The sequence below is a fragment of the Erigeron canadensis genome, chromosome 7 (genome assembly GCF_010389155.1).
Source record: "Erigeron canadensis isolate Cc75 chromosome 7, C_canadensis_v1, whole genome shotgun sequence".
Taxonomy (NCBI): Eukaryota; Viridiplantae; Streptophyta; class Magnoliopsida; order Asterales; family Asteraceae; genus Erigeron; species Erigeron canadensis.
The window spans coordinates 5830206-5902294 of NC_057767.1; the positions used below are offsets into that span (position 1 = coordinate 5830206).

The 72089-nt window shown below is 34.2% G+C and overlaps 5 protein-coding genes and 1 long non-coding RNA gene across 13 annotated transcripts; 2 read left to right on the forward strand and 4 right to left on the reverse strand.

The window, feature by feature from the left end:
• The first annotated feature begins 5856 nt into the window (after positions 1-5856).
• On the forward strand, positions 5857-6745 carry LOC122606457. Its single transcript, XR_006324903.1, has 3 exons — positions 5857-5921; positions 6413-6508; positions 6614-6745. It is a non-coding gene; the product is annotated as an uncharacterized LOC122606457 (long non-coding RNA).
• A 3743-nt stretch (positions 6746-10488) lies between these two features.
• On the reverse strand, positions 10489-12282 carry LOC122608827 (protein FAR1-RELATED SEQUENCE 5-like). The gene is made up of 3 exons (XM_043781907.1): positions 12133-12282; positions 11212-11706; positions 10489-11112 (listed from the first exon to the last, which is right to left on the reverse strand). Exons 1-3 carry the CDS (start codon positions 12280-12282, stop codon positions 10489-10491), a joined length of 1269 nt encoding a protein of 422 aa, XP_043637842.1.
• Positions 12283-13874: 1592 nt separating this feature from the next.
• LOC122608135 lies at positions 13875-15251 on the forward strand. The gene is made up of 3 exons (XM_043781226.1): positions 13875-14211; positions 14738-14877; positions 14986-15251. The coding sequence occupies exons 1-3, from the start codon at positions 13908-13910 to the stop codon at positions 15100-15102; spliced, it is 561 nt and encodes a 186-aa protein (XP_043637161.1). The 5' UTR covers positions 13875-13907; the 3' UTR covers positions 15103-15251.
• A 3496-nt stretch (positions 15252-18747) lies between these two features.
• Positions 18748-25262, reverse strand: LOC122607795. 3 transcript variants are annotated; one of them, XM_043780845.1, is made up of 10 exons: positions 25118-25262; positions 24564-24633; positions 23527-23586; positions 23342-23424; positions 23142-23205; positions 22812-22888; positions 22155-22642; positions 20597-20757; positions 20309-20512; positions 18748-19656 (listed from the first exon to the last, which is right to left on the reverse strand). In XM_043780845.1, exons 2-10 carry the CDS (start codon positions 24612-24614, stop codon positions 19000-19002), a joined length of 1845 nt encoding a protein of 614 aa, XP_043636780.1. In that variant the 5' UTR covers positions 24615-24633; positions 25118-25262; the 3' UTR covers positions 18748-18999. The 3 variants fall into 3 exon arrangements, with proteins under 3 accessions (XP_043636780.1, XP_043636778.1, XP_043636779.1); XM_043780843.1 differs by lacking the exon at positions 25118-25262 and adding an exon at positions 24826-24975; XM_043780844.1 differs by lacking the exons at positions 23527-23586; positions 25118-25262 and adding an exon at positions 24826-24975.
• Positions 25263-28424: 3162 nt separating this feature from the next.
• LOC122608706 lies at positions 28425-35250 on the reverse strand. 4 transcript variants are annotated; one of them, XM_043781801.1, is made up of 10 exons: positions 35182-35250; positions 34052-34104; positions 33873-33927; positions 33056-33135; positions 32860-32908; positions 32530-32606; positions 31868-32352; positions 30757-30917; positions 30148-30351; positions 28425-29562 (listed from the first exon to the last, which is right to left on the reverse strand). In XM_043781801.1, the coding sequence occupies exons 1-10, from the start codon at positions 35221-35223 to the stop codon at positions 28891-28893; spliced, it is 1878 nt and encodes a 625-aa protein (XP_043637736.1). In that variant the 5' UTR covers positions 35224-35250; the 3' UTR covers positions 28425-28890. The 4 variants fall into 4 exon arrangements, with proteins under 4 accessions (XP_043637736.1, XP_043637735.1, XP_043637738.1 ...); XM_043781800.1 differs by having other exon boundaries at positions 33056-33138; XM_043781803.1 differs by lacking the exon at positions 35182-35250 and adding an exon at positions 34272-34361 and having other exon boundaries at positions 33056-33138.
• Positions 35251-42180: 6930 nt separating this feature from the next.
• Positions 42181-46138, reverse strand: LOC122607880 (calmodulin-binding protein 60 A-like). 3 transcript variants are annotated; one of them, XM_043780950.1, is made up of 7 exons: positions 45763-46138; positions 44467-44522; positions 43907-44376; positions 43704-43774; positions 43541-43617; positions 43283-43352; positions 42181-43072 (listed from the first exon to the last, which is right to left on the reverse strand). In XM_043780950.1, the coding sequence occupies exons 1-7, from the start codon at positions 45802-45804 to the stop codon at positions 42641-42643; spliced, it is 1218 nt and encodes a 405-aa protein (XP_043636885.1). In that variant the 5' UTR covers positions 45805-46138; the 3' UTR covers positions 42181-42640. The 3 variants fall into 3 exon arrangements, with proteins under 3 accessions (XP_043636885.1, XP_043636883.1, XP_043636886.1); XM_043780948.1 differs by lacking the exon at positions 43283-43352 and having other exon boundaries at positions 43420-43617; positions 43907-44367; XM_043780951.1 differs by lacking the exons at positions 43283-43352; positions 45763-46138 and adding an exon at positions 44651-44988 and having other exon boundaries at positions 43420-43617; positions 43907-44367.
• Between the last annotated feature and the right edge of the window lie 25951 nt (positions 46139-72089).

A 72089-nucleotide genomic window follows, 5' to 3' on the forward strand; every position in this document is an offset into this window, starting at 1 on the left:
TACATCTTTATCTACCGTTCTACACTAATAAAATAATCACCCTCTTAACTCATTAAACATAATCGCTTTGAATGAAATACTTGATTTAAAAACGATTAATTTCAAATTTTCCACACTAAGATATAAAAAATACGAAACATACAACCTAAGATTGAGCGGAGTGGGGGTGACTCTCGCCCCTTGTCACCCAAAGTCGCTCCCCACACCATCCCCCTTGACTGACTTTTCTCTCGCCCGACCTCCACAGCTTGCTCAAAGAGGCTTTGACCCGCACGAAGACCGAGGAACTTGTGGATTTTTTTTTCTTTTCTCCTTTTCTTTTATCTATTTTTATTGTGTGTGTGTGTTGGGGGGGGGGGGGGGGTTTAGAAGTGAAACATGTCACAAGTCGTCCACCCCTTAAAAACTCACCCATTTTCACCTTTTTTGAAGGGCAACTATTTTTACCCCACATGTCACATGCACAAGTCACCCCTCCTCCCCTTCTTCCCACTCCATTACCATATAATATAATTAACGTAGTTGGCTATACAATTAAAATATTAGTCAAAGATGGATGAACGTCAAAGACGACTAGATGAGTAAGAGAGAGGTCAAAGCAACATAGTATACAACGTTTGTTACTGAGTTCTGTGAAGTAAAATTGAATTTAAAAATCTCGGATACACGACCTGCCAGAACCCGCATGGCCGCATCTTGGGTGGATCTCTTCATATTGATTCTCTTTCGATGGCTTTTAATAGAAACTAAAAGTTGGATACAGTATAATTTTACTAGTATGAGATAGAATTTACACACATAATTTATAGAATAGATAATCTTAAGTGACTATAAAAGACTGTTTGGTTCTCATAATCTATAGAAATCCGATTGAATAAAATTTATAATTTTTAATGTTAGCCTAACATTACAAGGAAATTCAAATTCATTTTTATCAAATTTCGATAAATTTTGAGAATAAATGGCCCCTGAATATCATTTCATAATGTAGGTTTTTCTTATTATAATTCACCCAATTAGTGTAAAGCTGAGTGTTATTAGCCAGACTATACCAGCAAACATCAAAGGTATCTAGGTATATTATGTTCGAAAAAGTAGATCTCTCAAAGTGGATATGTTCATTGATTCCTTAATAATTGTTTTCAAACTAATAAAATGGCAAAAATATAGGCACTTTTAAGAAATAAAGTTTAATTTAAACTATTAAAATAATGTAAAACTTATGCTTGATAACTAACACATACATATATGGTGTATGTTTTATTAGTAAGTCAAATCTTAATCTTAATATATATTATAAAACAGTTGAACTGATGACTTATTAACCAATCAAATCGCTCAATTTCATCAAATTGACTCTTGCTTATGTAATCATTTAGATTAACTATAAATTAAAAATCATAATAATCATTATCCAAATATATTATTATATTAGTATTTATATTTATTTGTATAAAAAATCTCATTAATTTATATTTTTTTTATTTTTCATCAACAATTTATACTTTTTAGCTCTGAATACTTAATTTATATTTATTTTTAGTCATCAACTTGAGAAGATTTTTTAAATTTTTTAAAAAAAAGTTACAAAAAGTATTTATATTTAATTTTTAAAGTTACAATTGTCACTCAAACTAATAGTCCTAATTGTATCAAACAATATGAAAACAATTCTAATGGTTATCTAATTATCATAGGACAGTGATTAAAACAAAACATATTCATGTTATCGGTCGCATCATGATTAAACACATATACATATACTTGAATGTCAAGTACAAGATCACAAGTATGCTTATATTTTAATTCTTAATTATCTTTCATAATAATATCACATCAAGAGTACAATGAGTTTCAAACAATTATATAATAATGAAATTATTGTTGCATGTACCTTTTGTAATAACTACAACAAACACTTCCATCAATATGTCTCAGCTAAATAATGACAGTGACGAATCTGTGGTTATTGTACTACTAAAAACCATATATTTTCAAAATTATAAGCTTTTATGAATTAAATGTATCAAGATCTAATATCGATAATATCATAAACCCTGTGTCCAGTGTCGGACACGGATCTAAAATCTAGTAGTGCTCTAAACGAATATTTTATTTTCGTATATCTTTATTAATTAAATTAAATAAAAAGAAAGATCCAGACTCACTTGTATTCGAAATTTAATCGGTTTAAAAGAGACTCGTGGCGATAATCATGCAATGACATGGATCTCAACTCAAGTTTTACATTACAAGTGTTGAGACTCTGCGCAGGGTTGGGTAGTGTACTTGTGTTGTATACTTGTATGGACAACATTGTTATATATATATATATATATATATATTTTCAAACATTCATTCAGAATACGATATTGGGGAAATCTTACCGTATAATGGTGAAACCTTTCACGTACCTTAAACAACGATATGTTGACCATGAGCCGTTACAAATATTCAGATGAAAAAACCATCAAGTTTTGTCATCCCTAAAGATCAAACTCAAAATCTTGAATAAATCTAAAAGTATGTCTGATCCGTTGAGCTCACCTTCATTGGCTATATAACATATATTGTGTTCCAACAATGGGTATGACTTATTAGTTTGCTATTATCGAGCTTAATTATCATTATTAATTTATTATTGATTTTTATTGGTATTGTTATTTACCTATCTCGTGTAGTAGTGATTAAAATAAATATGTTACCGGTTGTATGAGTGGAGGATATGGATGAGCCATTTTTTGTTTTCTATCATTATTGAGAAATAATATATGTGTACGTTTAAAGTATAGGTTCAAAAAATATACTATTTAATACATATAAAATATGGGGAAATGTTTGGTAAAACATGTCGTACCTATATTAAGTAAAGTAAGGGGAACTATGTAAAATTCAGGGAGGTTATGTATGTTTATCAAATTCAAAGGTTTAATCTATAACATTTTTTAATATGACAATACCTAAACTTAGATAAAATCTGCAATACAGATAATTTTCCCATAAAGTATATGATACATGATTTTTTATCTTTAAGTTGTTGCGTAATTCTTTATCTGCTAGGTAAAGACAATTTTACCATATATCTTAGGTACATCGATCATTTTTCATTATGATAGTTTTTTAATAATTTCTTTATCATTTTTCCAGTCAGACTTAGTAATTTACACAGAAATAAAAAACAAACGGGCAATAATTAGTTCCATCGTCACTCTTTTATTTAATAGCGAAACTAAGTTTTTTTATTTTTTTACTTTCTAAGAAGATTCCATTGTATTTCGGTTTCATTGATTCGAATGACTTACAAGATACCTTGTTTAAATGTCTAACCGGTAAACCGGACATTATCTTAACGATTAATTGTTGCATCATTTCTCTTCTATATATCCAAATATTTCTAGATTTACTAATGTTAGAGATTGAACCGAACTTCTAGTAGAAAATGATCATAGATGGAACGTATCAATCAGAGATTTTGAACACTATTCGGTTATTATTTTGATGGAAAAAATGAATCATATCAATATATATCATATACAAAACAAAGGAGTCAAGGTCTATGGAAACGGGACGAATTTATTAAGATGGTTTACAGAAATCGTCCACATGAAGGTGTTGATTTTGACCACATAAGTTCACAATAGTCAAACTTTAAGCCCATATTTTCAATATGCATTTAAGAAGACGGTGGAAAAAAATATATAAGCTTGCATTTAATACGAACGAGGCCGTCGTCAGTCAACTCAAGATTATTACATGTATACGTTGTTATTTGTTAACATGATAAATTCGATTTCGATATATCTAGAGATAAGTTTTCTATAAAGAATGAAGCCAAATGATAAAATTGAAAATAGAGATGATGAAAATGTTGTAGCCATGTTATTGAAATAACATTTAAGAAAAGGTAGATAAATAAGGAAGAAACTATCACCATAAAAAGATTTGTTTTTCCAGGTCTTAAATTTGAGTCATATTATATGTACCTGGGGGTGGTATGTACTAATTTTTATGTTAGTTCTTTGTGGGTTTTTCCTTCCACATTTCTAGGTAATTGAGGTTTATCAAAAGGTTCAAATGGGAGAATCTCACTATAGGTGAGATAAAATCATGTAGTACAACATGAAAACCTAATATTTTTGTTACATGTGAAATTTATTGAACACATTAACCTCTTTAGTATTAAAACAATTGAATACTTTGCCTAAACCACTTAGACTAGGACGTGTCTTATTAGTGAGTTTTAATCATAGTATGGGAAGAATTAGAATTTTCATGATGTGTTTGGTTGGGCAAGTATATGTATACTTTTATACAGTATATTTATACAGTATAAAAGAGGAACCACCACTCCAAATATCAAATTATAACTCTGAACTATCATAAATAACCATTTTCCCTTATATATTAATTTAAACATTCCAATTTAATATACATATAATACCCTTAATGAAATAATTTACAACATAATCCCCTAATCCTTAAAATAACTACATACACTAACATCAATTGCTTTTACATTTATCACTATTGCCGCCCCACCACTCGTTACCGCCACCACCTGTCGCCACCGCCGGCAACACCCGTGCCTCCCCCCCTATCACTATTACCGTCACATTACGCGACATATGACTCGTTTATATAAACTTGGAAAGGATTCTATGAAAGTTGACATATTATCATCCTTTATTATTTCATAATCAAGCATAAAGCAAACACAATCCTCAAGTTCAAACTTGAACGAAAAGAACACTAAAACTCAACTCAATTGAGTCCAAACCAATTACTCGTTTAATATTGAAGGGGATTAAGATCCCCTAAAGTTGATCCGATTTTATAGATAAAGTTGGATAAACTATAACCATTAGATTAAATCAATGGTTAAAATTAAAATTTGATGTTTAAATATATAATCATTGGATTTAATCCAATTTAATCCAATGGTTAAATCTTAGATACAACATAACTAGTCTCGGGTGAATCACACGCATATGTTTAATTTATTCTAAAATTTTATTTCGATCCTCAATAAAAGTTCACACGTACGTCTTAATAAAAATATAACAAGCCTGATGAATCAATGTCTAGTAGGAAAACGTAGAAACAACGGGAAAGATGTAGTGAAAAAAAAAAAAATGTAAAAGAGAATAGAATGTGGCACATGATGATGTGGCAGTCACAGTAAAGGTAGCGTATAAGTACAGAATACATACAGAAAATTGAGTAGTACTCGTAGTAGTATATTTATGGAACAAGTGGGCAGGCTGCTTTTTATTCATGACCTCAGAAAATGCACCGATTGCTGTTGCATCACGCAATCAGTCATTCTCATTCATGCCTCTTTACTACCTTAATTATTTTTTTTTTAGACGTAAATTTTTGAATTTCAACCCGATATTTTATAGAAGTAAAATCTCAGCAAACCTCCCTGTCAAACCACTAGCCCGAATATTTATCCGCTTGTATAGATATCTATGATCATGATAAGTTTAATCAAATTTCCGAAATTTATATAATTGAGACACAAATAGCGTTACTCTAATTTTTTACAGGCCACATACCCCGACCACGAAATGTTCGGTAACCCGACCACCCTTCTTTAGGAGCGACAGTCGCTCCTAAAGGGTCGACCCATTTATTGCTCGCGGATACCTATGCATATACCCGTTGGAACCGTTGACCCGTCAAACCACTCTTTAGGAGCGACTGTCGCTCCTAAAGGGGTGCCTCGAAAATATTAAAACCGATCCATCCCCTTATTCATTCCCTTCTCCCTTTCTCTTCTCCATTCCAACCGATCCAACCCCCCTCTCCCCCATATTTTCCGGCCAAGATATTCCGGTGAGGCTTTAGGAGCGACCCGGTTTTTCAGTGAGGCTTTAGGAGCGACCCGTCGTTACCCCTTTCGTAAACCCAACGTTGAAGTAAGTTTTTATTTTTTATTTTTATTTCGTATCTATTAATTTGCTATATAGTATATGTATTAGTTTGATGTTATTCTTGTTATGCATAGATGTATTAGGATCGATCTTATATGCCCATAGATTTAACGTATTGTATACGTCCATAGATTTAATGTATTGTTGTTCTTGTGTTCTTGTTGTTGTTCTTGTTTTTGTTATGTAAAAATGTTTGTAAAAAAGTGTAAAAAATATAAAATGTAAAAAAAGTGTATTACATAGTATATAAAAAATATATTTAAAAAAAAGTTTATAAAAGTTTGTACTAGAAAATGTTTGTATTAGAAAATATAAAAATGTATAAATAAAAAAGGTATTAAAAAATAAGTATAAAAAGATATTAAAACATATATTGAAAAAGTAGTAGTACAAAAGTCATATAAAAATTAAGTTAAAAAAAAGTAGTTAAAAAAGTTGATATAAAAAGTATTATAATACGTGTATTATTTATGTAGATATAAGAAAAATGCTAGGAGCTCACGGCGGCGACGGCGATGGAAACGATCCGCACCGATCGTGGTGGAAGAAAATAACAGGCTGCAAAAACAGCGGTAAGAAAATTGACTTTACATTAAATTTAGTTATGCATTGAAATAATTGTATTCTTATCGTTTAAAGTAACTTATTTATGTTATTGTTACTTATTGGTTTTATAGGGTCGAAGAAAACACCACCACCACCAAGAGGGGCAGCCAAACATCTAAACCTTGAGGCTGCCTTCAAGAAAAATGGAGGCCCGTTACCCATGTACTTCGATTACAAATCAAAGACCTTTCAGTCGATCGGGGACTACGAGGCTATGTACAAATCTTTGTTAGGCTCATTGATCGGAGATGTCCCCCAGTACTACGAGTCATGGGACGATGTGCCTGAGTCTCTGAGGGACAATATCTTGGAGGAAATACAGGTTAGAATATGTTTCTTTTTATATTTTTTTACTTAATATGTTTTACAATGATAACCCCGAAAATGCTAACTTGTATTTGTAAACAATGTAGCGCTGGTTTGCGATGGACCAGTATTTAGAGCTTGATGAGGACGACCCCACCCGGAAGGCAGCAAAACAGGCTTTCCGTGCTGATGCAGCTAGCATATATAGGTAGAGAAAGTCAAAATTCAAATCTCAGCATTTTACAGCACGGGGGGGGGGGGGGGGTGTAGGCGCAGCAGATACCCTGCAGACAGCACCGCCAGCTGGTATGGACCCGGAAGAGTGGGGAAAACTATTGCGTTTCTATACGAGGGATGACCGGGTCAAGCGGGCCGAGACAAACAAGACAAACCGGTCCAAACAGGCGGTGGGGACTCAGGGTCGGCGATCTATTTCTCTTGCCCACGATCGGGCGTTGGTACGTTTGGTTTTAACAAAAGTATACAATTCTTGTGTTTTTTTTATGCTAATTATTTGACTTGTTTGCAGGCCAAGCACCATAACGAAAAGAAGGAGGGGCCACCGCCCACGTGGGAGTCGACTTGGGCGGCAACCCACAGACTACAACCTCCGGAAGTTGCGGTATATACATAACTTTAAGTTAAATTACTTATAATTACTGCTCCATTTATTAAACTTACCTTACTATTTATATGCAGTCCCGTCTGGAAGCTGCGCAGGTGAGACATTCACAGGATCCTGCACCGACACCTCAAACCCAGTTGTTCCCGGAAGCGTTTGGATCGCGATCGGGACATCAGCGCGGACTAGGGAGGATTCTCAGGGGTTTCGGATCCCATGATTTCCCTGTTGAGTTGCCGCAACCACATTATGGACCTCCGGAAGGCCAATCTGGATCGTATTCTGTCCCGTCTGGATCCTCCTCCGGCCCGTCTGGATCCTATGCTGGCCCCTCTGGATCCCAACCTTCCGGCTACTATGTTGACTTGAACCAGCCTGGTGATGAGTATTTCGACCCCCGCCAGTTATGGGATGGGACATCGGCGCATTATGGACCTCCATCAGGGGAATTTGGTAGCTTGTCGGATATGAGTGGATTTTTTAGTGGAACAGGCTCTGTATCCGGATCAGGTGTGGGTGATGATAATGCCGGTGAGGACGACGACGGTTCCGGTGATTAGACTTTTTTTATTTGTACGAAGTATGGACATTTTTATAAATACAGTTTGTTATGTACATTTTTATTATTTGTATTTGATATGGACATTTTTATTATTTGTGTACTGTTTGTTTATAATGATGGTGGACTATCCGGTTTGCAAAAATGTAACACCCCAAATTTCGTAGTATTATTATATTATTAAAATGAATATAGCAAGTAAAAAGATGATAAAGTTACGAAGTAACACCCCAAGTTTACTTTAATAAAAAAAAAAGGAAAAAAAAAAACGGGCATAACCAAAAATAAAAAACTTTATTACAATCCTAATCAGATGAGTCCACTGTTCCCATATAGATGGGAGGAGGTTTTGTTGCATCTATATATATATTGTAGGCTAACTGGCGGTGTCGGTACAAATCTTTCCATTTGCTCACGGGAGGCCTTACACGATCCTGTACCCAATATGCGATCTCCGGGGCCATCGGGTAGTCACCTTCCAACTGCACCATGATATAGTGACCGTGACCATGTACTAATGCTATTGATATGGGCTCTGTCCTAGGCATCTCATCAGGACCATAGGTAAATGGGAACGAAGTCCAACTGGCGGCAGTAGATAAACAGTTAATTACTATACCCATCCTGTTGGACAACAACATGGCCCCCATAGTCATGTGCATCCAGTAGCCAGTTGGTCTAAACACCCCTACATAAGACCTTGATAACCCCTCAAAAAAGCTCGCTTCAACCTGTCCCCATCTTGTTAGTTCATCGTAGAATTGTTTGTTGTTTTCATACTCGGCAAACATATGTAGTCGGATCCACTCGTAACCTTCGTTTTCATCGTACCCCAATGCAACAGCAAGTGCCCGGAATCCACAGTTGCCATCACCACTAACATTAATAATCCCCTTGACGTATGGTCTAAATACATTCGGTATGTCATCAAGGTAACCCTTTATACCCGTCGTCTGCAGTGGGCGAGTGTTAGGTGGTGGTACTGGTAGAGCAGCCAATTGCTGCTCAGCTGATATGGGAGATATTGGTGATGGTGCTGGTGCTGGTGGCATCGGAGGTGATGGTGCTGGTGGCATCGAAGGTTGTGTGGGCGTAGTGAAAAAATCAAAGTACGATGATGGTGCAGCTGGCATCGGAGTGCTAGGACCTGCAGGAAAATAAGTATCGGCACTGAAAAACTGATCCACTACGCCTGTTGGTGCTGTTGGTGGCACAGGATAGTACGCGGGTTCGGCTGCGCCGAACAACTAATCTAAGAATGAGGGTTCGGTTGTAGGCTCATTACTCGGCCCTGCTGCTGAAAATTGTGACGATCGGATCAACTCATCAATATATCCACGGGTGTCCTCCCGTAATTCGGTGTCAGGCTCCGCGAAACGTGACTGCGTGGGCACATGGTCACTGTGTCTCGCCGCCTGAAAGTCTTTGTAGCATGAGCCTGAGTCTGGTGCGGTATCTGGATACTTAGGTGTTGTCACGTGCACGGACCTCGACTTTTTCATCTTTGGTGGTGGTGGCATCGGAGGTGATACGTTCAAGTCTGGCATCTGCAATGAATGAATGAATAATTAAGTTAGATGTATACCCGTATAGTATTTAACAATTAATAATTTGCTAGACTATAATAATATACCTTTTTCTTTGACCCAACAGGTCTACCACGTGTTTTCTTTTGGACCTCCGGATCCTTGATTTTGGACCGACCCGGATAGATGAGGTCCTTTATTTTTGACATCAAGCTTTTCCTTTGTTTTATGGGTTGTCGTTCCAAGGCAGTAGTAACCTCGCCACAAAAGTCCTCAACAGGCTCGTCATCATCCGAGTCTTTCTTCACATTTCCAGGCAGGCAGGTGGACGGGTTTATATCGAGCCTGCACCAAAATGCATCTATCTCATATTCTTGAACACGCCTTCCTGCAGGAATAAAAATATTACATTAAGTATTTTTAAGTAAAATGGACCATTTGTATTTGAATGAACTGTACTTACGTTCCTGCATGTATGTTAGAAGTCGACAACTACATGGCAAGTCACAACTAGCACATACTGTACACCCGCACTTTGACACGTCCCCTTTTAGTGTATTTTTCAATCGATCAATTTCGTCAACCATAATTTGCAAGGCTACATGGGAGGCTTTACCGAGCAAATCCTTTAAACAGGGATAGTTGTGTTTATTTTGATTGTACTGCCTGCAATGTTCCAGTGACCCCTTTATTTCGGTGTATTGCCCGCTGACAACAGAGTTAACACATTCAACGATTCTGTGGAACGTAAGCCGCTTTTGATGCATAACTGACTTCAGCAAAGAATGCTCGCTCTCAACCCTGTTGGTAGTGTAGTTACGATAGTTGCGGTGTTGGTCGACCCAACATGACACAAATAACTCCTTGTACGAGGCAAGCCACTGTATTTGTAGATACTTATAAAGATCTGCAGGAAAATAAAAAGTGATTTAGCTACATGGTTACATCGTAAGCGTTATCATAAAAACAGTATGGGGACGGGATGTATATACTTGGTTTATCTGCCAAGAATACTTTTAGCCGCTGCTCATTCTCTGCGTATTCTTTAACCGTGATTGACTTTACGAGTTTATCCCACCGGTGTCTAAACGAACCATAATCTTTTTTTGACCCAAACGATGGGTTGGCATGTAACTCAATATTCCTCCAAATGTGTATTCTACACAGTATCAGCTTCGTTTCCGGCATCACATCCTTAACCGCTTTTATGAGGGCCAGATCCCGATCAGTGAGTGCCACACGCACGACGAACCCTTCTTCGAGCGTCGACCTTAAGCACTGTAACACCCATGTGTATGCCGCATGTTGCTCATTTTCAATAAGTGCGTGCGCAATGGTGAATGTCTTGCCAGTTGGAGTGACACCCACAATCTCAACAAGCGGCATGTTGTAAACGTTGGTTTTATACGTGGCGTCTATTTCAATGATCCAAGGAAATGCACGCCATATGTCCAATGATGTAGGATGTACGAAAAAGAGATTGGTCAAACATCCGGTTTTGCTATCCGTCGTGTACTGATACGTGTACTGATGGTCAGATAGTAATTGGAGCACGATCTGCAACGGGTAAACAACCAAAGTATAAGGAAGTCGTATTTTTTTAAAAAATAAACATATAGTTATACGATCCACATGCATGTATGTTTCTTATTTCACCTGCATTCGAGTTTCCCCTCGTTGTTGGGCGTGCTTTAGCCGGTGTTGCCGCAGGTAGTTAGAAATGTCTTGTGAACGGGTCAAGATGCCGGGAAATGCATCCTTCAATTGGTCCCTTATGCTATTTGGCCCAAAACCTAGCAACGCCTTTTCGTCCACAAATTCTTTTTGAACATCGGTTAGTCGTCTTGCGTACGCAATACCTTCCAAATTACGAGCTGATGGATGGTTATGTCGGTGATCTATAACTTCAACCCACCAACTATGGTCCTTTGTCAGACGGCCTACCAATTTGAATGGACAGTCAATTTTGGTACTCCCTTTGGGTGCCCCGGTTGACCGCTTATCTTTTTTTCCACCACGGTTGCAAATAAGGACCACCTTTTTAACTTCTCCGCCTTTTGTGGCATTTGATCTTCGTGTTACTAATACATAACCAAGCTCCTTTGCCGTTCTTTGAGCCCAGTCTACCAAATCTATGTGTGTGTCAAACACCTGAAATATTTTATACACTTTTTTATAGTACACTTTTTATACACTTTTAATTTTACTTTTTTATATACTTTTTTATAATTAGATTTTATATGCACTTTTTTATAATACATTTTTTTTAATACACTATTTTATATACTTTTTTATAATCCACTTTCTTATACACTTTTTTATAATACACTTTTTATACACTTTTTTATAATACACTTTTTTATACACTTTTTTTTAAACAATTTTTCAATAGCTTTTGTTAATCTACATTTTTACGTACATTTTTTAATATGTTTTTATAAACAATTTTTTATCCGTAGTTTTAATAATTAGTTTTCTTACATACTTTTATAGCAACAAATCTAATGAATAATAACAAAATACAATTACTCACAAAATAACAACACAAAAAATGAAAAGGTTGGATTATATACATACCTCCTTGGTATAAAAAACATCGTGATCGTAATCAAATTTAGCACGGACATCTGGGGATTCAAATTCGTCATCGGGCTCTTCGTACACAAACTCGTCATTTACACCTTCCGGCGCATTTGAATTTAAGAAAATTTCCTCCAAGCAATCCATCTAAAATGAAAATGAGTTTGAATAAATGAAAATGAGTTTGAATGAATGAATGAGTTTGAATGAATGAAAATGAAAACGATCGAACTTTTAAAGGGTGAATCGTCACGGGGAAACAGAAACATTATATGGGCAAATAGTTAGATTCGAACCTACTACCCCTTTAGGAGCGACAGTCGCTCCTAAAGGGGTGGTATGTTCGAATTGTACATAACATTTGTCGTATGCTGTCGCCCGTTGTCGTATCCTACTACCTCTTTAGGAGCGACAGTCGCTCCAAAAGGGGTGGTCGGATTACATATGGGGTGATCGGCCTACACGTCCCCATTTTTTATGTTACTCAAGTATCACAGGATATAATGAATAACAAAAATTGAGTCACGCCATCTATAATTTTGCATCGTAGAATTGAAAGCGTACGTGTACTGTGTGGTTATATAAAGGTATGTACTATCGTTTTTGATTCATCTATCAAAATGTACAAATTTTATAATTAAGTGTATAAATCAATAATGCATATTGATAGTAGATATATTAAATTTTGTGATACAGATATCATCTCTCATATATAAATGATCTATATGAAGAATATAACTATTGTGCAAGATATTATAAGACTGTTTATAATTTTTATAACCACATATTATAACCTCTATTTTTATATTACATAAATGATCAAGATTCTCAACAATCCCCTATTAATCCACTTCATTCATTAATGTAGGAAGTAAAACTCTAATCTAGATAGATATTTTTAAGGTCTAAGGCCTATATAATTTATATCTTATTTAATATTTATCTTATTTGATTAAGTTTTTTTATTTATTTAATCAATACATTTTTTTTTTATATCTTTCACCATAAACTTATTGAAATTGTAATATGAAAATTTAAAATATGTTTAGAAAATTTTTTTTTTCATAATTTAAGATACATAAATAGAGGTTTTTATAGTTAAATACTATTTATTTCAAAACAATAACTGTACAAATTACGTTATGTTCTTAACACATGCTAAAATCACAGGTAGTGATCGTCGGATGTCATCTATATAATATTAACGGATTTTGAAGGTATGCAGTTAGATTGAAGTATTATGTAACTGTTTCTAAACTTTTCGTTGACAAATGTCTAAGTTTGTAACTTCAAGATTCAAACCTAATGTATTTTTAAATCTGGTGCAAAATGATAACCAACCGAATCAGTGGGGATTTGGTTTTCATGACTATGTAAAGTCTTGAGTATAACAAACATTTTATTTAAATGCAGAGCGGATAAATGACTAACACCTTTAATATTAGTGCGTTTATGTCGGGTTTAAAGATTTGTTTTTTTTAGATGGTTATAACATTGTTATATCTACTTACTACCATTTGCATATGACAGAAAGTAATAACCAGAAAGTAGAAAACTTCTTAATTAATGGGCAATGGCGAGTCAAACAAACATACTGTAGTAAATATTTGTAATCAATAAAAAAGAAAATCATTGATGCCATTGCCATGTGGTCCTTGTGTGGTCCTCTCAGGAGCTGTTTTACCTTCCAATCTATATATAATAACCACACTACTATTAACTTAGTCAACATACATACATAACATTCAACCCGGCCTTCTCAAATTTTCTCAATGGGAAACTGCCAAGCCATTGATAATGCAAGTCTAGTAATCCAACACCCAAATGGTGGCAAAGTTGAAAGGTTGTATTCAAACATTTCTGCTAGTGAAGTCATGAAACTTAATCCTGGACATTATGTTGCTTTGCTTCTTACTACTACTTTATATTCTACTTCTAAAACACCATCCACCACCACCAACAATAGTAAACAAAACAACCTATCAACCCAACCCTTACGTATTACTCGAATCAAACTTCTTAGGCCAACTGAAAATCTAACCGTTGGGCACATTTATAGACTTGTTACTACTAAAGGTTGGTTTTAGTTTTTTTAATTTTTATGATATTTTTTGTGCAACATAAATTTGTCTTAGACAACACATAATAAAGGTAGTGATCTCTACACAATATATATATATTTTTTATCATACACAACAGTATTGGATCATATAGTTGTCTCATATATATATTTTTGTGTATGGTAAAAAATAACTAGTTTTGTAGGGATCACCTCTGATGTACTAATACTATACTTACTGTATGTATTAGTACAACATTACATTACTATGTGTGACAGACATATATTGTGTACATATGAATATGATGAGATTGAATACTTTTGTTATTGTCCTTTGTATTATGTTTTTTGTTTTTCTTTTTCTTATAAAAAGAATAAAGTAAACGCATAATATAAATATATTTTTATGTACGCCATAGAATTAAAATATACTAATGTAGCTAATTTATTTATATTGTATTGTTTTATTTGAATAGTTATTCCTTGATTTTAATTTCCTAGGTAAAAAAACATTATTTTGATTATTTATTTTTATTTTTACAGAAGTAATGAAAGGATTAATGGCCAAAAAGAACGGGAAAAGCAGCAATAATATGAGAAAAATAATGCCATCAGAAGACCTGGCCGGAAAACATGACCCGGTGACCGGAAAATATAATCTACCTGAAAAAACCCACCATCAGGTTTGACTCTTTGATTTAAACAAAAATAAAAAAATATTTTTTTTCTTTTTTGTTTATAATTCTTTAATACAAATTAAATGCTAACAAAATTATTTTTTATATATGTAGATGAAGTTGGAAAAAGATCACCGGAGAATGGTAGCTCCGGCGAAGTCGTCGGCCGGTGGAATGAAACCAAAAGGGTGGCATCCGTCGCTAAATAGCATCTCGGAAGCATCAAGCTAGTTTTAGAAATAAGTAGTTTTGATCTGTTTATATTTGACCTTTTTTTAGCTTTGTTATTTTAATTTTTTGTATGGTTTCTTTAGGGGACTCATGAATATTATATTATATTATTATCATATATAAAATTTCATCTAAGTTGGAATTTTGATAACTTTTTGGTGTGTTGTGTTTCACCAGAGTATAAAATCTCAGGCTAAAAAGTGATGAATACGGGGTAAAAAGGTTAGATTTGTTATAATTTAGAATAAATAGGTCACTTTTCTTATTAAAATTATCTTAGAATATCTCACGACAAATTATCTTAAGAAGCGATGATAGAGCTAGGATCGAAATATTGCTCAATGAATAATATGTTATATCCTTCGACATTCACGAGTAATTCAGAAAAAAAACTTAAAACATATGAACGAAGTCAAAAGAAAGCCCCGGCCATTGAAGTAACAATAGTGTTAAGGAGGCTGTAAAAATGATGCAAGATGTTTCAAGAAAATATTTGTTCTACGAGTATTTATTTATTTCAACGGGACTTTAGAACTATATTTTAAAAATTCTGGAAATGCAATTATTGGTTATTCACTTAACCTACTCAAAAGTACAACTCGATTTGATAATGTACGAACTATGACTATTATATGATTTATTCTAATATTATATAAATAGATACATTACTTGTAGATTTATGATATAATATAAACAGATCTAATAATTGAGTAAAAAAAGACATCTATATATGAGGCCTCTTACAGATATCTAATCTAAAATAGTAATATGTATGTTACTTGAAAAAAATAAGAACAAAAACTAAAATGCCCGGTAAGAACTGTAAGTTTAAATAGGTATTAAAATTGAATGAAAATATTAATTACAATTATATTTATTTATATATTTTTATTTGGCACTTTTTTTCCATAGGAACAAAAAACTTGTTATTACGGATACATTTATTTATGGTAAAATAACAGCTGGAATTGAGATCTTATAATATTCTAGAAAAAAGATCTCAAATAGTATTTGAAGATTTTATTTTCCTTTTTTTTGGTATAAAGATGGGACTAACCAATATTTTATTTTATTTCTAAGTAGTGTGTCCAGTTTATACATAATTCAGTGTAGAGTGTCCGACATTTATTCAATAATTGAGTATTTTATTTTATGACATGACATAACACTAGTAGTCAAGTACTTCATAAATAATAATGGAAAGTATGTCAACATATATATTTGAATGAGCCTACAACACTTCCCTCATATATCCCAAGATAAAAATAATTCTAATGAGATACATAATGCTATTTTTCAACAATACATGTTTTGGCAGAATAAATTATAAATTCACCAATAATTTATATGTTTTTACATAAAATATTTAGCATTTTTTCTTAACCTTTTAATTTATCAAAATTATATGTATATTGTTGACCAAATAATGATAGATAACTTTGTAGTTAGCTAATACAAATATATTGACCGTGTTCTAATGAAAGACATTTATGTTATTATTATGTTTCTCCTTTTTTACAAAAACGGATTTCCAATATAAAAATGTTTTTTAGTCTATTTAACCATTGTATCGTTTATTTTCATCTTCTACACAACTACAACCTCTACGGCTCTACCACCAACTTAAATTGATAAAAGTATTAAAAAAAGTTAAAAAATTGTCGTATATTATTCATCATATTCAACACCCATATATTGAATTATTATTCCCGCACTATATATTTTTCTTCTGAATCATATGAAAACGAAATGATTTTGTATTTTTTTAGAATTTAGAAGTACATGTGAAATATCTTTGGGGGCACGCGAACAACTTAGAAACAAGCCCGTGATAGGCTTACCCAACCTTTTGTGCTTTGGCCCACACACTTTGGGCCCTAACTTTTCTATATTTTCAATGTTTTCTTTTCATTTTTTGGTTTTATTGCTTACTTGAAGTCTTGAATCGTTTGAAAAATGTTTTAATAGTTTTGAGTTTTAGCATAGAAGTACAAATACAAAATTTATGTGACCAGCAACAACCAAATAGGCTTTAGAGGAGTATTAATATTCATTATACTTGTGTCTTGTAATTTTAACCGTAAAGAGCTAGAAATTTTATCTGTATTCTATGTGTCGCCTTAACATCATATAGGTATCAAGACAACACACTAAATATGCAATACGAACCTTCAGAAAAGAAGAGTCTTTTACTTTTTAACCAATGTAAATTAATCATCAGATCTGGAGTTCAACATTGGAACTCAATTACTCATGATGACTCTTGTTTATTTGTTGTAGTAAAAACTTTAAAAAGCATAGTTTTACCTTTTTAAGCATACAAATTATTGAAGGAGTGTGTGTGTTGTTGAGCATGCATAATTCATGCTTGTAAACACAATCAATTACAAAACATGAAGCCTCATGCTAAACAAAAAGAGGAAACACTTGAAGCAAAAATCTAGACAAAAAGTATACCAAACATCTATCATTTGTATGTTTCCTTTATGCATCCAACAACTTGTAAATAATTAGAAGAAGAATCCCAATGAGATGGAATCTACCCTTTACACTTTTACAGAAAACTGTCACTATAGTTTTTCGAAAGGAAGAAAAAAGGCATGTATAACTATATATATATATATATATATATATATATGGGGATGGAAATATAAGGCTGTCGGGTATCTAAGCTTAGGTGTGGAACACTCACATATTGTTTTTTTAATCCATAAAAATCATGGGGGGCCATGCATTTATTCATTAAACAAGAAATAATAAAATATTAGTATGTGAGGGGTTCCACACCTAAGCTTAGGTGCCGGACAGCCTTATATTCCCTTTTCCCTATATATATATATATATATATATATATATATATATATATATATATATATATATATATATATATATATATATATATATATATATTGTTTTGTAGCATTTGTTTTGTATAGGTTTTTATGTAATACTTGCTTATAAGAAGCTGAAGTTTGTCAAATATTCAACAAGTAACTGATTTTCTAGATTAGAATTAAACACATTTTAAAGTTCTAACAACTTATATGATTGTAGTTATTACATTGACAAATGACACTATCATGTAATCTGTTTAAAATCCGACATGTAAAATTCACTTGTTTTTGAACCGTCAAAGGATCAAAGCCCGACTACTCGAGATAACCCAATAGCGATAGGTGACCCCATATGTCCGGAAACGCAGACAACATTAGGTAGCCGAAGCCCAACACCTCCATATCTGGGAAAAACAGCCGTCTAAAGGCCCACTGTTATGGTTATGTACTAATAGTACTATTCACTTTTCTGTGTCCAAGGAAAACTGTTACAGGCCCGAATCAGGACCATCAAAGATGAGAGTTCTGCCCCATTTTGCGCATAGGCGTAGGAGTAAAACATAGACATAGATAACTATAGCTTCACCATCTTACATATAAACCCCCTAATTATCTGTTCATACTTCTACGACTCTACGAGGGACAAGTTTCCACCCATTATTGTCTTCCGAGTTTATATCAAACACCATACCTTAAGATTCGATATCTCATTTACCTTAGGTTTATTTTAGTGACATCTTAGTTCATGGTGAAGCGCCAATTATGAAACCCAGTGACATATCACACAGTTATATATTTATGTGTCCAAAGTTGGTTTACATACCACATTAATCAAGATGAAATTCCAGCACAAAACTACAATCTTCAATATCCATGAATGAACAAGCAGAAATCCTTTTAAACAACACTTGGAGAGTTGGACTTAACGATCGTTTAACCTGTAGTAATATACAAAAAGCTACACATCGGCTCCTAAACTTTGAAAGGGCCGGAAAGAAAAGACTTCCTATACATTATTCGTGCTTATATACAAACATGCTTTTGATACAACAAACTATTGCAATCAACCAACACTTAAACCATTTAAAACACTCATTTTTGCACATCTTGATTCATCGTGGCTGCAAATCAGCGTGTCATCACGACAAAATGTCATTCTCCTCTTGCGTACTTTTGAAGCCATTGAAATCCATCCTACTGCATACACAACCATCTTCCATTTATCAAGCACAAAATCATTAACATACTGCATCCAATCATCATCCTCAACATCTTCTAGAGTTATCAAATCTGAATGTTCCACATCGTTCAGAAATGTATTAGTTGTTCTACTAGTACCAACACTTGGTGTAGTGGGACTAACTGAAAAATGCTCGTCTCTTGGTTTTTTCGGGGAGTTTGAGAAAGAGTATTCTGAGGCAGGACGTTTAGGGCTTTGACTTTGACCTTCTGCCCCAGCATTCTCATATCTCCTGTTGTTTTTGCTCTTTGTGCAATATTCTATGGGAACGCTTGGTGTGATGACATGAGGGGAAATAAGGCTCGTGTGATCATGTGTATCAATTGTTTGGGGTATCACTACATTAAGGTTATTACGAAGCGAGCTTAAGGTGGTGTGTGATTGAAGATGGATGAGAAGAGAAGGAAGGTCAATGAAAGATATTACTTTCTTCCAGTGTTCAGACTCAGAGGAAGCTACTATCAACTTTTGAGCATCAGCCTGTTGAAATTAATATTAGTCTGAGTACGTCTCGCTGAAGATTCCCTATGAATAAGTTTTGCTATTTCTCCAAAGGGAAATTCTGGGACTAATTTTGGCATCATCACAAATTGTTAGTATCATCAAGTAGAGGTGGCAAAATGGGTAAGGTCAAACTGGGTCTACAGACTGGCTGGGCATGGTTGGGGAATCCAACAACATTTCTTGTCCATTTTTTTTATTTATTTATTTTTTATGTATTTTATGTAGATAATTTGATGTATTACATATGATTACAAAAGCTATATTATTAAAAACATGTTTTAATTTCTTTTAAATAAAAAGATATAATGTGACGACGTAAGAATTTGAATACACATTACTTAATTTTTGACCCATTTAGCAGGTGCGGCCCGTTTGACATGTTGTAAGCATATTACAATCCAATGGATCCAATTACATATAGATTATGGTTTGATTTTCACCTCTACTATAAGATTGGTTCCACACGATAATTGTACTTTCTCATTGTTAAAAGCGATTTTATACTTTCGTATACTGGTATATATAGGTGATATAGTAGATCACATGAAGAAAACATAACTTTTGGTCATTTAATAGTTTCTACATTGTGGAAAAGAGCAATAAACTAGACCAGTGAAAGAAAACATACTTTTTTTTCAGCGGAAAGCTTATCGCAAGGAATGAACTGTGAATCTGCAGTTGATCCGACCAACTGTCCGGAAACATTAAATACCACACCATGACTCTTTTGACCATCAACTGGATAATGGTATAAGTATACCCCATTTTTATCCTTACACCTCTGTGCATGGTCCATGATGACCTTCCATGTGTTATGATGAACTGCAAGCACCTGCAAGTAGGATAACGGTGAACATTGTTATGATTGGCACATACATGCGATTGCTGATTAATGATAGAAAAACTGAGTAGTTACCTCTTGGAGCTTTTTTGGATTGATTGCATGGAGGGTAAGGAGGTCCATCACAGTCTTAATGTTTGCGCCACACAAACGTTTATAGAAATCAGCACGGCGAGAAATCTTGTTTAATCGATATATAGGGTCGGACAAGAACGGAATTTCATGTTTCTTGTACACTGCAACTTAAAGACAGAAGTTGTGATCATCAGGTCATTACTCATTAACCCAAGAAAAAAAGATATTATTAATGCTGTGAAATATAATAGCATTACGATGTTATTATTGCTAACTATATGAGAAACGAATGTCAGTAAGATTCAGTTACACAATACAGAAATAATTAACTAATAGTTATGGATCCAAGAATTAGCAACCAAAAACATAAATTACCCAACCCTTTTTATATTATGATTTATGACCAAAAAGCTTTATAAAGGAGTTCCATTTCAAATATGCAACATCTAGTTACATATTCCGAGCATCATGCAAACTTTGGAAACAAATTTATGATTTGAATACGCACAATAGAGATCATAGCTCAAAGGTAGTACCTGGTAATGCTTTTGAGCTGGGTCAAAATTTATATTTTGGTTCAACCGTATCAACTTTTCATACAAAGCTAGCGTGTCAACTATCTATACTCCATTATAAAACAAACTACCTCTTTTTTTTCAACTTTCTACTTTTAAAATACCCAAAATACCCTTGATTTTCAACACATTTTCAATATACACACTAAATCTACTCCATATATATATCCCTAAAACAGTTTCCACCATATTTATCCAAACTATCTCTCTCCTTTATTCATTAATTTAAACATTTCAACATAATATTTATATAACATATTTAATAAAATTATTTACAAAAGATACATCCTTTAACCATAAAATAACTACACTATCATTTACATCAATTACTTTTAAGTTAATAACCACATCGTTACCACCACCGCCACCACCACCCGTTACCGCCGCCGCATTGCGCGGGTACCAATCTCGTGATTACATAAGTGTTTAGGTAATAATATGATGTATGCAGTCAATTAACGATACAAGAGGTTTTAATCATCAGAAAGACACTTTGGGCAATTTGCGACCCATTTGATCAATCCTTTTGACTTATTTTATTAGAGATTAAGCATAACCCAAATTCATAAATTAATGGGTCAAATCTGATGCCCTTTACCATTTACAATTCCCTTTAATAATATTCAGCTCTTTGGACCTAAATGGGAGCCTAAAACCTAGAACTTTAGGACCTAAATGGGAGCCTCAAACCTAGAACTTTAAGACCATTGATTTTGGATCAACCTATGCAGTACGACACTATGGAACAAGTTATATATCTTAATTGAATACTTACAAATGGTGAAGATTTTCCAGTGGTTTTATGACAACTACAAGATCCAGATTGCTTTTCTCTAGTGAAATTTACAAGAACAAGAAAGTAATCTGACGTTCTGACATGAAACTGTCAATACTAACCATAACATACTCCGCCTATTTTCAAAGTAACTATAAATTTATGCATTGATATAGAGAATGAAAGGGAACGAGATAACACTACTTACTGTTGTTGCGCTTATCCTCAACTAGAAACAGTTCCGTCATTCCTGGTTTCACACTAGAGGAAAAATCTGCATTCACAGGCCTTGCACCCAGCCTGCACCTTTTATTCCCCTTCCAATCTTTGTTGTGTGTAAAAGATATCTTATCTAGCATCACAACACCGTCTTTCATCTTCAAAAAAGTTTTTCCTTGCAGCACTTTCTTTCCGTTCCATTCTCTGACAATGTTACTACTAAATTCACCAGAAGTCGAATTCTCAGCTTCATCATCATTAGAATCCCCATCGAGAACGACTATTTCCACTTCTATTGCAGCTACAGCTCCAGTTTTTACAATCTCCCCTGACATTCCATCAGTCAAAACTAATAAGAAGGGCTTGTTGTCTTTTCCTTGAACAGGGATTCCTGTAGAAACTGGTGCCAAAATTCCGTTTTTGAACTGGAGTTGCAAAGCTTGTCCAGTAGTAGTACTTCCCGTGTTACCATATTCCCTAAGAATATATGACACCAAGGTAAGTTGTGCTTTTGCTTTGTGAATTATAAACTTATATGGATCATTTTACTTAACATTCAGCTTTTGACAATCTACCAGTTATAGGTTTAGAGAAGTTGTTAAGTCATTTTATACGATGCGAATATTTCATATAGAAGTCTACTTACTGTATCATGCCTGTCAACAAATTCACACCAAATTCCTCTTGTACCCGGGCAAGAAAATGTTGATGCCTTGCCTCGATCTGGATACCAGAAGCAAAGGTAAGCAATGGAGATATTATATGCAATAAAAACTCAAGAATCATATAGTGAAGCTTTTCATAGTTAGCAAGCAAATTGGAGAAAAAACACATAAAAGGAAAACTTAAATCGTTGAAAACCCTTATTTATGCCACAAAGCTCATTAAATGCAATATTAGATACGAAAATACTAGCATCATAAATGATCATGATCATATAAAAAAAAACACACATAAACAAGAGAGATAAACTCACATCTGCCAAGATCATAGGCCTTATGGTTTCGTTGTATATACGACTCATGAGTTCCATGTCAGCCCTATGCAAGCAAAAACATAATTGGTAAATAATTTATAAACAGGTTATGCAGTTTCAAACTACCAGTTTTAGTCTAATCCATAAGTAACTAGAAAAATAAAATAAATTACAGAGGAATATGAAAGCATATATCTTACTCTTTGTAAGCATTGACCCTAGCAAGTTTATCAATTAAAATTTTGCTTCCTCCTGATCCATCAATGATATCATCTTTGCCATGCTAATTTAACCACATCAATTTTCAAAATAAACTTATTTAAGCTGAAAGTGTAAATAAGTATAATGGAACATGTAAACGACCCAGGTGGTGCAGAGTGCACACCCTATGAGTGGAGTCGAGGGCCAATGTCCTTGAAATCCTTAGCACAGCACCCCCAAAAACCTAAACGCAAATGCCATGTCACATAGTGGGGCAATCACTGACTGAATTAAGTAAGCGAGTGTGTTATTTGGACCCAATCAGCAACTTGTAACCGTTGGACAGGACACTGGCCATATCTTTCAGATTTTGGGTCTTTCAAAGTATATGAAACACATAAACATGCATAGGATATCCTAATTTGCATCTAAGTTCATCATTTATTGCCTAGATCAAGAACATAAAATTTGTAATGTTCCAAGAAAAAAATCGTGTAATCTATACGAAATGTAAATGGATGAGGTTTTCTCTATTCAGGTTATTAGAGAAGACGTGTCTTTTTTACTCTGATGTACATGGCCTAATCGGGTTATCCCGTGAACATTTTCCAGCCTCTCCATGCCAACTCCTCCAGATTGTATCTAGAGGTGTAAATGGGTCAAAGTACTCCGTGAACTACTCGAGTTCGATTTGTTAAAAGCTCGAATGGAACCGAGCCTAAACAAGCTCGTCCATAACTTGGGGATAATTTAATGTTCGAGCTCGAGCTTTGAGACTATACTCTAATAAGCTCGTGAGTCTAAACGAACATCTTGTTTATTACATATAAAAGTTTCTAATATAACTTGTGTACTATATTTCATATACATTCTTTTTTATTTATTCGGGTGACAAATATAGTGCACCCTGACAGGATTATACATAAGTAGCACGGTACATGCGCCATACAGCGGTTTTCGCGACGGCGATAATTTGATGGTGGGGGGTTACTGTTGATGGTAGAGGCGGCGTCAAGTGGTGTAGATAATTAATGTAAAAGTAATTGATGTAAAGGGTTAATGAAGATTTTTAAAAAGATAAAAGACTAATAGTATATTTAGACATTTTCCTTATGTAATTTTCAACATGGGCCTATATAGATAGATAGATATAGAAGTATAGATATAGATAGATAACATAGTATCAAAGCCAAATTTAGCATAAATAACATAGATACTTACATACGACAGAATACTCATAGGCCGCATAATCTCCCTGTATAGGCGGATCATTAATGCCTTAATTTCCGCCCTACAAAAACAAGGACATATCGAGATTACATGATTGACTAGATGTCTAAACATTACCCAATTTATAACCATCAAACAATATATATACATTTCTTTTCAAAATTTTTTTTTTTATAGTTAACGCCTCTTAATCATTATTTATTAGTATTTAAAAAAAATTACAGAAAGAATTAATAATATAAATATCTTTTACTCTTTAGAAGCATTATTCGTTGCGATTTCGACAAATGAGCTTGTCCCAACTTCAGATTCATGATTGTTATCAGCTTCCAACTGCTTACTAACCACCGTTTCCATATATCTCAAATTAGTTAAAGCTCAATGAGTGTATGTGTGTTTTGGTGAAAAGATACTACTTGTAACTGATTTGTTAGCCACAATGAGTGTATATATATAAAAATACAAAAATGGAAATGGCCCACTATACCGCGTAGGCAAGCCATGACAAGAAAAGAAGAACAACAACAACATATAGATGCACTCACCAAAAAAAGTCAAAGTGTTGTCAAGTCATTCCGTTATAAGCGGTTATCCTAGATTCTTGATGTTGTCTTGTCACAAATGTTGATAGATGTGTTTCATCTTAAAGACACGCGGTAACAATTGCCCGGGAAAAGTGAACCTGACCAAGGGGCATTTGTGACGATGTCGCCGCTAATACTCTAGCTTTTTTCTCTGCCAGATTTACCATTATAGGGCCGGCAGTATTAGCGGCGATGTTGCCGCTAATACTTCCTGGTTGGGTTTGGCTTTTTTTAGTCTGGTGGGTTTACGCTCCTCGATCTTAAAATAGGAAGTTTAACTTTCAAATTTTCTTTTACTCTTTCAAGAACACGATAATTCAATCTTATTTAAACGTCATAGAATATTGCTCTTGTGCTAACATGAATATTTGCTAACTGTTAACGTGTTCAACTAACTCACGGTATAAAAAACATGGATAATGAAATTTATATTGGATATTGCCTAATTGGATGTTACTGTGATGTTTTGATTGCTAACTATTAATAATAACTCGTTAGTTCAAAACAAAAATAAAAAGTAAAATAAAAATAAATAAATTGGTTACCATAATACTTATGGAACAATGGTATTTTGGCGAGAGAGGATGTTGGCTTGGAGGTCATGAGATCGAATCTTGTATTCCCCATTGACCTCGGGCATTTACCTCTTTAGCGTAAAATGGGCCCCTTTGGGGTACCAGCGGTGTAAGGCGTCTCGAATCCTTAGCATACTGCCCGTTTGGATGTCACTGCCCAGCTCGATGGAACGACTTTCCTACCCGTAGTTAAAAAAAAAAATGAAATAATAAAAAAAATAAAAATACTTATGGAACAAACTTATAAATTTCATTCATATTTTACAGAATTCGGTATTCACCTTGGGACAAACGTGAAATTATGTTACTATCTTTAGCATTTACTGGTTATCAAATGATAGTTTTGTACTATTTATCTATCTAATTAATAAAACAGTAATTATTCAAGCATTCTAAGACATCCTCCTTATTATAAAGCTACCCTTAAATATTGCCACATAACATTTATCCTAGGTGGCATCCTCATATTTTTTTACAATATATTTATTTATATTTTCATTTATTTATATTTATAAAAAATATTAAATATATTTTTTGATTTTTTTTTCAAAAATACACACATTACTTGTGGTAAATATATTGTTTATTTCTAAAAAAATATTTTTTCAAAAATACACACATTACTTATGGTAAATATATTGTTTATTTCTATACAAATATGCTTCCTAATGCCCATCGACACAATTATATAAAACTTTTAGGTTTTCTCTTTAATTTTGTTCTTCACCACTTTCAATATGCAGGTTAACCGATTTGTTATATTTCATGTGTTCTATTGCATGTCTTTTTTATTTTTCTTAATTTACTAGTTATGGCACAGCTTAATTACAGTAAGATTTATCTTTTCTTTGCTTTATTGTTATTGTTATTCAACTACAATACTTTTTTTCTTAGATTTTGGGTGACCATTTTTAATGGCAAATCTCATGATGGTTGTTAATCAAAGGTGTTAATAAAAAATCTTTTGTTTTTGTATATAAAATTTTTGGTTTCAATTAATAATTAACAACATAAATAATAAATAGACTGAGTTTATATATACTATTTAAACAAAAAAATAATTTGTTAATAATTGTTAGCGTATATATATAATTTTAGCCAACACTTAATTGAACTATATTTTTAAACAACTGCGTATCGCGCGGGTAAAAGACCTAGTTGTATATAAAAACATTGTTAAACACTGAAATTCCATTGTAATAAATTTTTAATGACAAAGACAAAATTCGTTGGTTTCTAAAACGTGTCCTACCCTTGGTAGATGAAGTTCCTCAAGTTTATATGAATAACCGCGTGTTGTTTGACGAAGACTTAGACAAATTCAAGTTTATCAAGAGATCTAATTAGTTATGGATTTTGCATTAATCTTTGTATAACTCAATGGGGGCAAAATATGTAAAATAATCTATATAACTGCCTAACTGGTAATATGTTTGACCTTTTATTGAAAATTGGTTTGTGTAGGGCAAGTCAGGAAAACTAATTTTTTTTTAAGTAACTAAATATTATATCAAATCTATTTTACTCCTAAAACTAATCCAAATGCTTATGCCAAAATTTGACATAAGCCTCTATCAAATCGATTTTTGGATCACTTTTTTCGGGGTTATGCCCACATTGTCGTCCAAAAACCTAACCCAACCCATATAATAAACGTGTTAGTTGTGTTAATGACCTAACCCAATTTTATGTGTGTTTTGGGTTCGTGTCATGTTAGGAATTGCCACCCCTCTTTTTTATAAATGGAGCTATAAACGGAATTAAAAGTTTGTCACCGGGTTGAACAAAATTTCATACATTTTGGTTTGATGTCCATTTTCATCCATATGGGTCGGAATGATAAATTTAAGGTAGCGTAACACTTGTTGACAGAATCACTATGACCATTCAATTAGTTGTTCGGATTCAATCACACGTGACACACACAAAAATAAACGAGTTACAACAGGGAATACAAGACACAAAATACGAACATGTGGATTTACAAGGTTCAGTCAATGGTCTGACTTACATCTATGGCTGTACTAGTGGGCTACTGTCTACCGAGACATTCTTATTAGTGCTGAAGTATGGTCTTACAATTACAAAATGTTATTTAGTCACAGAGATTCCAGAAACCATATTCTCCTTCCAGGGTTGGAATTTCCATATGGGTCGGGCTCATATACCTTATGGGCTGAAAAACTTAAGTCACTCGTGCCCCCGGGCTCCCACTTTGTGTCATGACCCAAGGAATGTCAAATATTACTTCATAATTGATAATTCAACAATGATGACATGTACCTTATGCATTGACAGATTTAATAAATTTTACATTGTTTAAGGCCTTGGAGAATGCCTTTTTCCTAGGAAAATCAGAAAAAAAAAATAGTTAAAACAAAGTTAAAGCACATGAGGGGATGTATGAACATTTCTGAACAATAACAAGTTCAGGAACCCACCCTGTAACATTGGCTCTCCAAGCTTCATATTCCTAGGTTGATTGCGGATGTAGCTACCCTATCAGCCCCTTGACTCTACTCTGCACGAATATATGAACCATTACATTTTAACTTCCGCTTTTAACAGAAACCATAATCCATATCAAAAATAGCAAATATGACTTCATCATTTCAGTACTAAGATATAACAGCCCATACTTAACAGATTATCACACACAGAAAAGGTAAAAATGAACTTAAAAATAGAAGCGATTTCTGAGAAATAGAGCTACGTAAAATAACCTTTAGTCTGCTATACAACAAAAGAATAATCTCAGAAAAGAGTCAAGATCAACTGTTTTCAAGCACTTTGAAACACTAAAAGACACCACATAAAACTATAAATCTGAATACTTGTTCAAACAAGTGCACATCCCTTTGGAACAATGTCTGCACCTCATAATCTCATATTTGCCTAATTTACAAGAGAAACCAAACATCTACCCATCGCGTTGCTTACTCATGCAAGAGCCGGAAAGCAAAACGTAGCTTCCTATATACAACATCCAATTATTTTATCTAGCAACAGGTTGTTTATGCTACAACCCATGAACTTTGGATAACAGAAGAGTAAACTCACCACAAGGCTTGCTTATCTACACGTCACCATTACTAACTAGCTGCAGATAACAATTCAAAGCATTGACCTTTCTACATCCTCCTGCAGAATTCGTCTTTTTTAAGTCTGTGCATGTTGGATTGACGCTGAGATAACAAACACTGTCTCATCATATGAGGTTTCAAATAATTGATCAGTGAAGTTCATTCTCCTCTTGCGTACTTTCGAATAGATTGAAATCCATCCTACCACACGACATACCCTCTTCCATCTTCGTGCAGGCATATCACACTGCGAAAAATCAATATACTGCAACCAATTATCGTCCTCTGTGGTTGCAGAAATAAGTAAATTGTTTGTGTTTTGGCACTGGGGCAATATTCCAGTAACATATGTATTAGTCATCATACATGGACTAGATGGAGTTATTTGTTGACAATCATCTCTTGGTTTTTTTGGGGAGTTTGAGAAAGCATAGTTAGATGCAGAACGTTTCGGGCTTTGACTTTGACTATGTCCCACTGCACCAGCATTACCACATCCCCTGTTGCTTTTGTTGTTTGCACACCTTTCTGTGGAAAAGTGCGGAGTAGTGAGTTCTGGGGAAGTAAGGCTTGTGGGATCGTATTCACGTGTACTGGTTGTTTGAGGAATCACCACATTGAGGTTATTTTGCAGCGAGTTCAATGTGGTTTGTGATAGAAGATGGCTAATCAAACAAGGCAGGTCACTGAAAGAGACTACTTCCTGCCAGTGTTCAGATGCAGAGACTACCAGCTGCTGAGCATCAACCTGTTCAAATTAAAGTTACTCTCATGACAATCAAAACAGTTATCCGCTGGATTCATACTATTGTAATAAAGTAACTTTTTTAATCATAGTTCACAAACTATGTATTCATGAAAAAGAGTTCATAATATAAGACAAAAAGTGGTTCGGGTCAATCCAACTGAACACATACCGATATTACCGTTTGGCCTTTATCCAACCCATAGGATCATACCAATTGATCATAGATTAATTGGTACCATCACGATGTGACCACATGGGCCTACAAGATGAAGACTGCAAGGTCACAGGTTCAAATCTTGCCAAAGGCAAGTGAAGAAAATATATCTTGTGCTCCATGTGTGAGAATGGTGCTTCACCGGGCATGAGTTCTATGGGGTGTGCGCTGTGGGTACCAAGATGGTGGGTTGTGCACTCTGGGTACCAAGACGGTACATGGGACCAGAGGGTACTCACCCATTTACCCTTTTTTAGTTCAACCCATAGGATCATTCCATTTTACGAACTCTACTTTTTTGTTGCTGTTGATAGTTTATACGTTGAGATATTCATGAGAATAATAAAGTAGATCATATATAGAAAACATACTCTTTTGTCAATGGGAAGCTTATTGCTGGGAACGAAATTAGAATCTGCGACTAATCCCACTAATTGTCCGGAAATATTAAACACCACACCGTGACTCTTTTGTCCATCTCTTGGATGATGGTACAAGCATACCCCCTTGTCATCTTTACACTTCTGTGCATGGCCTATGATGGTCTTCCATGTGTTGGGATGAACTTTAAGTATCTACATACAGGTGGGAGTTTGAACCCAGTTACTTATGAATGGTTCAGTTCAGGTTATGATAATAGGTACAAAAAGGAAACAAATCAGACGTCACCCAAACTATATTTCCAATGCATAAACCTCTTAAATTTCCTTCAGATAACATAGATTATTACTAACTTACTAGAATTTTGTAATCATATATTTCAGATAAAATCATAATTGAAATGTTATACGTTCGGAAAAAATGTTACAGGTCAACCCATCAAGATTAACCATTTTGGCCTATTACCCAACCCAACCCCTCCGACCTGCCTTTTTTGCTACCTCTAATGATAATCTCATCATGCATTTGCTTAAAAAATAAGCCACCTTTAATAAGAGCTGGCATAGATAGTAAAGGGAAAAGAAATGTCAAAAAATTACATCTTTGAGCTTATTTGGATTAATTGCATGGAGGGTAAGGAGGTCCATCACAGTCTTAATGTTTGCAGCACACAAAAGTTGATAGCAATCAGCACGGTGGGATATATTCCGTAATCGATATACAGGGTCGAACAAGAATGGAATCTCACGTTTACGGTACACTGCAACGTGAAGACAGAAGTTGTGATCATCAGGTCATTAGTCGCTAATTCAGAAGATATTTGTAATTTTGTGACTTATGCGAAAAAGCATCAGTAAAAACGAGTCACTAAATAATAATATAACTAACTAATAGTCTTGGATCCAAGAAATAGCAACCAAAAACATAAACTACCCAACTCTTGTTATCATGACCAACCAACCTTATAGTAAAGTTCCATTTGAAATATGAAACATTTAGTTACAAAATTCCGAGCATTAACATACTTATGATTGGAATATGCATAGCAGAGATTGTAGCTCAGAGGTGGCAAATGGAAATGGTACCTGGTAATGTTTTTGGGTTGGGTCAAAAACTATTTTTTGGTTTAAACTTATCAACTTTTAATACATAACAAAATGTCAGGTACGATTACAGAGGTGTTCAGGTAATAATATGATGTATATATACAAAATATAATACAAGAGAATTTATTCATCAGAATGACACTTTGGGCAAATTTTGACCCGTTTGGTCAATCCTTTTGACTTGTTAGAGATTAAGCATAACCCAAATCGACCCATCTATAAATTAATGGGTCAAAACTGACACCCTTTACCATTTAAAGTTCTCTTGAATAATATTCAGCTCTTTGTACCTAAATGGGAGCCTCAAACCTAGAACTTTAAGACCATTGATTTTGGATCAGCCTCTGAAGTATGAAACTACGGAACATGTTATATATCTTAACTGAAAACTTACAAATTTTGCAGCTTTTCCAGTGGTTTTAAGAGAACTACAAGATCCAGATTGCTTTTCTTTAGTGAAATTTACAAGAACAAAAAAGTAAGATGACGTTCTGACATGAAAATGTCAGTATTAACCATAATAAACTCCTCCATTTTCAACGTAACTACTTTAAATCAATGCATTGATATAGACAGTGAAAGGTAATAAGATAACGCTACTTACTGTTGTTGCGCTTATCCACAACTTGAAACAGTTCTGTCTTCCCTGGTTTCACACTAGCTGAAAAATCTGCATTCACAGGCCTTGCCCCCAGCCTGCAGTTTTTAATCTTCTTCCAGTCTTTGTTGTGTGTAAAAGAAATCTTATCTAGTAAAACAGAACCGTCTTTCATCTTCACAAAAGTTTTTCCTTGCAGCACTTTCTTTCCTTTCCATTCTCTGACAATCTTACTGCTAAATTCACCAGAAGTCGAATTCTCAGCTTCGTCATCATTAGAATCCCCATTGAGAGCAACTATTTCAACTTCCATTGTAGCTGCAGCTCCAGTTTTCACAATCTCCCCTGACTTGCCATCAACCAAAACTAATAAAAGGGGATTGTCGTCTTTCCCTTTGATATGCATTCCAGTAGAAACTGGTGCCAAGATTCCGTTTTTGAACTCGAATTGCAAAGCTTCTCCAATAGTACTTCCCGTGTTACCATATTCCCTGATAACATATAACACCAAGGTAACATATGCTTTCGGTTTGTGAATTAAGAGCATATATGGCTCACTTTACTTAACAATTGACCACCCTTTGACAATCTACCAGATAATTATAGGTTTAGAGAAGTTGTTAAGTCATTTTATACGATGTGAATATTTCATATAGAAGTCTACTTACTGTATTATGCCTGGCAACAAATTCACACCAAATTCCTTTTGTACCCGCGAAAGAAAATGTTGATGCCTTGCCTTAAACTGGATACCCGAAGCAAAAGTAAGCAATGGAGAAATTGTAAGCAATAAAAACTCAAGAATCATGCACTGAAGCCTTTCTTAGTTTGCAAGTAAATTGGAGAGTAAACACAAAAAAGGAAAGCTTAAATCAAAGAAACCCTCTGTGTATGTCACAAAGCTCATTAAATGCAATATTAGATGCGGAAATACTAGTATCATAAACGATCATGATCATATAAAAAGACATGCACATAAACAAGAGAGACAGACTCACGTCTGCCCAGATCCTTGTGGTTTCATTATATATTAGCTCCCTTTCAGTCCTATGCAAAAAAAAAAAAAAAAAAAAAAAATTGTACCGTAAATAATTTGTAAATAGGTTATGCAGTTTGACTACTAATTTTAGTCTAATCCGTAAGTAACCAGAAGAATAATCATATTACAGATGAATACAAAAGCATGTATCTTACTCCTTGTAAGCATTGACCCTAGCAAGATCATCATTTAAACTATTGCTTCCTCCTGATCCATCAATGTTATCATCTTTGCCCTGCTGATACAAGCACGTCCATTTTAAATATAAACTTATTCAAACCGAAAGTGTAATTAAGTAATAAATTTTGTCTAGCTTATGTTTTAACTTTGTACACAGTTTAAGTGGCTTCAACTCTATTCCATTTTAATGTAGTGATAAGGGATTCTATAAAGTATATGTAAATGAGTGCACACCCTATGCAGACCCAAGCAGCAAATTTTAACTGCCATACAGGTTTGTTTAACTGGCCATAACTTTCAGATTTTGGGTGTTCACTAATTTTTTATTAAAGGTGCAGATAGAATATCACAATGGAGGGTCTAGATTATGTTGGGTCCACGCTAAAGAGCCCCCTCACCCAATACCTAATAGGAGAAAAAAACCCCAAAAGTCCGTCCAAAGACATGACAACATATTTATTAGGTATAAATATGTTAAACGAAAACCCCCCCTAATTTATACAAAATCAGTTAAAAACTATTTTATTTTATAAACGAGTCGAGCTCAAATCTATAAAATTACTCACGAGACAAGTTTGAACTCCTAACTTTACTTATCAAACTGGAAACGAGCCGAGCTCAATAGCTCATGCTCGATGATAATAAACAAGCTCGAGCTCGGCTCTGCTCATTTACAGCCTAAACTTACAAAAAGGTTGAATTATTATTTATGTTAAGTGATCCTACATGATTCAAAGAATTTGTAACATGCTCATTGTACTTTGAAACTTAATCATGGTATGAGAGCTTTACCTCAGGCCACACAGTTTCCTTGTAAAGGCGGATCATGACTCGCTTGATTTCCTCCCTATGAAAAAAAAAAAAAAAACAACAATGAAATGACAACATATATTATTAGCTAATTTCATACAACAAATTTCAGTGTATAGTATCAAACAACATACATTATATATACAAATTATATATATTACCGTTTTGACTCATCATCAACTGTATATGATTCAGGGGTGTTATCAATTTCAACCTGTTGATCAACAAATGCCATTTTCAATCACTTGAAGTTCAATGTGTGTGTATATGTGTATAAATGTATTTGTAATTTGTGTAAGTAGTTGTTGGTGAGCTTATATATATATGTATGTATCTTTATATTAACGAGAAAATAAAGAAAAAAACAGGGGCGGGGTCTACCACAACGCGTTGATGGAGACGTCCTTCCCACACCAAATTTGAAAATAAGTGTTGTCAAATGGATAAGTGAATAGAGTTTAGAGGTTCGTTATAAGTCGTTACAACTAACAACTATATAAACAAGATATAAATAAAACGATATTTTAAAGATATAGTGATGTATACTAAGAGAGAAAAGGCAAACATGTGGGGACATGAATTGTCGGATTATTAAAGGTGAATATACAATAAAGATATACAATCAGAGATAACATAATAAAGATGGACATAACACGCAAAAGGAAAACAATACTAATCTACATCGATGGCCATATATACTATCAAAACCATTATTTCTGTATTGTCACATAACCTAACCTATTAGGTATGCGTAAATGAGCTACTGGTCTAGTGGTCCAATAGAAAAATTAGACGTTTTGTATTTTCAGATATTTCAGGATTAAATCCAAACATTGATGTTTTTGTTGAAAAAAAATTAATTACTAATAACTAATATTAAGAGAACCTATGAGATATGTAAGGAATCTATTCCCTTTGAAAGTCAAACAAATTAAGTTTACTTGTCAAATCAATTAATGTTTGAAGCTTGTTTCATTATACGAATTTATATTTAAATGGTTGGCCTTTGCATGTATCAAAAGCAGCCATAAGCTTAAATTTTTTGGCTTCTGCTTATTATGATTTTTCTTTTCAAAAAACACCCATAAGCTTGTAAAAATAAGCCCTATCCAAACACTTAATTTATTTAGCTTATGCTTCACAAGCTTAAGTCATAAGCTAGAAGAATAAGCCTACCCAAGCACATACAAAAAAGTATACACATAACACGCGTGTTACAGTAACATTCAACATATAGCATTAAGCACAAATGAAGTCAACCCAAAATGTAAACAAACACACTTACACATACTTGCAAAGATTTGTCAAATTCAGGCCTGATTTCAAGTGGCATACGACTCGACGACTGTATCAACTTTTCCCTGCAAAACAAACAATCGACAAGAATTGAAGTATGTAGGTAATGTAAAAAATCAACAAGTATATACCAAATTTGGAAAGAATAACAAAGGAACAAAATCTAGTTAAAAAGTAGCAAAAAAGTGAAAGTAAAATCTTGCTCTGGAGTCTTCCCAAAGTTGCTGGTTGTTGTCAATGTGCCATTTTTGAAGCTACAAAGATGATCATTAAAAGACATTATTATGTTATGACTATATTATATAAATATTGTATCTGGATGTTGGATCTTGGGGAAAAAGACAATAGATAAAAACAGTTATGTAACTAGAAAATCTAGGACTATGATTATTTAAGGAAAGGAATGATTGTTAAATAATTTGCATAAAATGAAGTATTTATGTGACAAGTGATCGAAGTATTAATGTGATGTGTCGTGAATGCACTTTCGGGTTACTTCTAAGAAATACCAAATGCACTTTCCATTTAGATAAATTATGTTGTTGAAATATCGTGTAACAATGGATAACCTCATTTTAATCACATAGCTTATCGTTGTTCTAACATAAATACTAAATGAATACATAAGTTTACATAGAAGGTGGCTTTTCACTTGGCTTACATTGTTATAGAAAATTGACTATATGAGTACATTATATTTCATATATAGTTTTGAATCTTGATATTTTTAATACTTTTCTTAGGTGTAACATTAGTTTGTTGCAATTTGCAAGAGTAGTTTATGATATTGTTAAAGACAATCGCCATTTAGAGAGGATTTTGAGACATTATTGATTATTTTCATATATATTAAATGGAAAATACAGAGATACAGAACATATATACAAACAAAGAATGGTAACCGCTCCTAACCGACTATCTTTCTAAGTTAACACTTTCTACCCTTAACTTACTACTTTACAGAATTACAATATCAGTCCCTATATTTACATGACTCCACATTTGATTAAGCATTGATGTAGTAAGTGTTGAGTCTTGTGTTTATGTCTTGATCCTTTTGAAATCCTGAATGTGTTGTGAGCCTGATGAACTGCAGGATTGACTTGTATCTCTTTATCCTCCCCGCAAGTTGACAGTGTGTATGGATCACAAACAGTCAACTTGGATAAACAGTTGAAATGGAGATATCTTGGTAAGGCTTTGGTGAAAATATTAGCAATCTGAGCATGAGATGGAACATACATGGGTTTAAGGAGTCCCTGTTTGACTTTATCTCTGACAAAGTGGCAGTCTATTTCAATGTGTTTTGTTCTTGCATGTTGGACAGGATTGGAGGCAAGAGAGATAGTTGAGGAATTGTCACACATGATGATGGTGGGAGTATTAATTGTGACCTGTAGCTCATGTAAAAGGCAAGTGAGCCAAGAAATTTCACAAGTAGTATCTGCCATGGCTCTGTATTCTGCTTCTGTGGAAGATCTTGAGACCACAGTCTGTTTCTTAGATTGCCAAGAGATGAGGCTGTCACCTAGGAAGAGTGCATAACTAGTTACTGACCTTCTGGAATATGGACAACTGGCCCAATCACTATCACAATAGATGTTGAGATCCTTTGAGGGGGATGGAGAAAGAAGAATTCCTTGGCCTGGAAAATTTTTGAGGTATCTCAGAGTTCTAAGTAAAGCTTTCATGTGGACAGTATTTGGTGCATGGGAAAATTGGCTTAGAGCTTGAGCTGCAAAAGTGATATCGGGCCTTGTGATTGTCAAGTAAATGAGTATTCCCACAAGTGTCCTGTACATTGAGGGGTCTTGCAAAGGTTCTCCTGTGTTCTTGTCAAGTTTGACTCCTGGATCAAGTGGGGTGGCTGCAGGTTTTGAATCTAACACTCCAGCTAAAGTGAGAAGTTCAAGGGTGTATTTTCTCTGACTGAGGACTAAACCAGTGGAGTTTCTCAAAAATTCAATACCAAGATAGTAATGAAGTGGTCCTAGGTCCTTAATACTGAAAGCAGGATCAAGATGAGCTTTGATAGTATTCAGGTGAGGAATATGATTACTAGTGAGTAAAATATCACCCACATATACTAATAGTGCAGTAAATTGAGAACCATTAGTGAATGTAAATAAAGAAGTGTCAACATAGCTTTGTTTGAAGCCAAGTTGTAAGAGTGATGCAGTCAATTTATCAAACCATTGTCTGTTGGCCTGTTTGAGGCCATAGAGGGACTTTGTGAGCTTGCAGACAGAGTTAGGAGGTTGAGAAGGGTAGCTTGGGGGAATAGTCATATAGACCTCTTTAGGTAAGTCTCCATGTAGAAAGGCATTGTTGACATCTAGTTGTTCAATAGCCCAATTGTTTTGGACTGCAACTGCCAATAGGGTCCTAACTGTTGTCATTTTGGCAACTGGGGCAAATGTTTCATTGTAATCTACACCTGCCTTTTGTGTGTATCCCTTGGCCACTAGTCTTGCTTTAAATTTGTCTAAGGAGCCATCTGCATTATACTTAGTTCTGTATACCCATTTGCAGCCAATTGGGCTTTTCCCAGGAGGTAAGGTGGTGATATCCCAGGTGTGATTGTGTTCTAATGCTCTAAGTTCTATATTCATTGCTTCTACCTATTTTGGGTCTTTGGATGCCTGGACATAAGTATGTGGTTTAGAATGGGAATCAATGTTATGAATTAAGTGTTTTGAAGTGGGATTAAGGTTGAGATGATTGAGATAATGTGAGTGATGGAATTTGGTTGAGGTATTATTGACAAGAGATTTTGGCAGGGTATGTTGAAAATTGTTGAGTCTTGTGGATAATTGTCTTGGTCTGGAGGATTGTCTGGCAGGATTTATTTGGGTATGAGGAAATTTAGGAGGTTGATCAGGGGGTGTGGGAGGAGGTGAAGGTTGAATGGTTGGTGATGATTGTGTATTTGGTGGAGGTGGAGATGGATTGATAGGAGTAGTTGAAGGAGATTGAGGTGAAGGGGTGGAGATAATTGGTGGAAATGGAAAAATTAGGAAATTGTCAGGATTGGGGTTTGAGTTGTCACAAGTTTGTTTGGTGGAGAAAGGAAAGATTGATTCATGGAATAGTACATGTCTGCTGGTGTATGTTTTGGTTGTGATGGGATCATAAAGAATATATCCCTTTTGGTCATGTGGATAGCCACTTAAGACAGTGGAGACAGCTCTTGGGGTAAATTTGTCAGTTGATTTTGTGTAAACTTAAGCTTGACAACCAAGAGTTTTGAGGTGATCAAGGTTGGGGGGTTGACCATGGATGATTTCATATGGGCTTTTGTTGTTTAATGTTGGTGATGGAAGTCTATTGATGATATAGGTAGCTGCCAAGATGCAGTATCCCCAAAGATGTTTTGGAAAGTTTGCTTGGAAGTGAATTGCCCTGGCCATTTCAAGAAGATGTCTATGTTTTCTCTCCACTCTGGCATTTTGTTCAGGAGTGTAAGGGCATGAAGTTTGGTGGGTGATGCCATGGGAATTGAAAAAAGATTGTAAGTTTTCATTGAGAAATTCTGTTCCATTATCTGTTCTGACAGTTTTCAGAGAAGTTTTAAAATGGTTTTGGATGTACTTATGGAATGATTTGAGTGTGGAAATAGCATGATGTTTGGTTGGTAAAAAATATGTCCAAGTTGCTCTGGAATGGTCATCAACAATGGTTAAGAAATAAGAACATTTATTAATGGTGGGATGCCTATAAGGCCCCCAAACATCCACATGAATGAGTTCAAAAATAGAAGAAGCACGAGAAGAACTAACAGAAAATGGTAATTTGTGGTGTTTAGACAAAGGACAAACATTACAAGTGGAATCTACATTACAATCAACAGAATTGGAAATAGATTTTATTTGTTTGAGGACTGGATAGGAGCAGTGTCCAAGTCTGGCATGCCAGATTTGAGCAGTAGCAGCAGTACTGAGAGCAGTAGCTTGAGAGTGAATTTGAGATGAAGTGGCTTCAGGAGAGATGATGTAGAGACCATTACAAAGGATGCCTTGAGCAATCTGTTTGTCATGGTCCTGAAAAATGACAGAGTCATGAGTGAAAGTGACAGAACTGTGGGGTGTGAGCAATCTGCTGATGGAGAGTAGATTATAAGTGAAGCTTGGCACATAAAATACATTTTTGAGAGTTAAATTGTCATTTAATTTCACTGATCCAATAATGGTGACAAGGACAGTTTGGCCATTTAGTAGGGAAAGGCTAATGGGTACTTTGCATTTGTAGATGTCATGCATGTTTTCAAGGCTATTGCTTATGTGGTCTGTAGCACCGCTATCAGATATCCAGGCACCCTTAGACTTAGTTAGGCAACAAGCTATAAATCTAAACTTAGGCATAGAAGTAGTAGTGAAAGAGAAGACACCTGTAGTAGGGATTTGTGGATCACCAGGCTGTTGATTTTGTTGCATGAAGAGCATCACTTGATTGAGTTGGTTCTGCAATTGGTCAATTTTAGCATTCATGAAAAGCTCTTGATGTGATGCAGTAGGGAGAGAGTATGGAGTATCCTGTGAAGTGGAAGGTGTGTTTGCAGCATTGGTGACCAAATTGACAGATTTCCCTTTGTAAGTGCTTGAATTCCTTGATGGTGGTGGTTGATACTTGTTGTGAAGGGGGTGGCCTGGGGGGTATCCAACAAGTTTATAACATTCATCCTTAGTATGTCCTTCCCTGTGGCAGAAGGTGCAGATGATTCCTTTCTTGAAGGCACTCTTCCTATCAATTTGGAGATTTGATCTTGGTGTGTAAGTTGGTGAAGGTGTAGTGGTGTTGAGAGCTATGGGTGTTGTTGTAGGAGGTTTTGGACTTTCCCTTTGCTTTTCTTCTTGTCTTAACATGCTATAGGCTTTGGAAACAGTAGGGAGAGGTTGCATTAACAAGATTTGGCCCCTCACATTGGTATAACTCTCATCTAGGCCCATAAGGAATTGTACCAGTCTTTTCCTTTGTTCTCTAGCACCATGATTCTTTCCATTTTCACAAGTACAGGTGCAGTTGCAAGTATATGGTGCCTCTAGTGCTTTTAATTCATCCCACATACTCTTAATTTTGTGATAATACACCTCAATTGGTAAATTTGCTTGACACAGTTGTGTCAATTCATTAGTGACTTGAAAAATCTTATGGCCATCTAATTGAGAGTAGTGTTCACTAAGTTCTCTCCACATAGAGCAAAGGCAGAGCTCACAAAATTCAAGTTATTGCTAATTTTGTCAGAAACGGTATTCAAGATCCAAGATATGACCATATCATTTGTTCTTTCCCATAGAGGTCTTAAGTCAGAGGTAAGTGTAGGTTCAGTGTTCATTTGTATATCTATTTGCTTAATTCTTTTCAACTTATACTTAATTTTTTTAATATATTTGATACTTTTTAGTTTTTTAATATATATTTAATATTTTTTTTCTAAGAAAGAAAAGGGAAAAATTAATAATGATATTTTGATTTTTATTTTGTAGGGAAACATTTTGGTATATTGATAGCCACTAATGTTTGTACTTTTCTGAAGAGGCTATCTATATATGGTGGTTGTCAATTCTATATGTATGTTTGGTAAATAACCTTTTTATTGTCGAACTGTTTTTTTATTTTCAATTATCAGTTCCACTTTCTTTGTATTTATCCTATCTCAGTTACATCCATTATCCATATAAATTTATTTAATTTATTTAGGACAACAAATATTCATGGCTATTCACGAGTAATATTATGTTTGTGAAATGCATTAGGAAAGAAATCAAGATACTTGACGAATGACGAAATGATCAAATAAAAGATTACTTTGCAATTAAGTATGAATGATCTAAGGTAATGGCAAGACTAAAAATATATATACAGTACTGATTGGATATTACTGTGATGTCATAAATTGTCGGATTAAAGGTGAATATACAATAAAGATATAACTATTATTATCAAAGATACCATAATAAAGATGGATATAACACGCAACAAGAAAACAATACTAATCTATATGGATGGTCATACTAGCAAAGCCATTACATTTTTTTTTGTCACATAATTCAATCTAATAGGTATGCGTTAATGAGCTACTGGTCTAGTGGTCCAATAGAGAAGTTAGACTGTTTTGTCTTTTCAGGATCAAATCCGAGCATTGGTGTTTATATAATTTATTGGTAAAAAAATTAGTTACTAATAACTAATATTAAGAGAACCTATAATATATGCAAGGAATTTATTCCCTTTGAAAGTCAAACAAATTAAGTTTACTTGTCAAATCAATTATTTCTTTTAACAATGTTTGAAGCTTGTGTCATTATATGAATTTATATTTAAATGGCTGGCCTTAGCTTATGCTTATTGGCTCATGTATCAAAAGCAACCATAAGCTTAAATTCTTTTGCTTCTGCTTATGAGGATTTTTCTTTTCAAAAACACCCATAAGCTTGTAAAAATAAGCCCTATCCAAATACTTTATTTAGCTTACGCTTTCACAAGCTCAAGTCATAAGCGAGACGAATAAGCCCACCCAAACACACCCAAACAAGCAGCCCGTAATATCTATATGGGTCAGGCACATAAACTTGTTTTTTTGTCTAGCATTTGTAATTATCATATGGGTCATGTTCATGATGCCAAACTCGTTTCTGGACCAAAATAGATTGATTTACTGTGCCTCGGGCCCCTTGTATGGATCGGCATTGACAGCTTTAGTACGTACACTTTTACATAGTTGAAGGCATGTAATAATGTTAACTGTTTTGGAACATCAAGTAAGTATATATGCTCTAAGGCCTTAAAGTTCAAGGATATTAAGTACAAAGGAATGTTGATAATTAGTGTGTCAAAGAAGTGATCAAGTAGGTTTTAAGCACCCGAAAAACTTTTAGTAACTTTCGACCTGTTTAACTTGCTTTCTGCAAAGCTAAGCTCTAGCATTTTAGCCATTCAAACATATTACATAACCAGCATAAAAAAAAATGAATAAAAAAAAAGCTTACACAAGGAATGAATCAAACTTGCATTTCTATTGATTCAAAAAAGTATATACATCATTCTTTGTACACTTGGTTGTATCTAACACTAAGAATCACTCAAGGATTCTCTGGCTAGTCTCTTGCACTATAACGAAATTAAAATTCTCTATTTATGCCTGTCTTATCCTTTGTTTTTCTGCCAAACGTTGTGCTGCTTCAAATCGACGTGTCTCTTCCCAAATCAGTGTGTCGTGTGGTTGTGTGTTGGGTCGTTCTTTGCTGCAATCTAGAAGAGACGTGTTGCTCTGTTTCCTCTCTGTGAATGACGGATTCCTTATGTCCCAAACGACATATCTCTTATAAGCCTAAATGTTTCAGAAGTACTAACAGTTTTACACTCACTAAGCCTTCATCTATGAACTATACAATCTTTAACATAATAGACCCTAAACTTTGACCATGAGTCCATAACTCAAGATTAGTCTAACAAGGCTAAGACAATTTTCGTTTCTTGTGAACATGACTACCTTTAGCACATTTTTTCATCAAAGATCCTATTGTGAAGGTTACAACACAAAATAACATCCTCCATCTTTTACAAAACCTGTTCACTTGAGAAACCTTACTATGAACCAATACTGAACTAGGTCCTGGTTGATACTGATTTGAAGTGCAAAGACTCTCAAACCCATGATAAATCTCATTATAACGTGTTCTTAAAGATTCAGGTAAGAACTCTGGGTTTGGATTTTGCCCAGCAGAAAGCATATTAGTATCAAATAATGAACTTTCATCAATGATCAAGTCACTGCCATTTAGAAATTCGCTCTTGTTGTGTAAATGGGTAGAGGATTGGTTGTCATTGATGGTGATAACATTCTCCCAATTCGTAGATTCAGAAATTACCAAGTACTTGGCAAATTCCTGCTAACACATATGACATACAAATTATAAGAATAAGAGGTGACAAAATGGGTGGGTCGGGCAAGTGCTATGACACGTATCGGTCATTTGGGTGTGACAGACCCAAACCTCATATTTTCAAAAAGTATAAGACTTTATTATAGAAAACTACTCTCCACAACTATTATTCTAAAAAATAAAAGATTTAGGTGGTTTATGCATTAAACATACACTGCGGGCACTTTTTGAGATTTTAACCAAGTTCCCCCGTTTCCTGTTTATCCTTGATTTATTCATTTGTCTGTTTAAATGAAAAACACACGAATTAGTATTCATTAGAACATATAGTCTTTAGGTGGGAAGCATGCCTTTTGTGTATCGGAGAGCATATTTGTTGAAAAGAACCGGCTCTCCAGATATAAACCCAAGACTTCACCAGAGACATTGAAAATAACCTTAGTGTTCTTATCAGAACTAGAGTAGCAGTACTTTAGTTTAGCAGGTGATTTTTGAGCATGCTTCGTGGTGATCTCCAGATTTTTTGCTTGCTTTGAAGCATCAAATATCTAGAAATATCACAACACAAGGTGAAGTTATAAACCTATTTACCAAAAAAAGAAGTATTGGCTGAGAGTTGAAAGGAACTTTTTACCAAACTGCTACTTTTGCCAACCTTATTTGATCGAGCGTTATGTTTAGAAGGGACAGGGTGTTTCTTGTACACTGCGCAAAAATATTCATTCATAGCAAAATTAGTCATAACTTAAAATATTTTCAATCAATCGAATTTCATTACTACAATAATACTCATAGTATCTTTTTTAAACGGTAAACAATAATAATAGTACTGCTCACCTTCATTGCGACGGTCCTTGAGTACGAAGGGCTCTGTCTGTGCTTCTTCAACTTCAATCCCACTGAAATGTTCAACGAACCTTGCTTGTAGCCTAATATTGGATTTCTTTCTCCATGTCTTGTTATGTAAAAAAGAAACCATTGGTAAAACAGCACTGCCTTCTATCAGGTTCAAACATAACTTACTAACACAACGAGATTTGCTTCCTTCCATGTGGGGAGGAACAAGTATCTTCTCAAGGTCATGCCTTGTGACACTATCAGCTTCTGCTCCAATAACTACTATTTCCACTTTTCCTGAGGCTTCGGGCCCTGACTTCACTTCTTCATTGGTACGACTGTCAACTAAAGTTACTGTAACAGGCGTTCCGCCAATGCCAGTTATGAGGTTACCGGTCCACATTTCAGGAATGACGTTTGAGATCCTTAACTTTAAGCTTCTTGATTCAAAGTTTGCAGGCCTAGTAGGTCTGATAATCGTAAAAGTTTATGAACAGAAGTCTAAAAGTCGATAATGGTGTGTAATTGTGAACAATTAACTGTAAATTATAGGACCTTACCCGTGCATGCTAGTTGAGCCTTGGTCTTCATGTAACGATTCAGTTTCTTCTTTTACCTGAATCCTCAAAGGCCGGGTTAATAAAAACAGTTAAATCCGATTGTCACATTGACAAAATACCGACCGCAAAACTTATAAAATCATGACACGATATGGAGAAACTGAAACATGAGTAATACATGTACCTTGACTGTTTTGGCATCCTGTTTTATAAGTTACAGAATATTATACTGTAAAGACCATTCTATGATCATGGGCCCAAGTCCGTCCCCGTGTCCCTTCAAATGTTGTTTCTGCAATTTACCTACTCCTTTACCCTTTTTTTAGATAATCAGCTACTCCTAAGATAATAATAGTCCACAATTCTAGATAATCTGATAATCAAAATCATCTTTATGATGCCATATATTAGAATACTTTTATCCATACCGGTTGCCTTTGCGTGTACTGACATCATTCCCCTTCCACAAATGGTTTGTGGGACCACTATGGAAGACTTTTGCTAGATATATATAAGGTTGAAAACTATACTAACATAAAAATAATAATAAATTCAAAAGAAAATTCCAAAATTTCGTGCGGTTGGGACTTAGGATGTCTCAAATCTCCTGGCATTTACTTATGGTTATGATATGGACATAGTCAACACCTACATTACCAACAAGACTGCATACGGCTTCAAAATATATACCATTAATACCAATCTTTTAAATACGGGTATTTTGGTTGTACCGGTCGGGTATCCGGTACCGGTATTACCGGTATACCAGCCGGTATGTACCGGCACGGTAATTTAATTTTTGTTTTTTTATTTTTATAGAAATCCTACAAAACTTGTTACAATTTAACGAAAATAGTCAAAAAACAAGTACAATCCACCAAAAAATAATATCAAATAGATATTTCATAACAAAATATAAATTTTAGAGTTTACAAATAACAAAACATAATATTAAAGTATCAAAAAATAATTTTAAAAAAAATTCAAAAAAAAAAGTTCAAAATACCGGTATTACCATTCCGGTAATACCAGAAAATACTGAAAATACCGGAAATATCGGCCGGTATTGAATAGTAAAAATATCGGACAAAATACCGGGATAGTTGTACCGGGGTACCACCCGGTATCCGGTATTCCGGGTAATACCGGCCGGTACGTATCGGTATTTAAAACACTGATTAATACCAGGAAAGAAAAAAAAAATATACACATAAAAAAAAAAGTTTTCATGCACGTATGTAGCATGAAGCACAAATGAAGTCAACCCAAGATGTAAACAAACAGATTTACACATACTTGCAACGATATGTCGAATTCGGGCCTGGTTTCAAGTGTCATACGACTCGACGACTGTATCAACTTTTCCCTGCAAAACAAACCATTGACAAGAATTATGTAGGTAGTGTAAAAGATCAACAAGTATATACCAAACTTGGAAAGAATAACAAAGGAACAAAATCTAGTTAAAAAGTAGTAAAAAGTGAGAGAGTAAAATCTTGCTCTGTAGTCTTCCCAAAGTTACTGGTTGTTGATGTGCCATTTTTGAAGGTACAAAGATGATCATTAGCAGACATTATTATGTATTAAGACTATATTATATGATTGTATTGGATATGATGTTGGATCTTGGGGAAAAAACAATAGACAAAAACAGTTATGCAACCACAAAATCTTGGACTACGATTATTTAAGGTAAGGAATGATTGTGCGATTGAAGTATATTTATGTCATTAAATTAGTGAAGTACCGTGTGACAAGTGTGATGCACTTTCGAGGTTAGTTCTAGGAAATGACCTTTTCAATTTGGATATATAATTATGTTGTCGAAATATATATCGTGTAGCAATTGATAACCTGATCTCATTCACGTAGATTTATTGTTGTTTTAAAAAATTTATGGTAAAGGAAAAAATTTACACAGCTTTATCTAGTGTTGTAGAGTTACTTTTTCACTTGGCCTACTTTGTTTGGATTTTGGAAATTGATTATATGAGTAGATTACATACAGCTATATTTAGAATTGTATGATAGTTATGATAGTTTCAATATTTGTATCTTATAAGGTGTAACATTAGTTTGATGCAACTCGTACAAGTAAATAAAATAAAAAGCTTTCACCCAAAGGTCGACGATATATTACAAGAGTTGAAGTGGTAATGGGTACAATGATCTACATGGACTAGTCTACTTTGAAAGAAAATTGGGGTCACCAATATTGTCTGAGTTTACTTTTATTTATGTTGTTCATTTTTTTATGGGGTCTTGCCGAATTGTGGTAGCAAGTGGTATAACTTTTGAGATCGATTATTGCTATAAAAGATGTGTGATTAAGATTTTTATTCATTTGTGTATCTATTTCTTTCATAAACTTCTCTTAAGAAAAATAAGATTCTAATATATGAGTATATACTTAATGGTTTTTTCATCAAAATAAAATATTAAAATTGAAAACAAGATTTGTCCTTTGTAGGGAAACATTTTGGTACATTGATATTGATAGCCACTAAAAGTCTAATATTTTAAGGCTTTGAAGAGGCTATGGTGGTTGTCAATTCTAATTTCTATATATATGTTGGTAAATAATCTTTATTGTCGAGCTGCTTTCTATATATTTATCATCGGTTTCACTTTTTAATACATGGTGATTCCTTAGAATGTCTTTTTTTATTAATCCTTTTTCAGTTTCATCCACAGGAATTTACTGTTTTATTTTGGATAGCAAATATTAGTGGGTATTCACGAGTTATTATGTTTGTGAAATGCAATATTAAAAAAAAAGATGCGACGAAATGATCAAACAAAAAATCACTTTGCAATTCGAGTACTCTTGCAATTCGATGTGAATGATCCAAGTTGCTAGCAAACACAAATGAGTACACTTTTAAAGTAAAGATATGTAATAATAAGGGGGGAGGGAGTCGACGGCGAGATGCCAAGAGAGATGGAGCGAGCTCGCGAGTTGGGGAATGATTCGGCCGCCACTACAGCGAGTTGAGGAGGGAGATGGGGTTGGCGAGCTTCATTCTCGCAGAGGGTTGGGGTGTTGAAGCTTAAGGTGACCGTTAGGGGGGGGGGGGGTAAATGAAAATAATTCGAACGGTATAGTTACTGTTTTAGGGACCTATTTTGCCTCGTTTCGAAAGTTTAGGGTTGTTTTTTGGGCTTAGAAAATTAGTTCCACCATTGATATATATACATACACACCATACAAACACTACATATTTGATCACAAAACATATATACACAAACATATAAACCTAAATATGGATCCTAGAATGAAAAACTCAATGTCAAAGGTGCAAGGTGGTCGTGGACGGGCTCAACAAATGATTCGACCACAACAACCCGTTGATCACACCACAACCAAAATCGGCAGCCTCAACAAATAGTGCGACCACAACAGCATCAAGTACCAGTTGATCCATTTCAGACGAGTGGTCGACCTCGCAACAATACTATCGATCCGAATCAATTTCTCCTCTTCCACGACACGCTATTTCTCAACCAAATCAATCGTATTCTCTCGATGGCTTCGACTCCCTCCCCGGTGCAAATGAGTTTGACTGGTTGAACGATTTGGTTAATCATCCAAATCGTTCATATTCGCAAATGGAATACGATCAAGACGTCGTGCCCGAAACGCAAATGGAGCAGCCACAAGGTATACTTTCTGTTTTGTGTTCTTGTTTTAAATATGATTGATATAGGTATAGATATAGCCGATTGATATACGTATAGATTTCATTCTGTTTTTGTTTTCGATTTTATTGATATAGGTATAGATATAGCCGATTGAAATACGTATAGATTTCATTCTGTTTTTGTTTTCGATTTTATTGATATAGGTATAGATATAGCCGATTGAAATATAGATTTGATTAATATAGGTATAGATATAGCCGAATTGAAATATAGATTTGATTAATATAGGTATAGATATAGCCGAATTGAAATATCTGTTCTTGATTTCTGTTTTGATATATAGATATAATATAGGTATAGATATAGCCGAATTGTCTTCTGTTTTGATATACAGATATAGATAGAGCCGATTGAATTGTCTTCTATTTTGATGTAGATATACATATAGCCGATTGAATTATCTTCTGTTTTGATGCATTTTCTGTTTTGATGTAGATATAGATATAGCGGATTGATATATAGATATAGATATACATTTTCATATAGATTTGTGTTCATGTATAGATATAGATATGCATTTTCTGTTATATAGATATAGATGATCGAATTGATATGCATTTGTTTTCTGTTTACATATATAGATCGAATTGATATATATATATAGATATGTAATATTGTTGGATTGTTAAATTTGTTTAATGTTGTTGGATTTGTAATATTGTTGGATTGCTTAAGTTGTTTAATTTATAATGTTAAAGTTGTTTTTTGTTATGATTGTAGACACGTCTTTGGCAAAGCGGTTGCAACGATCTTGATGTCTACAACAACGCGTGCGAGTTGTATAAGAAAAAAAGTGGCAAAGATTTTACTCATATTCGTGCTTGGGAAGTGGTCAAAAAACATGCTAAGTGGTTGGAGCAAAAAAACGTCCAAGATGAGCTTTCAAACGATGAGAAACGAAGGAAGTCAACCGAATCGGGCCAATATGAGTCGGCTAGCAATGATGACCCAATTTTACTGAATCTTAATGAAGACCCATTGCCTCCCATTGAAAACCGATCAAGAAAAGGAAAAAAACCCGTTGGTGAATCGTCATCCAAGTCCAAGTGTCAATGATTTTGTTCAAGAGTACACGGCGAAGAAAGCTCAAATGTTAGACGAGAACGCATTGTTGCATCAACAAGCGTATGAAAAATACATTGAGGAAAAGGAGAAAAAAAACAAACTAATCGACACGAAGCATGAAGATTACAAGTTTTTCAACAAATCACATCATCGAGCCACGGGTGCAATGTTGGAATGGGTCCTCAATCGAAAGCGTGCTATTGCCGAGAAGTATGGTTGGGATTGTAACTTTTAACTAATATTTGTGTTAGCTTTTAAGCGTATTTGTGTAACGAACTTATTAAATAATATTAATGTTAGTTTTTAATATAATTTGGTTAACTATATTCTTAAAGGGTTTGGAATGCGATAAGTATTGAAACTTTTAAAGAAAAGGTTGGGAGTATCGGATGCCACTAAAAAAGGTTGAAAAAAAGGTTGGAGGGTTGAAATGAGGTGGGGTAATTTGATTGGATAATTGGAGGGAGATGAACCCTCCCGGCTCCCTCTCCCTAATGGTAGACTTGCTAAAAGGAAATGAATTTTATAAATCAAAAAAAAAAAAAAAAAAAAAAAGGCACAAAACTAGGGGAGAAGTTTTGGAGACAGATGAAAAAATGCACAATACTTTCAAGAGAGAAAAAATATCTGAAAAAAAAAACGAAATAATTTTACCAAGATACCATGTTCGTATTTTTTTTTCTTTTTTTTTTTTTTTTTTGATGAATGTACTTGTTTGTAAAATATATCTGAAAATTGTATCTAGAGTATTTGATATTTGTGGTTTTTATTTCTTGATATTGATTCTACAGTAATTGGTGTTTTTCAGGATGTTAAATATATTTATTTGTCAAAGAAAATGTTTATTATTGATTCATTATCATTCCTTTGTAGCAGCGTCATTTCGAGGTTAACACGGTTTCTTTGATATGATGCATGGTTTTATTGTTTTAGTGACGAAATTACGGATTTAATTTTAATGTATCCTGACTTTCAGTCCACAATTTCTTCATATCATCACTTGCGGAAAAGAAATGTGCTTTCGGTGAAACTACTATTTAGTTACGGATGCTCCACTATTTGTACATATATCTTATTTTAATCTTAATCTTAATTTTAATAATATAATGTAATATAATATAATATACTAAATACTAAATGATAATGGATCTAACCTCAATTGACCAATCACATACCTCAATTACTCAAAATTAAACAAAATTTGCACATGTCTAAATTCATTTACACTTTTTGGTTTTCTATCACCATGTCTAAATTCATTTACACTTTTTGGTTTTTTATCACCAATTTACACTTTGACCCTATTTAAAATTAGTAATACTTTATAGCATAAAGTCTATCTAATTAATAAAAACATACCTAAAAGTTAGGTTATAACATTTGGATTAATACGAACTAATATTTATATCAATATATTTTTTTTAGAATAACGAAGGGCCTGACCACGGGTATCCAGACTGGATACCGAGGGCCTACCCGATCCCCTCCCCCCGCCCGCCCCACCCGGTAAATTTAACTCGCATGCCAAGAATATTGGCTAGTAACAATGCTCAAGACGGAATTCGAACATGTGACCCTTGTTACATCATCCGAGATGTCTAACCACTGCGCTAGCAAGTGAAGAACTATATTTAGGATACAAATTTATCTCATATAAATTGTAAGCCTTTTCTTCTACGTTATTCTTCGAATGAGGCTAGTGGAAACTAATTTCTTCCGGCTAATCAAGAGACTACTCTAGTCTTCCCATTCATTCCCATATAATAATTCTTATATTAATAATATTATAAAAGTTTTGTATTTGACACGGGTCTAAAATCTAGTTGTGTGATTAAATAATATTTTAAAATACAAGACAGTCAAATCTTTATTTTTTCTAACAACCAATTATGGTTCTAACTTGTGAGTTAATCTATACTATCTAATAAAACAAATCATTCTTTTTTTCCCTTAAACTTTAAGCCTTTAAAAAACCAAAAATACTCATCTCTTTTATTCACTAATTTAAACATATTTACCTAATTATGCCTATGATACCCTTAATAAAATAATTTACAATATAGATCCCTCAACCCTTAAAATAACTACACTAACATCAATTATTTTTACATTTACCACTATCGCCCTCACTGTCGTCTCACCACTGTCACCACCATCACCTCCGCCACTCGTCGTCGCCATCACTACCTCCAGCACCGCCCATTGAACAGAAATAAGTCTAGTATGACTTACTAGTTCTAATACCAGTACGGTATATGGTAGCTATGTAAATCGTATCATAAAATTTTTTGAATATGTCTCTTATATGATTCGTGATTATGAAATAAATTATAGTTAAAGTAACCCATGATCGAAGCTAAATTATAATGAATAGTAATGATAAATATTATATATGTTTAGTTAGAGTTTTGGATTGACCTTAAATTTTTACAATCACATCAAAATCGGAACTTATAAGTATAGTGGATGACGGCAAATGGCCTTGTGATTTCAGATCGTACACTCAAAATTTAGAAGTCTTCATGTTAATAATTTTTTATAATTATAAGTAATGGTAGTTAAAGAATTGAGAAAAATAAAAAGAGACATTTTTATTAATAAAAAAACCATTAATCAAATAAGGTTATAATATGTTTTGTATTAATAAGCCAAAAGTTAGAGTTTTATTCTAAGTCTAATAAGGAAATTGAATCTATATAGAATTAAAAAAAAAAACTAATTTAATAAAACAAATAGATTAAAGGACACATGTCGATCAAGGATTACGCCACGTGTCGTTTCAAGAATATCTCAACCCTGTTTTAGTTTATTGGTAGATAGTTTTCAAACCCGTCTGATGAATAGATAGTCTCAATATATATATATATATATATATATATATATTCAAAAGTAAATATCAAAATAATAAATAACAAAATAAATGAAAAATAAAAAACATTAACAAAACAAATTTAAAAGAACAAATCCTTTTGTAGTAGAAGAAAAAGCCATAATCAAAGTACAATTATCAACAAACTAAATTAAAATAGATAAAAAAAATAACAATAACATAACAACTCAATATCAAATAATAAATAAACACGAACAAAATACCCAAAATAAAATTAAAGTCCTATACAAAAACCATATATTTTTGTTTGTTGAGAAATTTATTGAACTTGATAAAGACATTATTTGATGATCACTGAAAACAAGATATTAGCCAAAACACGCTAAAACTTTTGTTGAAGAAATCTAACTCAAAACTCCAATATTTGGTGTGTACAAATCCTAAACCCTAATTCGGTTTGGTGTACAAATAATCCCTACCCATAGCACGGTATATATAGACCAACCAAAACATGTTAGACTATAATTAGGATTCCACTTATTATCTAGACACATAATTAGTAAATTACAAATAAGAAAACTATTAACTAATCCTATTTGAGTTAAACTTGGACTACACTCCAATCCTTATTTTTGTAGAACTCGATTCACACATCAAGCCATAATCAAGCTCAGTAAATTCGCCAACACTTAATTTGTTTATTAAAGATAGAAAAGAGAGGAATAATATGAATGAGAATGATTAATAAATATTTAGGTTGTATATACAATAATTTATTTGGACAATTTTAAGCTAGGATATTATAAAATATAATAAGATTTGTTTTTATAAAAAAAATATTTATGATAGAATTTTAAATATAATTATCTATTTAAATATAACCAAGTATACTCACAACCTCTTCCATTAGTTATAGTTGATGAACGCCTAATTTGCATAACTTTTGTAAATGTTAATAGACGATTAGGACGTGTTTATGTTTGTTTAAATGTTTCAGGTCATTTGTGAGAGTTTGGAGCTAAATGAATCATAAACAAGTCAAGCAAAGTTGAGAATCAAGTCAAGAAGTGTCAAAGCAAAAATCTAGAAAATTGCCATTTCTGGGGCACAGTCTGGGACGCCCAAGAGACAGTCTGGGACGGCCCTAGCTGCACATGAATTCCGAAAATTAGGGATTTAATTATTTTTCAGTTTATATTTTTATTCCACACAACTTAGGAAATTATCTTTCATATATTTCACACACCTGGGCAGTTTTTCATCCTCTCAACACCCCAATTTCATCATCAATTCATAATTTCATGGAGATCATAGCCAACATTGAAGAATCATTGATGAAGATGCTAGTCTAGGTTTTCTTTTAATCATTCTCATGTGAACAATTATGTAGGACTTTTATGTTCAACCTTTCTCATATTCATGTTGGATTAGATGTTTCATTCTTAATTGTGTTTTGCATCTAATGTTATTGGATTTGAATGAATGATTACTTGTTTATGACTTGAATGAAATTCATCTATCTTTTGATTTCAAATTATTGTTTATTATGGATTATTGAAAGAATCTCTCATAAACTTGTAATTCTATTTTAATGAATTGAAAATCTAGTTGTGTCAATTACTCGGTTTTTGTTTATCGTGAATCATCACAACCGATTAATTTAGTTCTTAAGTTCATTCAATCCAAACGTTATAACAAATCATGTCTATGTGATTTCCAACGAATATAAGTTATGTTACATATAAGAAAGCATAATTTGAAGCATGAGAATGATCCCTTTTATTTAATTGAAGTATTTGTTAAGTTTATGATCAATTGTAGTTTTAATCAAAATCAATCAATCAATCGTTTTATGTTTATGCCTAGTTTAATTAACTCTTGCAACTTGTTTAACATTTTCCATTGATTCCCTGTGGAAATGATAATCGACTTACCCTATCTAATTGGTGGTAATTAGTTTTATTTTTGATCGGTCCAACGACAACGATCAATAGTATAGATATCAAGGTTTTTATAGAAGAGATATGGCTCCAACCCATACTCAACGTTAGATGTAATGAGACCTGATTAAGAGAGTCAATTATTTTGTAAAAGACAGATCTCAATGCGGAAATTATCCTTTTAAAAACATTACATCTACCAATATACTAAAACATGATTGTGTATTTTTTTTATCGACACTTGACGCATTCCTTGCACAACATTTTGTCACTTTTGGTGTTATTAAAAAATATCATAATTCATAATTACCTAATTATAATCAAATACTAATGTTTAATTTATAAAAAAGATATTTGATTGACACTTGATGCATGCCTTGCACGACATGTATCACTTTGGTGTAACTAAAAAAAGATTCCCAATTCATAATTACCTAATTATAATAAAATACTAATCTTTAGATTTATGTATATATATATATCTCATTATATATTATTACTACTACTAATACCCGTACGATGTACAGATATATAATACTTTATAGAATAATAAACTCCCAACTAAACCGTATAAAGATACAACATTTAAGACTCGAATCCACGTCACTTGAGAACTTTGTGAAAAGCCTTGGTAGTTGGTACCGCTGAGCTTATTGCTCATTGTTAAAAATATAAAGAAGTTAAGTACTCCATATTTATTATAGCTAAATGATATAGTATAAATATAAATATAAATACAAATTAATGTTCAGTTTATAAATTACTCGTATAATTTAAAAAACTCATTGTGACTTTACTTTATGTAGTTTGCTTTTCATAGATATGATCGAAGTATCTAAATAAGAAAATAAGAATATATCAACACAATCAACACTAAATAAGAAAAATATCAACACAATCAACACTAAATAAGAATATTTCAACACAATCAACAATAAATAAGAAAAATATATAACGATGAACAAACCTTGTTTTTTTATTTTGTAATGACGAAGCATCAAGATAATAAATCCACAAAATCATGGGGCAATGACATTAAATATGTCGAAGAATTAGTGTTATATTAAAAAATTAAGTCTTTTTCGTGGTTAAAATATAGCTATACATAGGCTATTAGGATTAGGATTAGTTGAATTTAAAGATTAGTATTTGATAGATATTATAAGTAATTTTAAAATAAGTTTTTTTTATATAAGAATTAATATAAAGTGACATGTGTCGTGTAAGGAATGCGCCAAGTGTCGGTCAAAAGATATATCAATCATGTTTTAGTTTATTGGTAGATTATTATTATAATAATAAGTTTTCATATATATGACTTATAAATATATTAATAACGTTAACAACTAATATATCAATACGAAATATAATTATCTTAAAAGGTAAGATATATACTAAGTTTTAAACATCTAATTAAACAAATATATTATATAATTTATAATGTTTCATATAATATGATACAAGAATGACAAACCACCACCAAATCCAAGAATATTGGGAATTTATGTACATATAATCGTGAGATGAAGGCACATAGAGTGTGGGATGATCACTAAAGCAGCCAGCCGGCAAGTGCCATTCTGTTTTAGACATCTAAATATTTGCCACATCATTTAACCAATTCCTTTTCTCCATGTCAGCAACCCCATTTCGAAATTCCCCTTTCCAACGTCTATGATTACCTCCGAGTCATCAACATTCAACAACATCCAACAGCCAATTTTTAATCTTCCTGTTGATGTTAAAACATGTACGATATATTAGAGCATAGGGTATGGGAGGCTGACCCCGACCCCGAATCCTACATGGCAATCCGGCACCGGACCACTCACCATTCCCCTCCTTCTCGGCGCCGACCCTTGGTTCGGGGTTCTTCGTCTGCACACCGATGCTCGGTGTTCTTTTCTTTACCTTTAATTATTTTCTTTGTTCTAATAATATAAATATATCAAGTATTCTCTGTATATTATATATATATAACTCACCGACAAACTAGATATAAGATGAGGCGGTTATACGGTGATGGTGTTGATGTGGTGTTGCTCATCGTATCTTCATGGTAGTGCGAGCATGAGGGATGGCAGAGTGATGGTGTGAATCGATGTTGAAGAATAAGTATAGATTTAGCAGAATAGATGTTGAAACGGAAATATGTATATAGGAGCAAAAAGAGCAATTGACCATCGACTAGTTTCTATTTTTTTATTTGATGGTAGTTATGGTATTGGGGTAAAAATGGGTCTCGAGATAATGTCCCAAACACAAGTCTAGTTTTAATTAGTTCTACCTACCATTTTTTTCCTTTTAACAAGCATTAATTAAAAAAATAGTGAGACTTAAAATCATAAGATAAACGAAATTTAAAAAGAAGTTTAAAAAGTAATTTATATTTATAAAAGTAAAAGTTATGTAATTTACAAGAGTAAATAAAGTAAATAAAAAAGAAGTTGGTGTTCTGCGTTCTGTATGGTTCTGTATCCATAACGACTCAAAACTGATAAAGTGAATAAAGCTGATGTGGCATTCTGGATGGTTCTGCGTTATAGAACCATACCTGATGCTCTTACTCGTATGATATGATTTAGTCAACAAACAGTTTATATAGCACACTTCTCCATTTATAAAGGTTAAGTCCTTGTATATATATCTAGAAAAATAATTGATATTCTTAAAACATATGATTAAAAATTTGCTTAATTTCTTAAATTTTGATACATATATCATGAGTTTCTTTTATTAAATTTTTTTTAACGATTTCAAAAAATTTATTATTTAAAATTTATAACAATATTAATTTTACGTTATTTAATGGTGTTAAAGTAATGCCATGGTTCCAGATATATATATATATATACACTAGTCCTAATACCCGTACGATGTACGACAGTTATATAGATTAAGTTATAAAAAATTTGAATATGCCTCATACATGATTCGTGAGCATGAAATAAATTCAGCTTAAAGTAAATCGATAATTGAAGCTAAATTATAATAAACAACAATGATAAAAATAATATGTGTTTAGTTAGAGTTTTGGGTTTACTATAAATTTTTAAAATCATGTCAAAGTCGGAACTTATAAGCATAGTGGATGACGGCAAATAGTCATGTGATTTCAGATCGTAAACTCAAATTTTGAATTATTCATGTTAATAACTTATTATAAATGATATATTTAATAGAAGTTAAAAAATTGAGAAAGAAAAAAAACTATTTATTAATGAGAAAACGATAAATCAAATAAGGTTATAATGTCTTTTGTACTAATAAACCAAGAGTTAGAGTTCAATTCTAAGTCCAATAAGAAAATTGAATCTATATACAATTAAAAAAGCTAATTTAATTTAATAAATAAATTAAAAGGACATGTGTCGATCAAGGATTACGCCACATGTCGTTTCAAAAATATTTCAATCTTGTTTTAGTTACTTGGTAGATGTGAAGGAATCTATACTCGAACTTAGGTATTTAACAGCCAAAATATGGACGGAGCTAAGGTGGGGGCAGTGTGGGCAGCTGCCCCCACTCCAATCTTTGTACAATGCAAATTTTTTCAATTTAAATAATATTTTTATAATTTATCTTCAAAAAAAATAAAAAAAATAAAAGGGAAATACATACAAATGTTATTTTCGTTGTCATAAGTGTATTATTTGAAAGTCATTGGTATTTAAAGCATTAGTTTTGAGATCTATCCATTGAGATAGTATAGCTTGAGTTTAGAAAAAAAAAAAAAACTTGAAGAAAGCAATTTCTTTATTTGAGTAAGTATATAAATGTGTAGTACAACCAACTACTAAATGTAAGAAAAAACTAATTGTTTCATACAAACTTATATATTTTGGGTTTTTTTTAATTAATATTCATGAGATTAGTTAGTAACATCATTTCTTTTAGGCGTCTATTTTCTATTATCTAGTTAGGACCCAATTGCGTTTAATATTATCGTATATGACTCTTATAAATATGAAAAACGACTTCTAAATTTGCCTCCTCATAAAAAAATTTCTGGCTCCATCCCTGAGTCAAATATTCTTTATTTTCTATATAAATATAACTGCATCATTATATATTATATAATCCGTATATTATATAATCCGTATATAGTACGAGTATTAAAACTAGTATAACTTGTAAACACAAAATACCAAGTAAAACGTATATTTCACGTGATACAACAATAATAAAATAGTCCGTCTGAGTATCATGTCAACAAATATATAAAAAAGGGTGTGTCGGCATTCCATATACGGAGTAATATTTTTGATGATTAATAAAATAAACAAATAAATTATGTCATATCTAGATCGGTTGGTAAAAATGAGTGATACGATGTTGGTAACTACACATATATACATACGTATGTATGAGCTAATTTGTTTTCGTAGATGCAACGATATGGAAATCACTTGGCATTTCACTATATACAAACGTAAATGATTTGATTTTCTTCAAAATCTTGGGAAAATCTTTGCTAGATATGGTATCTATCTATATACTACTATTTTTCTTCGCAAATAATTCTAGATTTGTTAACAATTGTGCCTAGGTGCACATGATATAAATTAATTAATCTCCTTTACTTTCCTTATATAATATATAATTAAAAAAATAATAATGACAGCCTAAAGGATTGTCATTAAAAACATATTACATGCACAAAAAGTAATACTTTATATATCAATAACCGCTTCCTGAATTTTCGCAAAACAAAGTACAAATTTTAATGCATCAAATTAATTAATACTGACCGCCATAAAAGCTGTCATTAACAAAACTCATATAATTAATACTACCAATTTCTTAATTCATCTTCTTGTTCCGGTTTTACCCCCTTCTTCATTTAGTCATTATTTATGCACACCAAATATCTCAATATTCCAATTCACTCTTCTTGATTTAGCCGATCTTCATATTGTAACTATTACTTTTGTTGATTCAAATCAATACAAATTAAAAGATATATACCAGGCTAATAATATCTCATTAATAACACTCCAATTGCTTGTCCGTTGATGAAATATTAAAATTTAAATTCCAAAATCAAAATAAACAACTAACAAATTAATAAATCTCTTTGGTTTTTTCGTCATTTTTATTGATAAACTTATCGATCTTTTCTAACTGAAAATGCATTTTCTTTGTAGAATTTTGATAGAATGCAAATGCTTCGTTTTTACTATGAAAAAATTAACCCACAAATGGTGTATAAAAAACTTGTATTGTGTTTTCAGAATTCTCATTGTGACTAGGTTGTAAAATTAAATATCTCCGGTGGTGGAAAGTTGTTTAAATCAAACAAATGATTTTAATTTGTTCAAATTTTGCAAACTAAAAGAAACAAATTAAAATGAAAGCAAATTAACAGTTCATATTGGTTTGTATAAAGGGTAAATTACACTTTTCGTTTTTGAAGTTGACAACTTTTGCACTTTTTGTCCCTAACGTTTTTTACTACATTTTTAACCTTAAAGTTGTCAAAAAATTTCAATTGACGTTCTTTGGCCAAACGGTGTTAAGTTTCAGCCGTTAAGTCTTACATGTACAAAACACGTGAGGGATTGAAAGTGAAAAATGTGAAAAGTTCAGGGACGAAAACTGAAATTTACCTTATCAATTGTCATCATCTTCATCTTCCCCGGCTGAGTGGTCGGAAAATTCGTCGGAAAACTTAAAATGTCGATATCTCACTCGTTACATCAAATTAGACCACGAGACCACCACCAAACTTCTCAAAATTAATTTTCGCACGAATCCTAACCAAAAGATTTCAGATTCAACACTTTCCAAAAAACTCAAAATCTTTTGGTTAGGATTGATGCGGAAATGAAACAACAAGACTCGATTTACTTGAAAACACGAAAGTTTTTTTATATATATATACCCCCACTGCGTCGCAGTGAGAACGAGAACTCCCACTGCGCCGCAGTGGGAAACCTCGGACCAAAACTGGAAGAATCCCCACTGCGCCGCAGTGGGAAGAAAGGAAAATCTGGTCGTGGGTTTCCACTGCGCCGCAGTGGGAAAAACCACCTCCACTGCGCCGCAGTGGCCCAAAGCCCTGCAACATCGAAATTTGCCCACCTTAAGATTAAACCAAAACCTTCAAACCTCAAACCAAAAACTAGGCGAATTACATTCCAGAATCGAAAGCAAGAGGGAGTTAACCTGAAAACATTCATATTTGTCAAGTTCGTTTGACCCACGACCCACTACACAACCATATGGGTCGATTATCCATTTTGACATTTTACAACCAAATAACCATCTTTGTCAACTCCCAAACGACATAAACATGACCATTTACAAAATGTACCAAAACAAGACAACTAACATCCAAAATGTACCATGAGCCAAAGTCAAGAGGGACAACTAGGTTTCTAACCAAATTATGCCAATCTTCCGAGAATAGCCAAAATACCTTCCAAGTATCTATAATCACTAGCAACTTCAATCTCTATTCTTCAAGACAAGCAACTTAGTTCCTTCTTCCGGAACTACCTATAATCAAAGGGTAAACATCTGAAAGGTAAGTGAATGCTTAGTGAATATGATTGCATATAATCATATAAACGAAGGAGGGCAATGCTCAAGGGACTGTTGCATATGGACCGCCGTGTCATATCCATAATACTCACCCTTGGGCTAGGCATTACATGGATCCATATAAGCAAATGATTACAATTGACAATCAATATAACAATAACAATGCTCCACATGAGCCACGACCACCAAATAGGCCTGTAATCAAACTCAACCACAAATGTGGGACTTAACGTCAAATCAATTACCACCAATGGTCACACTCAACATCGAACGGTAATTGACCCAACGATTATATCAAGATAAGCAAGTATACTCACCTCCTTCGCGAAAACAACAATTAATCAAGATAACCGCAAAAGCACAATATCAAGCTTTCAACCTATCATATATCATAATGCATACATAAGAAAATGCTCACTTTCTTAGCTATCTCAACATAACTAAACAACCCTTTCACTAGCATTCTAACCTCTAACCCATTCCACAAAGTCATTGAGTTGCTTACTTAACAATCTATTCATATAAATTCCAAGATTTCATCATCATCATCATCATTATTTCCATCACTAGTAAAATCACCATTTTTCATAGTTGAAGCTTTTCTACCAACATTCTCATCTAAATCAAAATTAGCATAAGCAACTCAATAACTAATCCAAAATATCCAATAACTTGGGGAAAATCATACTTGGGCTCATCACTAGCAAAACCCCCCAATTATTATTTTCAAGAACCCTAATTTCTAGTAAGGAAAGGAAATTAGGTTAAGAAGTAATTACCTCAACGAATGCAAAACAAATTTAATACTTGAAATTACTAAGTTCTTCCTTCCCCTCTTTCCTTGATGAATTCGACCCCCACCACCACCAATTAACCCAAACCCTAACTTTTTAATCTTGAAAGATGAAGGGATAAATTGTTCTTGATGAATATTATTAGTGATTTTAGCTTTGGATTTAAGATTACAAATTTGATTTTTGGATGGAATGCATGTAGAAAAGAGAATAAGAGTGGTAATGGAATAAGGTGGGTCAACAAACAAGATGGCTGACATCCTTGGGTGATGCCACGCCACATGCCTCTTTTTGGGTAAAATTTACCCGCTATCCGCCAAAGTTCCAACAAAGTTAACCCCCTTTTCAAAAACAAAATACTAGGAATTTATTTTAATGTCAAAACTACAAAAAGGGTTAATTTATTACCTTAAAATTATCGGGGTGTTACAACTCTCCCCCACTTGGAACAGATCACGACCTCGTGATCCAAGCCATATGCAAAGACGGATAGTACACTAAAACATCATGTTCGGATTCCCATGTACAATCGGACATCCTTCCATGCTTCCATAAAATCTTGTATGTTCTCACCGTCTTGTTTTGAACTCTCCTAAGTTCTTCTTCCACAATGGCGATAGGCTCTTCCACATAATTCAATTTGTTGTCCACTTCAATCTCCTCTAAAGGTACATATGATGCATCGTTGGCGAGACACTTTCTGAGGTGTGAGACATGAAAAGTGGGATGAATTCCCGAAAGCTCATCGGGCAATTCTAATCGATATGCAACTTTACCAATTCTAGCAAGAATCTTGAAAGGTTCGATAAAACGGGGACTCAACTTTCCACGTTTTTGAAATCGTAGGACCCTTTCCATGGAGACACTTTCAACAAAACACGATCTCCCACATCGAACTCAATCGGTCTTCTTCGTTTGTCCGCACAGGATTTTTGTCGATCTTGGGCCGCCTTAAGTCTTTCCTTAATCACATCAATCTTTTCAATTGTCTTTAGAACCACTTCCGTACCGCCAATTTCTCTTTGCCCCACCTCTCCCCTACAAATGGGAGACCAACACTTCCTACACTTCCTACCATACAACATCTCATATGGTGGCATTTGTATACTTGAGTGGTAAATATTGTTGTAGGAGAACTCCACCAATGGTAAGTAAAGATCCCAAGTCCCACCAAAGTCGATGATGCACGCCCGAAGCATGTCTTCGAGAGTTTGGATAGTTCTTTCACTTTGGCCATCGGTTTGGGGATTACAAGCGGTACTAAACTTTAAAGTTGTGCCCATTTCTTCTTGAAATTTCCGCCAAAAGTGAGAAGTGAAACGAGTATCTCTATCTGACACAATGGATACTGGAACTCCATGCCTTGCCACTACTTCTTTAACATATATTTTTGCCAAAACCTCGGATGATGATGCTTCGCGAATGGGGAGGAACAAGACACTTTTTGTCAACCTATCAACTATCACCCAAATTGTGTCAAACTGATTTCTAGGCGTTTTGGGCAGTTTGGTGATAAAATCCATGGTGATATCCTGATAACGCTCAAATTATACATATTTATTTGAGCGTTTTCGTTCTATTTAACGTATAAATATGACCCATTTGAATGTAAATTAATGTATTTTAGCTACTTATTACTTGCATAAGTGTTTTTGTAGGTTGCATTGGAAATTGATGGGGAAATGCACTAAAAAAGACAATAAAAATGTTGCTGAACTGTTTTGGCCATAAAATATTCATTCGGTCTCCGATTGAGATGATTCAACTTTCTACGGATTCAGAAGATTATTATTTACAAGTTTCATGTTGATCACTTTCGATGAATTAGCCACCATGATCACATTTTAGAAGTTTGAAGCATAAAGATAAAACATGAAAGCGACATTATTCACCTCGACCCCATCTATTATACATTTGCAGCCAATGAATTGAAGATTTCTTTTGAATTGGCACGTTTATGATATTATTTTGGCTCAGTAGTTTCCTATTCATGTACTATCGTTGCAGCCTATGTCTCTGCAATAATGATCGTAATTGACACGTTTGGCTATAAATGGGGATTGCAGGAGATCAATTGAAGCGTGCCTACTAGTGAGAGCTACCATCTCACATATTACTTCAAAGTCACCAACACCAATTCAGTTCTCAAAACACTTATTCGTAGTTTGTAATAAATCATTTAGTTTTTAAGTTACTATTGTTGATCATAAAAGCTCTAGTTACATTCAGATTACCATTGTCATTTAGAAAATCTTCTGTTACAATTTGTCTCCTAAGTTCTCGATCAATAAACTTTCAAATTAAGTTTGCACTTGAAATTATTCAAAGTTACTAGTTCCGAAGTCTCTAAAAAGCTTGCTTTATTACTAGAATACTCTAGTTCTCAAATTGTCCGTAAAACTTCGATCGCAATTTGCATAAAAATCTGTACGTCGAAATTTCATTTTATAAGTTGTTACCAGTTACCGTTGTAGCTAGTTTGAGTGAGATGAAGTAGCTTCTTGGTGCAAACTCATTTGGTGTTCTTCCATTTTGAAGTCATCCTTTAGCTAAAAATAACATTACATTGAAGTCTTATTACAATTGGAGGTTAAGTTTTGATATTGTTACTTTTATCGTTTAAGGTTAGTTATTTCCACTTATTAGTTTAATAATTGGATAGTGACAGTCCGATTATAAACTAGGGTTTGAAACAATTTCTGGTTACAAAAATCAAACAAACTCTTTTTCGTGAGAAATAGTTAAATAACTATTTTTCGGCCGTAACGACCTTAAGTTTTATCTTTCGCTCCTCTTACGCCAAAATTTACTTTTCAGTCAATTAAAAGATTTCAAAAGATCACTTTTAGTTTGTTAAGCAACGTGACAACTCGGTCACAAAACCCCCCAATTTTACACTTTCTTTTTAGACTAGATTTAATATTGTTATTAATTACTAAACTAATTCCCTTGGACGATCCTGGACTTACTAATAGCTAAACTATACGCGACAGGGTACACTGTCTGTGTGTGTAATATAATTATTAGTATATCCTTGTTTTATAAATTTAAAACTTGGGTGATTTTTACGATCAAAACGATTTAATAAAATATGCACTAAAATACACCCATCATATCCTCCCATTTCCACTTAGGGATTTCTAATGGTTGCATCATACCATACGGGGTGAATAGAATATTTGGACTTGTGAGCACAAGTTAGACACCCTTCAACACATTTCACTACATCTCTCTTCATTCCGGGCCAGCAATAGTCAACCTATAGATCATGATACATCTTGGTAGCACCGGGGTGAATAGAATATTTGGACTTGTGAGCTTCATTAAGTAAAATTTGCTTTAACTCACAAGAGAAAGGAATCTAAATTCTTCCAAAGCGTAGGGTAAGGCCACGCGAATCCTTGGTGAAATATTGCGTTTGACCTTGAATTCTTTCCTTCTTAGGATCCCATTGTAAATCCTTTTCTTGAGCCGTTTTTATTTGCTCCATAAAGCGTTAGTGATTAAGGGAGATGATGATAGAATGATGTGAACTTTTCCGGCTTAGAGCATCCGCCACAACATTTGCCTTTCTGGGATGATACAACATTTCGCAATCATAGTCTTTCAGAAGATCAAGCCATCTTCGTTGCCGATTATTGAGGTCTCTTTGTTCGAAGAAGTACTTAAGGCTTTTGTGATTGGAAGAGATGGTAAATTTGACTCTATAAAGATAATGGCGCCAAATTTTCAAAGCGAAAACAACTGCCGCCAACTCCAAATCATGAGTAGGATAACGCTTCTCATGCTTTTTCAATTGCCTTGAGGCATAGGCAATGACCCTTCCTCTTTGCATCAACACGCACCCAAGCCCATTTGATGATGCATCACAATACTCCGTCATATCCTCCATTCCATCAGGTAGAACGAGTACCGGGGCTTGACCCAACTTCTCTCGTAATTTTCGTAAAGCAACTTCTTGGTCACTTCCCCATTCAAATTTGATGTTCTTCCGAGTTAACTTGGTCAATGGCGAGGCTATTTTGGAGAAATCTTGTATAAAACGACGATAGTAACCCACTAGACCAAGAAAGCTTCTAATCTCCGATGGGTTCTTTGGTTGTTCCCATTTCATCACCGCATTTATCTTGGCCGGATCCACCATAATTCCGTCATTACTAACGATGTGACCAAGGAATTGTACCTCCCTTAGCCAAAATTCACATTTGGAGAACTTGGCATAGAGTCTTTCTCTTCGCAAGGTTTCCAACACCTCTCTCAAATGGATTTCATGTTCGGATGAGCTGTTAGAATAGATAAGAATATCATCAATGAAAACGATAACGGATTTATCAAGTATGGGACGGCATACACGGTTCATGAGATCCATGAATGCCGCGGGAGCATTTGTAAGACCAAAAGGCATGACCACGAATTCAAAATGACCATAACGAGTACGAAAAACGGTCTTCGGTATATCTTCATCACGTACCTTGAGTTGATGATAACCCGAACGAAGATCTATTTTAGAAAAATATGAAGCTCCTTGAAGTTGATCAAATAAGTCATCGATTCTTGGCAATGGATATTTATTCTTGATGGTTACCTTGTTTAACTCCCGGTAATCGATACACATGCTGATATATCCATTTATATGTATATTCTCATATCGTTTCTAAGTCGTTTTAAGCTTAATTATGTGCAAATTACATGTATATTCGATGCTTTGATGGTATTGTTAGTGGTTGCAGGCTTAGAACAAGTGAAATGGTTAGAAACAGCTTTCGGATGACTAGAAGATGCATTAGGATGGTTCATGGATGCGTACGAGTGAAGACGGAATGAAAACTACAAGTTTTGGCTGAAAACAGAGCAGGTGCGTCGCACCTGGAAGGTTGGTGCGAAGCATTTTCTTCTCAGAAAGTTGGAAGATGTGAGAAAACAGGGAGGTGCGGCGCACCAACCCTGTGGTGCGTCACATATCGGGCAGAGGAATTTTTGGAAACAAGGTCAGGTGCGCCGCACCTGATGCTTGGTGCGTCGCACCTGTAGGTCGGTTTGTGAAGACTTTTTGTAAACTCTATAAATACAAGACCAAAACCCTCCCATTCGAAATACATTCACTTCTAGTCGATTTTAGGGTTCTTTGAGGCAATATTCAGCAGCTTTTTCATTCACCAAGATCTAAGGGTTGCTCGTGAGTTTCAAGGCATTCAAACGTCGATTTTCTTAGCTTTTCATTCTCTTTCGCACTTCGGTACAAGATGTTTACTCTTTCTTTTACTATTTGTGACTTATTTATGATTATGTCTAGCTAAATAACTTCATCATCCACTGAGATGAAGTGACACATTGAATCATGGTTGCATAATCTTTTGAATTCAAGTTGATTGTTAAACGTTTTGTCGTAATCTTAATGTTTTGAGTTCTTATGCTCTTATCTACTGTTTTGTTGATCATGTATGAATGATTTAGAGGTATCTAGGTTTAGGAGTACATTATTCTAGTCGATTGGGTACAATTGATAAGTGTTAACTTGTGGTAACATAATAATAAACAACAATAAATAATAGAATTCAAAGTGTTAACGGTTTGGTAAAATCGATAGACAAGATTGTTTACAATAACAATACAAATTCGTTAATTTAGTAGGTCTTGATAGAGAAGGTGGTAGCCGGAACTTAGGGTTCGAAAGATTGGTTAATGGGTCGGATAGGGTAATAAGCTAGATGCGCAACTAGTGAGTTCTTTGTTCTACCTCGTTATAAAATCAACATGCTGAATTGGTTTTAATATAGATGCAACCTAAATAATGTGTGTCATGGAGTCTAAGTGGATGATCTTTTAATTCTATTTGATAAACGACAATTCTCTTTTCGATAAATTCTTCGGAATTTCTAACTCTTTGAATCAACTAACTATTTAATATAAAAACCAAGATGACCTTGTGTCTTTAAAAAACCAAATTCTTTTTAACTACTTAAAACTCGCTAGCTCTTTGTAGTCTCCGTGGAATGAACCTTTACTTACTTTAATCTATATTGCATACGGACGGGTCTACTGCCCGATTGTGTGTGGTATTCTATTTGGAGTATTTTTAAGGATTTTAATTTAACTGGATTTTCACACATCACATGCGCATGCTTCCGTCTTTCTTTTTAACAAATAGAACCGGTGCACCCCAAGGAGAATTACTAGGGCGAATGAACCCCTTTTCAAGTAACTCTTGGAGTTGCTTCATCATTTCTTGCATCTCCGTTGGTGCCAATCGATAGGGAGCTTTAGCAATGGGGGTAGCCCCCGGAACAAGATCAATAAAGAACTCAACTTGCCGTTCGGGGGGAACACCCGGCAAGTCGTCGGGAAAAACATCGACAAAATTGTGAACTATAGGAATATCTTCAATAGGCAAGGGTTTCTTTTCAACATCGATGATGTGAGCAAGGTAAGCATGACATCCATGTGACAAATATCGTTGGGCACGAGCAAAAGTGAAAACGGATATAGGACGTCCATTTCTATCTCCACATACCACCAAGTCCTCTCCCTTAGAAGTCTTCAAATAAATCGCCTTTTCGTCACATGAAATTTTGGCATTGCAAGTGCTTAACCAATCCGTACCCAAGATGATATCTAATTCTCCCAGTGGGAAAGGAATTAGATTAGCTAGAAAAAATTCCGTAACAATCTTGATTTCACAATTTTTATACACATCCTTTACTATCTCCGTCCTACCATTCCCAACTTCAACTTGTAATACACTATCTAAACTTGGCTTAGATATGGGAATGACATGAATCATCCTAGTGGCAACAAATGATCTATTTGCTCCGGAATCAAAAAGAATTCTCATAGGTACATTATACATAAGAAATGTACCTGTGATAACATCGTCTGTATTCTTGGCTTGTTCTACGGAGAGTTGGAACGATCTCCCCCTTTGGTTTCCGTGAGCCAATGCATTTTTCCTCTCCGCCTCTTTCCTTTTTTCTTCAAGTCTCTCCGCCTTAGTCAACTTAGGGCACGAACTTCTCATGTGACCTTCCTCGAAGCACTTGAAACAGTATACGGGCCTTTGGGGCCTTGCCTTACAATCTCGGCTCATGTAACCCGTCTTCCCACAATTGAAACAAGCCTTCTCCCTACACGGCCCATGATGATTCCTTTTACAAGTTTTCAAAAGGGAGCATTTCTTCTAATGACATTACTACCGGAAGCACCATCTTGTCGAAACTTCTTGTTTGGAGAGTTGTCTCCCTCATACTTCCTCTTCAAGTCATTCTCATCAACCCTCGATTGCTCTATCTCATAATCTCGAGCCACATCACACAACATGGAGAAGGACTCCATTTGTCTCAAACTTATCCTCTCCCTTAAACTCTTCTTCAACTTCAAGTGGAATTGTTCCTTCAACAACTGTTCATTCTCTAGAAACTCGGGGCAGAATTGTGCCTTATCAAGGAATTGGGCACGAAATTCCGCCAAACTGAGAGTTCCTTGAGAATCATTGAGGAATTCACTCCTCAATCTCGTCACTTCCGCCTCCGACCTAAACTCCTTATAAAACATGGCCTTGAATTCGGGCCAATCCAAATTATCAAGCGCCCCCTTCTTCACCGTCAATAAAGTTATCCCACCATCCCTTGGCCTTATCCCGCAACATGCTAACGGCAAACACAACCTTAAGGTCTTCGGGGCATTGACTAGTGCGAAAAGACCCTTCAATCTATGACACCCATCTCGTACACACAATGGGGTTACGCCACCATGATATTTAGGCGGGTGACACACATCAAAGTCTTTGAAAGAAAACTTTTTCTTATAGAACTTTTCCCCCGTTACCCCTACATCCTTCACTTCTTCATCTTTCTTAACCTTCCCTTTTTCATCCCTCTTTTCGAATTCTCGTTGGACGTTTAAGGCCACCTCCTCTCTAATCATTTGGGCTATATGATCATTCATAGCCCCTTCCATCGTTTGGTTTAGCTTTTTAAGAAGAAGAGGAGTATATTTTTCCAACGCCCTTCCGATTTGGTCAGAAATATCCATGCTATTTTCCGGGAAAATAATTTCCTCCTCGTCGTGTTTATCGTGCTCTTCCTCTTCATGATGTTGATTCGTCATTCTATAATAAGAGTAAATAAATTGATTTAAATACGCAACCTATCTCTTTCTACGAGTCATAAGTCAAAACCTATAACTTCATACTAGACCGTTCCAAAGTTTGACGCGGTTGGTTTATAAATTTGTTAGTACTTCAATCACAATAAGGCCGGCTTCTTATTGTGCTTTAATACTAGCAAGTTTATAAGCTAACATTATCAAACACATATTCGGATCCCACACAAAACTTCTAATACCTAAGGTCGAGTCTCAACTAAGGTTTAAGTCTAGGCACTCTCTACACGAGGGAATACCTAAATCCCTTAAACCTTGGCTCTGATACCACTTGAAACAACAAGACTCGATTTACTCGAAAACACGAAAGTTTTTTTTTATATATATACCCCCACTGCGCCGCAGTGAGGACTAGAACTCCCACTGTGCCGCAGTGGGAAACCTCGGACCAAAACTGGAAGAATCCTCACTACGCTGCAGTGGGTTTGGCACACTCCCACTGCGCCGGAGTGGGAAGAAAGGAAAGTCTAGCCATGGGTTTCCACTGCGCCGCAGTGGCCCAAAGCCCTGCAACATCAAAATTTGCCAACTTTAAGATTAAACCAAAACCTTCAAACCTCAAACCAAAAACTAGGCGAATTACATTCCAGAATTGAAAGCAAGAGGGAGTTAACCTGAAAGCATTCATATTTGTCAAGTTTGTTTGACCCATGACCCACTACACAACCATATGGGTCGATTATCCATTTTGACATTTTACAACCAAATAACCATCTTTGTCAACTCCCAAACGACATAAACATGACCATTTACAAAATGTACCAAAACATGACTACTAACATCCAAAATGTACCATGAGCCAAAGTCAAGAGGGACAACTAGGTTTCTAACCAAAATATGCCATTCTTCTGAGAATAGCCAAAATAACTTCCAAGTATCTACAATCACTAGCAACTTCAATCTCTATTCTTCAAGACAAGCAACTTAGTTCCTTCTTCTGGAACTACCTATAATCAAAGGGTAAACATCTGAAAGGTAAGCGAATGCTTAATGAATATGCTTGCATATAATCATATAAACGAAGGAGGGCAATGCTCAAGGGGCTGTTGCATATGGACTATGACACCGTCGTGTCATATTCATAATACTCACCCTTGGGCTAGGCATTACATGGATCCATGTAAGCAAATGATTACAATTAACAATCAATATAACAAAAACAATGCTCCACATGAGCCACGGCCACCAAAGAGGCATGTAATCAAACTCAACCACAAATGTGGGACTTAACGCCAAATCAATTACCACCAATGGACACACTCAACATCGAACGGTAATTGACCCAACGATTATATCAAGATATGAAAGTATACTCACCTCCTTCGCGAAAACAACAATTAATCAAGATAACCGCAAAAGCACAATATCAAGCTTTCAACCTATCATATATCATAATGCATACATAAAAAAATGCTTAATTTCTTAGCTATCTCAACATAACTAAACAACCCTTTCACTAGCATTCTAACCTCTAACCCATGCCACTAAGTCATTGAGTTGCTTACTTAACAATCTATTCATATAAATTCCAAGATTTCATCATCATCATCATTATTTCCATCACTAGTAAAATCACCATTTTTCATAGTTGAAGCTTTTCTACCAACATTCTCATCTAAATCAAAATTAGCATAAGCAACTCAATAACTAATCCAAAATATCCAATAACTTGGGGGAAAATCATACTTGAGCTCATCACTAGCAAAACCCTTCAATTATTATTTTCAAGAACCCTAATTTCTAGTAAGGAAAGGAAATTAAGTTAAGAAGTAATTACCTCAAGGAATGCAAGACAAATTTAATACTTGAAATTACTAAGTTCTTCCTTCCCCTCTTCCCTTGATGAATTCGACCCCCACCACCACCAATTAACCCAAACCCTAACTTTTTAATCTTGAAAGATGGAGGGATAAATTGTTCTTGATGATTACTATTAGTGATTTTAGCTTTGGATTTAAGATTACAAATTTGATTTTTGGATGGAATGCATGTAGAAAAGAGAATAAGAGTGGTAGTGGAATAAGGTGGGTCAACAAACAAGATGGTTGGCATCCTTGGGTGATGCCACGCCACATGCCTCTTTTTGGGTAAAATTTACCCGCTATCTGCCAAAGTTCCAACTAAATTAACCCCCTTTTCAAAAACAAAATACTAGGAATTTATTTTAATGTTAAAACTACAAAAAGGGTTAATTTATTACCTTAAAATTATCGGGGTGTTACAGGAAATTAATTTTAAGAAGTTTGGTGGTGGTTTCGTGGTCTAATTTGAAGAAACAAGTGAGATATCGACATTTTAAGTTTTCCGGCGAATTTTTCGGCCACTCAATCGGAAAAGATGAAGATAATGACAATTGATAAAGTATATTTCAGTTTTCGTCCTTGAACTTTTCACGTTTTGCACTTTCAGTCCCTCACGTGTTTTGCACGTGTGGGACTTAACGGCTGAAACTTAACACCGTTTAGCCAAAGGACGTCAATTGAAAATTTCTGCCAACTTTAAGGTTAAAATTGTAATAAAAAGCGTTAGGGACGAAAAGTGCAAAAGCTGTTAACTTCAGTGACGAAAAATGTAATTTACCCTTGTATA

Coding starts and splice junctions, on each gene's coding strand:
- LOC122607880 (XM_043780948.1), bottom strand. CDS start 45,804: ATGACACTTGAAACCAGGCCCGAATTCGACATATCGTTGCAA. Junction 44,368..44,466: donor GGCTCAACTAGCATGCACGG/GTAAGGTCCTAT, acceptor CAGACCTACTAG/GCCTGCAAACTTTGAATCAA. Junction 43,073..43,419: donor TGCTCTCCGATACACAAAAG/GCATGCTTCCCA, acceptor ATGTGTTAGCAG/GAATTTGCCAAGTACTTGGT.
- LOC122608135 (XM_043781226.1), top strand. CDS start 13,908: ATGGGAAACTGCCAAGCCATTGATAATGCAAGTCTAGTAATCCAACAC. Junction 14,212..14,737: donor TAGACTTGTTACTACTAAAG/GTTGGTTTTAGT, acceptor TTATTTTTACAG/AAGTAATGAAAGGATTAATG. Junction 14,878..14,985: donor CTGAAAAAACCCACCATCAG/GTTTGACTCTTT, acceptor TTATATATGTAG/ATGAAGTTGGAAAAAGATCA.
- LOC122608706 (XM_043781800.1), bottom strand. CDS start 35,223: ATGCCACTTGAAATCAGGCCTGAATTTGACAAATCTTTGCAA. Junction 33,139..33,872: donor AGGAAACTGTGTGGCCTGAG/GTAAAGCTCTCA, acceptor TGCTTGTATCAG/CAGGGCAAAGATGATAACAT. Junction 32,607..32,859: donor CCACAAGGATCTGGGCAGAC/GTGAGTCTGTCT, acceptor TCGGGTATCCAG/TTTAAGGCAAGGCATCAACA.
- LOC122608827 (XM_043781907.1), bottom strand. CDS start 12,282: ATGGATTGCTTGGAGGAAATTTTCTTAAATTCAAATGCGCCGGAAGGT. Junction 11,707..12,132: donor ATGTTTTTTATACCAAGGAG/GTATGTATATAA, acceptor AAAATATTTCAG/GTGTTTGACACACACATAGA. Junction 11,113..11,211: donor GAGGGGAAACTCGAATGCAG/GTGAAATAAGAA, acceptor TACCCGTTGCAG/ATCGTGCTCCAATTACTATC.
- LOC122607795 (XM_043780843.1), bottom strand. CDS start 24,929: ATGGAAACGGTGGTTAGTAAGCAGTTGGAAGCTGATAACAATCATGAA. Junction 22,889..23,141: donor GGCCTATGATCTTGGCAGAT/GTGAGTTTATCT, acceptor TCTGGTATCCAG/ATCGAGGCAAGGCATCAACA. Junction 20,758..22,154: donor TGAGGATAAGCGCAACAACA/GTAAGTAGTGTT, acceptor TTTAAGTTGCAG/TGTACAAGAAACATGAAATT.